The 72,089-nt window shown below is 32.9% G+C and overlaps 2 protein-coding genes across 8 annotated transcripts; one reads left to right on the top strand and one right to left on the bottom strand.

The window, feature by feature from the left end:
- Positions 1-26,193: 26,193 nt before the first annotated feature.
- Positions 26,194-27,102, bottom strand: LOC141905073 (uncharacterized). The gene has a single exon (XM_074793851.1). The coding sequence runs from the start codon at positions 27,100-27,102 to the stop codon at positions 26,194-26,196; it is 909 nt and encodes a 302-aa protein (XP_074649952.1).
- Positions 27,103-46,187: 19,085 nt separating this feature from the next.
- Positions 46,188-65,541, top strand: LOC141915120 (uncharacterized). Of its 7 annotated transcripts, XM_074806526.1 has the most exons (5): positions 46,232-46,384; positions 54,415-54,506; positions 58,681-58,764; positions 58,861-59,639; positions 64,941-65,541. In XM_074806526.1, exons 1-5 carry the CDS (start codon positions 46,365-46,367, stop codon positions 65,241-65,243), a joined length of 1,278 nt encoding a protein of 425 aa, XP_074662627.1. In that variant the 5' UTR covers positions 46,232-46,364; the 3' UTR covers positions 65,244-65,541. The 7 variants fall into 7 exon arrangements, with proteins under 7 accessions (XP_074662625.1, XP_074662627.1, XP_074662624.1 ...); XM_074806523.1 differs by having other exon boundaries at positions 58,681-59,639; XM_074806527.1 differs by having other exon boundaries at positions 46,244-46,384; positions 54,341-54,506; positions 58,681-59,639.
- The last annotated feature ends 6,548 nt before the right edge of the window (positions 65,542-72,089 follow it).

The raw sequence follows: 72,089 nt of genomic DNA, 5'->3' as shown, positions 1-72,089 counted from the left end.
ATGGTTATTAAAATCTAATATGAAGTATTGGCAGAACCAATTCAATTTTGCTGTTTATTGTGCAACAACAGGATGTGGAATTAGTTGGAATGATTATTTAAACAAACCAAGTTTACCATTGATGTTATCACTTTTTAGATTTCATACTTATTTTCAAATAAAATTAATATTAGATGAATTAGAAATTCCCTTACCAGGTTCAAAATATTTTAAAGAATTGAATAATAATATTAATTTTTCTAAGTTTTATAAAATATGTAATGAATTTAATATTAATTCAAATAAAGATGGGTGGATTAGGAATATTATATACTAAAGAATTTGGAAAAATAATGACAAATTCAGATATAAGAACACTAAATTGGAATGAATTACCAAAATATTATAATAATATACAACAACAAAACAATAATGGTTGGGTTAATTTCATTTTAGAAAATAGTGAAGGTTTTACTAAAGCTGGTATACAAAGAATAAATCAATCTATTAGAACTTATTTAATTTGTATTCTAGGTGCGCAAGTTGAAACAAGATCCCCAATAATTGGAAATGATAACACTTCATTCGATGCGCATAAACAATTCAAAGTATTATTTGAAGATTCTATTCATAATGATAAAAATAGATCGATTCCGGAAAACATTGTAAGATATCAAAATTATTTAGATAAATCACATATTAGATTAAATTATTGTATAGGCCCTAATCTGTTAATTATTTCTAATGATTTAGTATTAAAGATGGGAAACATAATTGGTTATAATAATCTAATTAAAACTGCAACAATAAATAATTCATTTGGATTGAATGATATAAATAAAAAGATTATTACTGCTCCAAAATTAATGGAAGGTGAAAAAAATAAAAAACATATTCAATCAACAGAAACTAAAACTAAGAATATTAGATTAAATAATGATTCTAAAATAAAAGATTACAATACATCAGAAAATATAAAAACTGATAATATTCAACATGAAATAATTAAACTAAATGATGATAATAAATCCCATGAAAATGCTAAATTAGCTTTAACTTGTATAGGAATTGTAATCGGAGGAATATTATATTTTAAATTTTAATTTTTTTATTATGTAAATGGCAGAAGGTGGAGAAGATATTCCAATGGATCCTTTAGATGAACCCGGTATAAGTGATGAACAACAACCTGATTTTGATGAAACAAGTTTCAGTAATGATAATAAAACGGCATATAATACTAATTAAGGTGAAGATGATGATTATGATGATGATTATGATGGAATTAATTCCGAATTACGTGAAAAATTAATTAAATATTTACAAGCTCCTGAAAGTGGTAGAATTGCAACTACAACAGAAAGAAAAGAATTTATGGAACTATTAGTAGAACAACAAGAAAAATATCCTGATAAACATATGGAATTATATAAAATGAAATCTAGAGTAACAGATACAATTGTTAACGAATTATTACCCAAAGTTGTAATAGATGAAATTGATACTGAAGATGTTGTAGAACAAATTTTTAAAGATGACCCATATTTCACGAATAATTTAGAATTTAAAAATGATTCATGGTATTATAATCTTGAATTAAATAGGAATACTGTATCAATTCAATTATCTAGAATGGGTCAAGAAAATATTTTTGAACCTGGAATGCGAGCATTATCTACAATTGAAGGTTCAAAAGGTGGTAGAGAATTTCTCAGAATTATATGGAATGCACTCGACAGAATAAATAAAGAAGAACCAATTCCTAATATTGATATAAACAAGGATTCACCATTTAAAAATCCAAATTTAAATCCTAATGATGTTGATCCAGAAACTGAAGATTTTGCAAATCGATTAGATAAATTAAGATCTTCAACACCCGAAACATCGAGAAGAGACAATTGATAATGATTCAAGTCAATTACAATTAACATTTGACAAATTGATAGATTAAGCGATTCAGAAGAAGAGATGAATAGTATTTTAGATACATCTGGTTCTGAAACTGGAATAAATCGAATACAATCTTTACTAGAAAAAGGATTACTTGATTTAACTGATGATGAATTAAAAGAATTTCCTGAAAAAGCACGTAGAGAAATTAAAGGTATGCAAGAATCAGCTGGTGAAATTGCTAATATTAAGATGAGATTTTCTAAACTAACCATGTTAGAAAAAGAATTAGCTAATGCAAATGAAAAATTAAAACAATTACAATTAGATAAAAATCTTCAATTAATCGAGGAAGCTGATTATGAAAGCAGAAAGTTAGCTTTAGAAAAAGAAATAGATGATTTAGAATATAATATAGAATTACAGAAAGAAGAAAGAGATACATTATTAAAATCATATGATCTTAATCATATTAAAAACTTTAAAGATTTGTTGATAAAACCAAATTCTGAAATATCATTAAAAGACAGAATAAGATTATTATTTAAGTTAGAAGGTATAACAATTCTTTCAATTCTAACAGCTGTAACTATGTTATTTACAACAATTGGTTTAGCAATATCAAATTCTTTGAAATCTACTCCTACTCCCAATAAACCAGATAAACCTCCAGATAATAATTCTATACAAGATAAAGTTAAAGATGGTTTAAAGAAATTAGCAAAATATTTATGGGAACTATCAAAGAAATCTGCTGCAGCATTGCCAGGAATTATTGCATCAATTGTTGGTTTTATATTGAAATCTGCTGGGAATATTATTAACTTTGCTGCTGAACATATTATTTTATTTTTAATTACAGTTGTAAGTGCTATTATTTTTGGGTTTGTAAATATGATATCAAAAAATAAATAATTAATTTTTTGTTAAATAAATGAGTGGAAGTTATATCAATCCTTCTAAGAATCATAGAATATCTAATGCTATTAAAGCAGAAAGATCACATCATATAATTACTCATAACCCTTCTAATATTAATCCTGATACTTAACTTTATATGTTAGAATTCCTCGATTAACACAAAATACTTTTTATGTTCCAAATAGTATTTATTTATCAGCCGATATAAAAGTAATCGGTAATAATAATAATTATGTTGTTGATAATGTTGGAAGATATTTGATTAAAAAATTAACTATAAAGATTGGTCCAGAAACAGTTTTCTCATTAGATGATTATAATTTATTTATGCATTATAAAGATTTATGGTTAACTAAAGAAAACAGAAATAATATGATATTTCAAGGAATCCAATCAGAAAACCAAAATAAATTAAGATCAGAAGCTAATAGCGCAATATTAACTAATGCTGTAGATAAATTGATAAAAAGTATCTATGGAAGCAAATATAAAATTCCATTAGACTTTGAATTGATAAATAACAATGCACCTTTATATAAATACGCAATTCAAGAAGACGTTATATTCGAAATAACATTTGCTCCTGTAAATGAAATCGTATTATCTAGCGTTAATAAAGATATGAGTTATAAATTATCGAATATATGTTTAGAATATGATACAGTTACTGATGAAAATATTTCAAGTATAATTCAAACTCAATACAATCAAGGATTTTCATTATTATATGATTATATTGATAAATTTAAAACTGTAACTATTAATGCAAATGATGAAATTATTAATGAGAATATTAACTTCCCAAGAAGATCTATTAAAGGTATATTAATATTTTTTACCATTGCAACATATACTAATGGCGCAATAAATGTTGATAATTATTATAATCCTGAAATAACAAAAGTAGAAATAACTATCGAAGGAATAGCAAATAAAATATTTTGTCAAGGAATGAGAATGATTGATCAATGGCCAGAAATTAGAAAACATTTTATGAATGAAAAAGTAAAATCATCTGAAAATTGTAACATTAATCAAATTGATTATTATACCGGTAATAAATATGCATTATGGTTAGATTTTAGAACAACAGAGGATAATTCATTACATGGTTCTGGAAAAAAATTACAGAACACTAAAGATGGAATACAATTATTCATGAAAAAGAAAAGAGGAGACAAAAATTTTAAAATGCACATTTATATTATATCTGACGCGCAATTAAATATTTAAATTCTCAATTAGATAGTGTTATGTATTAGAATTTTAACTTTAATAAATATCTATTATATAAATGGAAGGAGGTAAAGTATATAAACATATTCCATACATCGATACACATGAAAATAATGATGGTTTATATTATGTAATACCTTGTAATATAGCTTTGATATTTGATCCTATTTTCAAAATTTATAAAAATAAACTAATAGAAATCGATAATAATAAAAGTGGTGTTGTTGATAATTTAAGTAATGTAATTGATAATAATGTAATACCTTCTACATCTAATAATGTAATACCTTCTACTTCTAATAATGCAATACCTTCTACATCTAATAATGTAATACCTTCTATATCTAATAATTAAATAATATTAAATGTTAGTGAAAATAGAAATTATTGTGGATATTGTAAAAGTGAATTTTCAAACGCTCCATCAAATTGGAATAAACATATGAATACAAGGGTACATATAAATAATGTTATAGAACGTGTTGGTTTAAAAGAATTCATAGAACACCCATTTAGATATGTTACAAAGTTTGTTTCAAATCAAAAAGTAAATGGTGAAAAAATATATGAAGATTTATTATTAGCAACACCTAATAAAGATGAATTAGATCTAACCGATGCTAATGAAATATTAGGATCAAACACTGTATATGAAATATTAGGAGCAAACACTAATAAAGATAATAATGAAAATACAGGAAAGCGCATTGATAATAAAGATTCTATGAAACTTAAATCAGAAAATAAAGATATAGTTGAGATGACTAATAAGTATATCAATAAACCAATTATCTATGAAGATACGGTAGAGCATTTGAATAAATTGTTAGGGTCTGATAGTGAAAGTGATTCAGAAAGTGATTATCTAACACTCAAAAAGTAATAAAGGTTGAAAATTGTATAAAATAATAGTAAATAAAAAAGGGGGTTTTAAGTATTAAGGTATCTAATACGTATTTAATACATATCTAATACGTATCTAATACGTATCTAATACATATTATTTGAAAATACCTTAAATTATATTTCTTTTTTAAATTTATATTGAAACCTCAGTAATAATAAATAACCTTTATTATTTTCAAACTTATTCATATATTAGTTGAAAAAGATAAAAATAAATTGGTTGAAAATTATATGAATAATATTTATTTTAAAAATGGGGTTTAAAATATTAATGTATTTAATACGTATCTAATACGTATTTAATACGTATTAGATAGATAGATATATAAATAGTTATTTTATAAACTTATATTCATAGGGAAATTGTAATCTCAGTAATAATTTTGAACCTTTATTATTCTTTAATTTATTCATATATTCATCATGTAATTCAGTAGGTATAATTTGATTTTCTTCCAATGATTGTTGCATAGATTTTTAGGCCAGCCGTAGGCTGAGCCTATTACTATACAAATGGAGCGAATTTAAATGACATGGTTTCCACACAAAAGGCTCTTTTGCTTGCCAAGTGAGGGCATATCCGAACAAATCACGTATTTAAGCGTAATCCATTCTCGGAATCGTAGCGAGCAGAATTTTGAAATAGGGTCTCATAAAAATGTTTTCTGCATTTTTCACGAAAGTTAAATCGGGAAAATTTCAATTTTTATCAGCCAATCAGGAAGTTGTGTCTTCCCTGTGATTGGTTTATCTGAAAATATCAGCAGCTGTTCACGTGAATTATCGCGATTTCATTACTGGCGCTTTTGCGCATGACGTCATGTATCAACACGCGACAATACTTCCGCGTTCGCTACGTGTTCGCTGATTGGCCCATTTACTGGGAAATTCCACAGAAGCCTAATGTGGTTTGTTACAAGCGCTGTGATTGGCCCGACCAGATTCTGGCATTGCTTTAGCTTAGTGGGTTCGAATCCCTTGACGGGTGAAGATGATGGATCCTATCAATATCTATTGAAACAAATAAGTTTCCCGGTTGGGCAGCCGCGGATATCTACCGGAAGTGTTCCGGTTCGATATTTCGAGGTTTCTTTGAATTTTGGAGTGATATTGAAATCCGGTAAATACGGCAGCGGTAGATTGTGAAAACCCATTGCATGATATTTGTATTACTTAATCAACGAAAAGCGTCGGGGCCGCGCCAGGAGTTTTCGTGATTCAAGTAGCGCAATAGCCTACTTCTTCATGTTCGTCCACCTCAATTTTCACTCCGCCGATCTCTGACACGGCTCTGTCCCCGTCGGCGCTGTGATTGCACTTTCGTACCACCAAAATTTTTTATTTCTATATCAGGGAGGTCTGGAGAATAAAAAAGTCAAAATTTGGATATCACATAGGCCTGATTTCATCGGTTAAGTCGACCATGGTCGTTACGTTTCCGTACTTATTACCACCTAAAACCGTCTGAACAATTTTGTCACAACCAACATTTCGTTTACAGAAATCAGGTGTTCACGTGAATCCGCGGTATCGTCTACTGTACTGTTTTACTTCCGGGTTTTATTTTAAGATTTAAAATTGTATTTCAAGATCGATTTCTATGAAGTCTTTAGTTGATTTGGTGTTTGGGAGGAATTTTTATTTGCTCTACAGAAAATTCATCCTTGACAATTGCGCAAGGTTCGCGAAAAAAAGGTTTTACCAAATCGGGTGTATGACCTTGATATGCTAATTAGCCATGTGCCCGAATTGCAAATTCAATCAAATTTTATTCTGCCAAAAAATGTTAAATAAAATTCGCTTTCCGAGAGTTAATGGTATGCTGCATGGAACAAAGTTGTTTTGAGATGGGTCTTGAAGCTATTGAGGTCGAGAGATAACCATCTAGATAGTTCGTGAGAGTTCCAAAGTTTTGAAGACGCTTCAAGGTAATGTCTTGATATTTGTTTTATACGTGTATCTACCCTAGACACATCTTCAGGCCAAAAACTGGCCCTGTCAGATTCAAGATGGCCGACTGGCAGCCATTGTTGTTCGCCAAAATCAGCACTTTTTACACATTTTTGAAGTTTTCGAGTGAAAATTTTGAAGACACTTTTATCAATAACCTTGATCATTCGTATATATTTGTATCCCCCGAGGGCCCATCGGCATGAGAAAAATTGAGTCGATCGGACTCAAGATGGCCGTACTGTGACCTTTTTTGTTCCCAAAAATGTCAATTTTGGCCTGAATTCTGAGTACTGTAGCTTTCTAATGGTGCGCCATGTTTCATTGCAATTTGTAATGGGTATTCTTTGGAAAGTGATCTTTTATATCCGAGAGGGTATTTTTGACCAGGCAATTATGACGCACTTGGCAGCCATCTTGGGGTCATCAGTACTCATTCGTAGGTGGAAAAAAAGTTTTTCCACATCATAATTGATACTTAAGCATATTTTGCTACTATAATCAATTGGAAAGTTGTAGCTCATGACATGTTCTATGATCGAGGTGAGTTTCAAGCTCATTGGTTTTTTTTATGGCCACCAGGGGGCGTTGAACAATACAATAACTTAGTATTTCTATATTACATTCGTTCCTGCTGTCTGTGTTAACACACGATTTTACTATGTAAATGATATTGAGCAGGGAGTGTATATTGATAAATATAACCCACAGATTACATCATTTATAAAAAGCAAATCTGACAGGCTGGCCATTGTGCCCCTTGGGGCTCTTGTTTATCTTTGTTATAAAATAAAACTAGACATCTTATATTCTCCCTAAAGTCTTTAACAATTGAATTATATTTTTGATTTAAAACCCATGTTGTTATCCCAAAATGTCTCCCAGAGAAAGCTAAATAACATAACTCACTTTCTCTCACTTTTGAATCATGTAAATTTGCGCAATCATCTATAATGAATAATGTATTTGATCCTTTATAAGTATCAATTGCTATTTTAATACAATTATCTAAATTTTCTTTTACTGGTTTAGGATCTAATATAATAAACTTTTTCATCTTAACTATGTCTCTATTATATGTTTTATCCATTTCATAAGTAGGGCAGAATAATACTATATTATCAAAACGATTCTTATAAATAGTTTCTAACAAATCTAATATGAAATGTGTTTTACCACAATTGGTTACACCAGTAACTAACATATTATGCGGTTCAAATATAAATAAATCTTTATTCATTTATACTTTTAATTTTACTAGATAAAATCCATTCATTAAATTTATCATCATATCCTTTATATTTCACCAAAGAATACTTTTTTGCTTTAAGAGTTTTTGTTTTCAACACTTTTTCTATTTTGTATTCTATTTCATCTGGATTTGGTACAAGTGATAATTCTTGTTCATAGAAATAACCTAATATTTCTTCATCTTTTAGATCTTCTAATTTATAAACAAGAGGTTTAGTTAATATTATCTTTTTAATCTTGAATATTTCTTCAGTAAAATTAGGGGTATAACCTTTATAAAATGTTTTTCTATATTTAGATATTCTGACGTGTTGTCCTATTTTAAATTTAGGTTCTCCGAAATCGTGTGTAACAAATGCTCCATATAAATTATTCCAAACTATTTCTGAATTATCTTCTTTTCTAGCTTGTATAGGTTTCATATTTATAGAACTATGTTTAGAATTATTATAACCTTTCACTAAATCATCTAATACATCGATATATATATATATATGTTTCATTAGCAGTAAAATATTTCCACATTCTAGTTTTCAATGTTTTATTAAATCTTTCTATAATAGATGCTTTTTTATCTGAGTGTGTTGAAAAATAATCTACATCGTTATCAGATAATAGTTTTTAAAAATGTTTGTTATAGAATTCCTTACCTTCATCAAATTGTATCTTATCTGGAATAGCTTCTTTAAATATAGATTTAAAAGCATTTGTTACTTCTATTCCAGTTTTATTTTTGATTGGAATTGACCATGCGTATATACTGAATATGTCTATAACATTTAATATCCAGAAATATCCTTTGTTGTATTCCTCTAAGTTCTTCATGTCAATTAAATCTGCTTGCCATTGTTGATCGATATATGAAACCATAACTTTTCTTGTTAAATAAGTTTTATCCATTTTCTTGTGTATTTGATATGTTGGTTGATTTTGTAACCATGATTTTAATTCACTATATTTTTATATCACCGTGTGGGTGCCGTATGGCCCCATTTTCATTATCAGATTTAATTTTATTCCATAATTCTGAAACGTTAGAATATTCACTTTCTGGGTTATAATATAACTCTCTTAAATATTGTTCTTTTTTCATCTTATTTTAATCCATTAATAATAATCTTGGTTTATTTTCAATGACTTTATCATTTGATTTACTTTCTGGTATGATTAGGTTTATTATCATTGGAATCATCTTTATCATTAGATTTGAATTTTGATTTATATATTACACCGGATAATATGATAACTGTTACTAATCCAATTGTAATATATAAGTAATTATTTCTTCCACTATTAGAAGAATTAGATGGATTATTATTTGAATCAATATCAGATAATTTCTGTGATTCATTTATATCAGTTAATTTCGTTTTCTTAGCTTTTTTTAATTCTGAAGATCTTTTACCTAATACTCTTGCCCATTTAATTTGTTTCTCGGATCTAGGCTTTTTCTTAACGCCATCACTCATTTATTTTAGTTAATTTTTGTTCTGATTCATTTTCTGTTTCGACGTTTGGTTGTACAGCGTCATCTGTTTCATTCTTACCTGATTTATATTCCATAGGCTTGATGTTCGAAAATGTTATGACACCAGTAGAAATTAATGTCATAACCGATCCTAATTGAAATGAAGCATAACCGACCCATTTTTGTAATTCAGTCATAACTAAGTAGTCATTTTTCAAATCACTATATAATTTATTTTCATCATCAATTGGTATTAACTGGTTACATAACTTAGAATAACATTTGACAATACCATCTGAAATAGAATCATTTTTCGGGCTAATCTAGCTTCTTCATAAATCTTAAAATATTTTATTACTTTATCGGGTTTCATAGCATCTAATTCTTGAAAAGTAATAATTCTATTTAAAAACTCTTTAGTTTTTCCACCGGCAATCAATAGTTCTAGATGATGCTTACAATATAAATAGTATTCATAATCTATATTACAATTAACTTGAGCACAATTAGTTACAACTGTATCTTTATTATCACTTATACCCAAATCATCTAATGTCTTTTCAATATCAATACTATTCTTATTAGATTTCTTATTAGATTCATTTATATTAGAGAAATTTAATAAGAAAAATATTATAAGTATTATAAAATGATACCAGTATCTCTTTAGATTAATACTAGGTTTAGTTAAAGGTAAAGAATTTAAGTATTAGTTATTGTTTTTTTAGTATTTTTTATTTGTGATATAAAGTATTCTTTTTTGAAAAGAAAATATTAAAAATATAATAGAATTCACTAGCAGTTAAAGTTATTGTTTTTTTTATCATATTTTATTTAAATTCTATTATTCTTCAACCACTCATTAAAGACTCAACGTATTGTTCATTATTTTGATCATTATTCCATAATTCAATGAATTTCTTTGCTTTATCTAATTGATCCAAATATAACTGTAAATCTAGTTTATTGAATTTTATTTTATTTTCTTTCTTTTCAAGAGGTCTTAAATTCTTCCAATTCCAAATTAACTTTTTATCATATTCATCATTCATGTCAAATTTAGAAATAGGCAACACATGATCAATATGAAAATAATTACCATAATTATTTATATTCATTTTATCATCGAATTGAAATATTATCCATGATTTGAAGAATTCTTCCGAACAATCTAGTAAATTAGATAGTGTGTATGAGTGACTGTCTTTACTGAATAAATGTGTTAATCTATTTATCAAACATTTTTTCATTTTAAAATTTAGATCTGTTTGATATTTTTCATTTTGATAATTGTTAATATTCTCTCTATTATTTTCCCTCCATTCTCTCATATATTTTGGGTGATTTTCTCTCCATTCTCTCATATATTCTGGGTGATTTTCTCTCCATTGTTTATTATAAACTTTCCACTTTTCTCGATTATTTTCTCTCCATTGTTTATCTTTTTCTTTACATTTTTCTGGATTATTTGCTCGATATTGTTTATTATATAGTTTATTACAAGTTTTGCAATAACAACTTTTACCATCTTTAGTTTTTTTATGTTTATTAAATTCTGTTAATGATTTATTCAATTCACACTTATTACATTTCTTATGGTATATCTTTATGCCACCATTATTGTTTATATTTATAGCTTGTGATTATTCCGGCTCCATTTATAATACATATTTTTATTTAAAACTGATTAACATTTTAAAATCCTGTTCATTATTTCCTTTTCTTTCTCTTCTTCTCTTTTAGATTTTAAATGTTCTTTATAATATCTTTAATCACTGAATGATTGATTACATGTATCACATTTGTATGTTTCTTTTTCATTCTTTAATTCATTCATCTAATTTAGTTTCTAATATATCATCTTCATATTCTAATTTCAATTTATTCTCTAAATGTGTTTTAGTTTTATTGTGTCTTGCTTTTTGGGATTTATCTATATTGATATTACATGTTGGGCAGTAGTACTTATTATTTGCTTCCATTTTAATACTAAATGTTTTATTAAAATTGATTTTAGAAGTTCAATGATTTATATCATGTATTATTTCAATCACACTTTACTAACACTTTTAATGTTTAAAAATCTAACTCACACAAATATGAATGTTGAAATAATGTTGTAAATATATACTTTTATATTGAATAATCTGTCAATTTAAATGTTATTCATTTACATGAATATTTTAAAAGTAATAGGGGTAATGGGCTTTCAGGTTAAAGGTTGAATGGTCGAGTTCATTAAAAACAAATATTAAAAGTAATTTAAAGCTGTAATATATTTTCATAACCGTGTGTATTTCAGTTGAATAATAGAATAATTATTATTATTAAAATATATTTGATTATATGAATTTGTGTATTGTAAATAAATCAATTGGTCGCGGAGCGGAGCGGTAGCGAAGTGGAGCGACCAATTGATTTAATACAATATGCTTTTTAAATTATTGATATCTTAGAATAAATATTTAGTTATAATATAAAATACACACGGTTATGAAAATATATTATAGTTTTAAATTACTTTTAATGTTTTGTTTTTTAATGAGCTCGACCGTTCGACCTTTGATCTGAAAGCCCATTACCCCTATTACTGTCATCTTCAATTGAAATCACATTGTTTTTTTAAAGGGTGGGCGAGAATATATTCTTATGTTTTTGTTTCTCTGAATGTAGCTATTTAAGAGTTCAATAATTTCAGTCTACCAAACAAAGGATTTTCCGTATGTTTCGTGACATGTTTTTCCATAACCCTAGGAGAGCATTTTAGGTATTTTTTTGCGGATGACCGAAAGCTGCTGTCCCTTTCTAGTAATTTGATGATATCCGTCGAAATCTAAATTCTAAAAAGGAATCAGGCATATCTTCTTGTTTGACTTAATATGAACTCAACAATAAGTGACACTCCCTTCAAAGGCGCCGAAGTAAAATTATGTGTCGAGTGGAGATGATATTGTGTCAGAATTTCTTCAAAATCGGAGAAAATTGAATATTTTGAAAATAATCATTTTACATGTATGTTTAAATCCGTTATAACTGGAGCATTTTTCATGAAAAAATATCTATGGAATCAGCGAAATGTAATTAAGAAGAATACTATGTTTAAAAAGTTATCAAAGACATTTGAAAAAAGTTTTCAGAATTCGTCAACTGTTAAACTAGTAACAACCAGATGTGTTCCCATTAAACCACCGACCGCGAGCCGAGTCGATGTGAGATGTGCCCTACACTGAAAATCTCAAGTGATATACAACCGGTTTTTTAGGTGCCTCTGAATGTCGGCCGTTAAAAACTGAACAATTCCCATTTCGAAAGGGCCTACGTAGTTAGAGAAATGTGTATATCGTGTGATACAGGCTCCATATTTCATGTGCGTTTGGAATTTAACCTTGTTTATAACGAAACACGCATGTATTTATGCTATTTTAGATTTAAAAAGAGCGCACGAAAGTGTTCTATGAGACCCGCAAATAACGTCAAGTTATTCATGCATTTTTGATTTATATGAATAAATTTCGCTTCGAAATCTTTAAATTTCTCAGGTGGATTATTCAATAAATTCACAACAGTCCATTATGGATTAGTTTGACGCCAATCGTTCTTTTAAAGATCTTTCTTTCTCGAAGAAAGATTTTCTTAAAAACTTTGATTATGGCGAATCTTTTATGTGTCCGATAGTTAAACCTTCGGGTATTATACTAGAACACAAATTTTTAAAGATATTCATAACATACTGAAGGATATCACAGTTTATACCCGAAGATATGCAGTTGGATAGATCTTTTTGTTTCGACTCGCATGCGACAGTAAAAACGATACTCGATATAATAAGTGAACTTCATCATTGATATTTTCACTAATCTACTTGAATTCCAAAAAAGAACTGACAATGAAAAAGGGTTACAGCTGTGACTGATATCACTCCAAATTTCAATTCCTATGAACACTTTTCATATAAAGAAAACTATTAACGAAACAGTTTTTAGAGGCGAAGAATCCGCGTTACCATCGAATTTTCAAAACTTGAAGGAATGGTTAATGCATCAGTGACCACTGGTCTAGTACGCGGTTTTCTGAAATGAAAGTGGCCAAGTCTTAAGAACAACTATTGTATCACATGATTTCAAATATTAGGAACCCAATGCGTTTAATGATTTGATTAATTGGTATCGCGCAGATTGGTTGAAAGACGGGTGTTAGTCACCTTGTGATTTAATTGTTTTTCATGCATCGATTAATTAATCTTATTATAACTTATTCGTAGGCGCTTCCCGCAAACATTTTCTATTCGTTGAGTTTTCAAACGCAGTACTGTTCAGATGATTCGAGTCAAGTAGTAAAAAAGTTTATGTATCAGCATTACGATGCAGTGAAAATAACGCACTGTGGCAAGTGAGGTGCTGTGATCCAGATGTGTAACCCATTTATGGGTAATAAATTTCCATCATGTCAACGCCATTCAAAAACAGTAGCAAAACTTTCTGCTGGTTTCTAGAAATAGCAATACGACGACAAGCACTTTCGAATTCGACCACGATATTTGAGAAGTTTCACTTGGGCAGTGGTGGTCAGTGATGGTCAATTTATGAATTTTAATGGCGAATCCTTTCTAGTTTCACACCAAATGCGGTACCGGTATATCGTTCTTTCAAGAAGTTTCAATTGGTCAGTGGTGGTCAGTGATGGTCAATTTATGAATTTTCAATGGTGAATCCTTTCTAGTTTGACACCATAACGCGGTATATCGTTTTCATATTCGAGAAGTTTGAATTGGTCATTGGTGGTCAGTGATGGTCAGTGATGAATTTGCAATGATGTTTCCTTAGTAGTTTGAAAACAAACATTACATGATAAATTTCCGAAATTCGAAGTCAAGTGTTCAGACTCGGGGATATCTCAATTGGTCAGTTACTGACCATCATGGTGTCACCATTGTGGTCTATAGCTCAAATGAAACACGTGGAACCGACGAAGAGGCCCAAAAGCGTTAAGTCATTTCCTGGAGTGACGTGATCCAAAAATTCCCTAACTGGAAAAGGCAGTCTCTCAATTGGATGAAACCAAATCGGACAGGACAAGTAAAATTTGGGAAGGTCACAGGTAGTGGTCTTTCTACGTAGCCCACGCGGTGAGCGTGTTATTATGAAATCTTTTTTTAAACCACCATGTACCACGAAGTAATAAGCATCGTTGTAAGCACTTGAAACAGCCATTAACCACTTGAAACTGTCAGATCAAACATCATACCGCATCCCCGCAAAGAGGGGTGGTTCAGCAAACCGGAGTTTTCATTAGCCTCTCTAGACAACCCCGCCAGTACGGGTAGCCGAGCAAACCGCAAATAGATTGCATCCTCTATTATTACAGGAGTAAATGATACAGCTCTAGGACCCGTTTCTCAAAAGATAGTTTAAATTAACCATCATCCAATATGATACATGACTAAATACACTGAAAAAGATCAACTTTGTACACATTTCAAATTTCAAACCATGTTTTATCATTAGAAAATTACGACACAACGTTCGATCTCTCACTAGAGATAATCTTTTTGAATTTGTACACTGAGTTTTCGTATCGTATTATCGTATTTTTCAATTCTCTGCTTTTGAGTCAACAAGTACAAAGTTATTTTAGCAATGAAAATTTAATTGTCATTATAAATGTTAACTATCCACTGGTAAACTTACTTTAAACTTTTGGCAACTGACCTTAGATCGTGGAATGGTCTCAGGTGGCCTGCTGATCCACGCTTTATTTATACTACTAAAGAAATATACAGTATAAGACGTAAAAAGAATATGAACATATTATCTATCTTTATATCGCGATAATTCGTGTACGTATGATTGAAAAACGATATTCTATCGAATCTCATGGTACTTATGATTATTGTGTATAGAATCAATAATTAGCAACCCTCCACGGATACGAAGCAGCCTAAGTTTACATCCTACCAAAATTATCCTCGAAACTCTCAGCATTAGTTCAAGGGTCGGTCTTAGAAAATATATGAAGGACGTGCTCACAGGTTAACGAGGCCAAAAATCTTCCCCAAAATTTCAAATTTTTACAAGCAAAGATAATATACTTCATGCTTTTGGTGCAGAAAAAAATAGATGTCCACAAAATGCAAATTGTGTTTTCAAAGTAAACGATTGAGTGTGGAATTGTTTCGAATTCAAGGTTTTCCCATTAACACTCCGGTATTTTTCAATAAGATAAGTCAAACTATTGTTGTGATGGCCAGTTGAATACCTCATCATTATATTGAAAGGTATGTTATATTTAATGCATCTTTTCTTAGGCCTTAAAGCTTTCTCTATTGGTTAGCGTTGTGATCACTCAAAATTAACCATAAGTTTGAATTCTCACTGATCTACTACATCTCTATAACAAAAATATATTTCATATCAGGCAATTAGCTTTGATCTGTTGTCAGTGGACAGCAGCTACGAAACATTTCAAACTACTACATTATCATTCCATCTATTCATGTATATATAATATGATATGATATCTTCTTTGTTCAGTTTAAAAGTCTTGATCGTCAAAGTTTGACAAGTCTCGCATGTTGGTACCGATACGCACGTTCACGCGAGTGAAATGTGCACGTTACAGGCTCAAATGCGCACGTTACAATTACAAATGGAAACGTTGTTCGTTCAAAACCCTACGTAAAAATCTTATGCATTTTAGCGGAATTTCGAAGTTAGCTCGCTACCTACAACAAAAATCGGACAAGACTTTTTCAAGCGACAAATTTAAATGTAAGAGCTAGTAGTACTAACGAAGGATTCACTAAACATATAAATTACTCATGGGGGTTCTGGTTAGCACTGGTAACTGGTCTGTACTGGTCGAGCATTGGTCAGTTATACAATTTTTAGATTAATGCCCACATCATATCTAGTTATTTGACACCAAACAACTTAATTGTTTGCAAACAAATAATTTACTATATGGTCAGTACTGGTTATGCATTGGTCAGTTAAAAGACCATGGTCCACGCCACATTTGATACCAAACATGATTGGATTGTGTCGTTTCGAAAATTTATCTGTTGGGCAATTTGTGGCTAGCCCTGGTTCGTTAGGTTCTTATTTTGCGGGCATTTTATCTCGAACCACCGAAAGACCGAATCACTTATTAATTCACCAGATCGTTAATTGCTGAAAATGCGATATAAAGATAAATAATATGTTCATATACTTTTTATGTCTTATACTGTATATTTCTTTAGTAGTATAAATAAAATGTGAATCAGCAGGCAACCTGAGACCATTCCACGATCTTAGGTCAGTTGCCAAAAGTTAGTAAGTTTACCAGTGGATAGTTAATATCTTTAATGACAATTAAATTTTCATTGCTAAAATAACTTTGTACTTGTTGACTCAAAAGCAGAGAATTGAAAATACGATAATACGATACGAAAACTCAGTGTACAAATTCAAACAGATTATCTCTAGTGAGAGATCGAACGTTGTGTCGTAATTTTCTAATGATAAAACATGGTTTGAAATTTGAAATGTGTACATAGTTGATCTTTTTCAGTGTATTTAGTCATGTATCATATTGGATGATGGTTAATTCAAACTATCTTTTGAGAAACGGGTCCCAGAGCTGTATCCTTTACTCCTGTAATAGAGGATGCAATCTATTTGCGACAAACAGCTAGTGCAAATAGCTAGAAAAGGTAACAATAGTGCATTGGCAAACTTAGAGCAAGCGTACATTGGTTGTTTAGGTTTTTCGAAGGGGAGAATTTGTGGGAAAAATAATCATTACTGAGATATATCCGTGGCGAGCTAAAAGTTGAGCTGTACACAAGGAATTTTGTGTAGTCCAATATCCGTGATTACCTCTGGCGTGGAGAGATACAATCTAAAATCAACCCTAGAGTCAAATATTTTACCACAATTTTTTATGATCAATAAAAAGATTGAGTAATAGACATTTAAGCAGTATTATCTAAATTCCACTCCATTTTAAACTCATTCATCTCTACACAAACTCCAACTTGTTGAACAGTCCACATTAAAATTAGGGACCACTATTCTTGCTCATCTACACTGGCTACCAATCTAACAAAGGATTAAATTTGAGTGTTTGATGTTATAACAATACCAGACTGATATATGGATTCGGTTTCTACTTTTTAATTGAACATTTATATCACATATTGGGCATCATTTTTACCAGTGTATATGGAATAACCTATCCATATATCATGTTCAATTTTATATAATCTGACTTTTGAGATGTCATTCAATCAATGCATTCACATGCGGTCGTCGCTTTCAATAGCCACCACGGACTGGCTCCTTATTATTTCTTTGGCGATACCATTGGCGGACGATCCCACACGTTTCTTGCTCCAGCCCTAGAATGCTCAATATTCGTCATGAACCCCGATTTGAATTTAAATTCCAAAAAAACAAAGGATTTTCCGTATGTTTCGTGACATGTTTTTCCATAATCCTAGGAGAGCATTTTAGGTATTTTTTGCGGATGACCGAAAGCTGCTGTCCCTTTCTAGTAATTTGATGATATCCGTCGAAATCTAAATTCTAAAAAGGAATCAGGCATATCTTCTTGTTTGACTAAATATGAACTCAACAACAAGTGACACTCCCTTCAAAGGCGCCGAAGTAAAATCATGTGTCGAGTGGAGATGATATTGTGTCAGAATTTCTTCAAAATCGGAGAAAATTGAATATTTTGAAAATAATCATTTTACATGTATGTTTAAATCCGTTATAACTGGAGCAATTTTCATGAAAAAATATCTATGGATTCAGCGAAATGTAATTAAGAAGAATACTATGTTTAAAAAGTTATCAAAGACATTTGAAAAAAGTTTTCCGAATTCGTCAACTGTTAAACTAGTAACAACCAGATGTGTTCCCATTAAACCACCGACCGCGAGCCGAGTCGATGTGAGATGTGCCCTACACTGAAAATCTCAAGTGCTATACAACCGGTTTTTTAGGTGCCTCTGAATGTCGGCCGTTAAAAAACTGAACAATTCCCATTTGGAAAGGGCCTAGGTAGTTAGAGAAAATTCAAGATGTGTATATTTGATTTGATTTGAACACTTTATTTTTCAAATATAATTTACAGCATAGTGTACAAAGCATAATACAAAATACAGTAAATTAGACCTGGAGGGGCCTGTAGAAACTAAGGAATAGTTTGTATAAAACAGGTCCCTCAAAAAAGAAAAGAAAAAAAAGAGAAATGCAATAAGGAAAATAATATGCTCACAGTCAACCCTTAACACACAAAATGCAATCAAAGTAAACTATGATAACAGCTTGATTAAGATATAATCATTTAATAAGCCAGTTATTTTCTGAAATATTCCAAAAACAATAATTTTAGTTCGAATAACTGTATGATAAAATCAAGCACAAAGTTGCTTTCTATAATTTCTTAGGAACAGTTTAGAATTTTCCATGTTTTTTAGATTTTCACTGATGTTATTCCAAAGTAAAGGGCCGGATACTTTTACTGAAAATTTTCTTCTTAGACTATTGAAAGAAAGTGTTTGTAAATCTTGACGTCGCCGAGTATTGTGACTGTGGATTTGAAAATTTTGGTTCCAATAATTTTCGAATGATTTCGGTAATTCGGAGTGGACAGATCTGTAGATAAAAGTACCTAGCTGAAGTTTATTAATATCTTTGAGCTTGAGGATATTAAAAGCTTTGAATATAGGGTCAGTGTGCGCCAAATAATAGGAATTAGAAATTAGCCTGATAGCTCTTTTTTGCAATACAATTAATGGCTGAAGTTTATTTTCAAAATTTCGTCCCCAAACTAAGTTACAATACTGGAGGTAAGGATCAATAAGCGACAAATAAAGGGTACGAAGAGAACTCACTGGCAGCTTATGTCTTACTCTATCTATTATACCAATGCTTCGAGAAACTTTTTTTTCAACTGATTTTATTTGATCGTCCCAGGTTAAGTTTCTGTCAATAAAAACTCCAAGAAAATTTGTGACATTGACTTGTTTGATCTCTATATTGTTAATTGATATTCTCAAGTTATGTTTCAATAGTTTACCGAACACCATAAATGACGTCTTCTTTACATTTAATGACAGCTTGTTTGTTTGAAACCAGGTATACAATTTTGATAATTCAATGTTTACTGTACGTACTAATCTGTCTAAATTAATGTCACTATAAAAGGCATTTGTGTCATCGGCAAACAATATAAGTTTTAACACATTAGAAAATTTAATACAGTGGTTTACATATAATAAAAAAAGCAAGGAACCTAAAATTGAGCCTTGGGGTACTCCAGTTTTAACGGTACATAACGAGGATTTATAATTTTGAATTTGAACAAATTGTTTTCTATTCTTCAAATAGTTTTCAAACCAGTTGTTAGAGATGCCTCTTATTCCATAAAAACATAATTTTCTTAATAAGATTTCGTGATCAACGGTGTCAAAGGCTTTTGATAAATCTAAGAATACCCCAATAGTTGATTTGTTTTCTTCTAAATTTTGTGAAATTTCATCAGTTATCAATGTTAAGGCCATGGCAGTTGAATGGTTCTTTCGAAAGCCGAACTGGTTTGGTTGAATGATATGAAACTTGTTACAATATTCGCTTAATCGATTATACACTATCTTTTCGAGAATTTTAGAAAAGCAAGGCAGTACGGATATCGGTCTGTAATTATCAAAAGAGTCATTATTGCCAGCTTTATAGAGTGGACGTATTCGCGCTACCTTCAGTTCAGCCGGCACTATACCGGAATTTAAGCTAAGGTTAAATATATGAGTTAGCGGGTATTTTACAGAATCAATTATTTTCTTAACTACTTTTACAGAGAAACCATCAGCACCAGCGCCTTTGCTGGGTGAGAAATCATTTATAATCTGACTGATTTCATCAGGGTGGGTCGGGAAAAAGAAAAAGTTTTCATTTACTGGATCTGTCAGATATTCACTGAAGTGGACACCTGTATCTGGTATTTGATTGGCTAGGTTGCTACCAATATTTACAAAGAAAGAATTAAATTCATTAGCGATATTTTCATAGCCGTTTACAACGATACCGTTCCTTTTGAAAGAGCAAGGTAATCTACACCGATCATTGGAAGATTTTCCAATTAGACTGTTTAAGATATTCCATGATTTTTTCATGTCGGATTTGGCTGCAAGTAATTTTGTCTCATAATACTTTTTCTCGGCATATTTGAGTGTACGAGACAAGGTACGTTTGTAATTCAAATAATTTTTCAAATGTGATCTATTACGCAAAGATTTTCTGTACAAGCGAGTTTTGTGTTTAATACATTTCAATAATCCAGATGATAACCACGGTTTATGTAATTTATTTTCGTTTATTTTACGGGGAGTTGAAAAAGGAAAACATTCATTATATAATTCCATGAATTTAGTGTTAAATGCGCTGTATGAGAGTTGCGGGTCTGCATTACTATAGATATCCGACCAATCAGTGGCCAGAAGAGCTCTATTGAATTTTGAAATGTTACGTTCACAATAGTTTCTGTTCGAAGTCACCTCTTGGTCAATTTTGGGCTCAACGTGATTACAGACAGTAAAAATAGGAAAATGATCCGAAATATCGGTACAAATAATACCCGTACTAAACACATGGCGAATATCGTTACAAAAAATATTATCTATAAGCGTCGAGGATGTGGGAGTGATTCTTGTGGGTTTATCAACTAATGGAATGAACCCAAATGAAGTCATAGTTTCTAAATAGTTATCAGTTGGTCTGTGGGCGTTAACTTGTAGTAAATCGATATTGAAATCGCCCATAAGATAGCATACTTTGTCTTCTCTATTAAGTTTCACTAAAAGTGGAATTAATTCATTATTAAAGCCATTTATGCTTTGTCCGGGTATATCGTGTGATACAGGCTCCATATTTCATGTGCGTTTGGAATTTAACCTTCTTGATAACGAAACACGCATGTATTTATGCTATTTTAGATTTAAAAAGAGCGCACGAAAGTGTTTCATGAGACCCGCAAATAACATCAAGTTATTCATGCATTTTTTATTTATATGAATAAATTTCGTTTCGAAATCTTTACATTTCTCAGGTGGATTATTCAATGAATTCACAACAGTCCATTATGGATTAGTTTGACGCCAATCGTTCTTTTAAAGATCTTTCTTTCTCGAAGAAAGATTTTCTTAAAAACTTTGATTATGGCGAATCTTTTATGTGTCCGATAGTTAAACCTTCGGGTATTATACTAGAACACAAATTTTTAAAGATTCATAACATACAGTAGGATATCACAGTTTATACCCGAAGATATGCAGTTGGATAGATCTTTTTGTTTCGACTCGCATGCGACAGTAAAAACGGTACTTGATATAATATAAGTGAACTTCATCATTGGTAATTTCACTAATCTACTTGAATTCCAAAAAAGAAGTGACAATGAAAAAGGGTTACAGCTGTGACTGATATCACTCCAAATTTCAATTCCTATGAACACTTTTCATTTTAACTTTTTTAACGAATCAGTTTTTAGAGGCGAAGAATCCGCGTTACCATCGAATTTTCAAAACTTGAAGGAATGTTTAATGCCTCGGTGACCACTGGTCTAGTACGCGGTTTTCTGAAATGAAAGTGGCCAAGTCTAAAGAACAATTATTGTATCACATGATTTCAAATATTAGGAACCCAATGCGTTTAATGATTTAATTAATTGGTATCGCGCAGATTGGTTGAAAGACGGGTGTTAGTCACCTTGTGATTTAATTGTTTTTCATGCATCGATTAATTAATCTTATTATAACTTATTTGTAGGCGCTTCCCGCAAACATTTTCTATTCGTTGAGTTTTCAAACGCAGTACTGTTCAGATGATTCGAGTCAAGTAGTAAAAAAGTTTATGTATTAGCATTACTATGCAGTGAAAATAACTTACTGCGGTAAGTGAGGTGCAGTGATCCAGATGTGTAACCCATTTATGGGTAATAAATTTCCATCATGTCAAAGCCATTCAAAAACAGTAGCAAAACTTTCTGCTGGTTTCTAGAAATAACAATACGACGACAAGCACTTTCGAATTCGACCACGATATTTGAGAAGTTTCACTTGGGCAGTGGTGGTCAGTGATGGTCAATTTATGAATTTTAATGACGAATCCTTTCTAGTTTCACACCAAATGCGGTACCGGTATATCGTTCTTTCAAGAAGTTTCAATTGGTCAGTGGTGGTCAGTGATGGTCAATTTATGAATTTTCAATGGCGAATCCTTTCTAGTTTGACACCATAACGCGGTATATCGTTTTCATATTCGAGAAGTTTGAATTGGTCATTGGTGGTCAGTGATGGTCAGTGATGAATTTGCAATGATGATTCCTTAGTAGTTTGAAATCAAACATTACATGATAAATTTCCGAAATTCGAAGTCAAGTGTTCAGACTCGGGGATATCTCAATTGGTCAGTTACTGACCATCATGGTGTCACCATTGTGGTCTATAGCTCAAATGAAACATGTGGAACCGACGATGGGGCCCAAAAGCGTTAAGTCATTTCCTGGAGTGACGTGATCCAAAAATTCCCTAACTGGCAAAGGCATTCTCTCAATTGGATGAAACCAAATCGGACAGGACAATTAAAATTTGGGAAGGTCACAGGTAGTGGTCTTTCTACGAAGCCCACGCGGTGAGCGTATTATTATGAAATCTTTTTTTAAACCACCATGTACCACGAAGTAATAAGTATCGTTGTAAGCACTTGAAACAGCCATTAACCACTTGAAACTGTCAGATCAAACATCATACCGCATCCCCGCAAAGAGGGGTGGTTCAGCAAACCGGAGTTTTCATTGGCCTCTCTAGACTACCCCGCCAGTACGGGTAGCCGAGCAAACGGTCGACCCTAGTTCCAGGACGCGTTAACTACCTTTCAATTTTCGGTTACGGATACACTGCAGACTTAGAATTCATTGAACCAAGGTCGTTACCGCTACCTGGAAACGCAATGTAAACAAACAATCGTGTCCGTCCGTCCGTCCGTCCGTCTCATCTTTATCATAAAAATCTTTTACCCTCCTTTTAATGTAAAATCCTTTCTTCTTGAAATCCTTTTGCAAATCATTGATAAAATGATGACGAAAAGGCCGGAGCCCAGGTCCTAGGTCCTCATCTCTACAATCCACCAATGCAATGTCCAATAAAAAAATACAACAAGCAAGCGTGTAGGCTAATTTGTACTTTATGATTTATTTTCTCTATTTTACTGCAGTAACAGATGGAGTAAAAAGAATAACAATATATTGATAAAAGATTTCTTGAAAATGCATAGGCCTCCCAATAGTTTTGCGGTGTCGAACATCTTTCTTTAAGCCAGTGTTTCCAATCTGAAATTGATTCAAATATAATATCCTACCTATTATGTTTATGTAGTAGGCTAGGCCTAATTTAGCACACCCACACACATAATAGACATAGGGCCATGTTGTATGAGTCCAGGGTTCATAGTCTCCATGACCAGTCTCATTCCATGACTTTCAAGCACCTTTTCGAGTCCAATTCAATGACCCAATGTTACTAATACTGAAACTTCGATAGCATATTTTACACCTGGCTTCCCTTATCATTACATTTATCGATCCATTGGCTATAATCGTCATGCTTAAGCCAAGAATCCTGAAATCTACATTTTCCAGGCATTCTTACAATCAGTAGATTTTAAAGGCTCTAACAGTGAACTTGTAACTGTGACCTGCAGATGATAGGCCTAACTAATGACTGATCTAGTATTTGAAAACTTGTCTCAAATGTTTTAAAATGAAAAATCAATTGAAACATCAGAAGAGTCAAGAGAACAAAAGCAGGCCATGAACAGATCACACTTAACGTTTTGCCTATAGCAAATTACATTCAATTGGAATATAAATTAGACAGTGTGCTGCCATATATTTGCATTGACCAGACAGAATCATTGTTTTCATTGTAGCTGAGATAAATTAAGACTATTGGGAACTAGACCTAACAATACAATGATCAGATCTGATAATGTATAATGCCTAAGCTATAGATTATCTGTGACTGACCACTTCGAAATCTATGCGAGCAGTAAGGTGTGATGGAGTGACTATCACCACAGAGAGTTGACCAGATCCGAAGGAGTAAAGTCGAAGAGCGTGTTATATTTTGTGAATCTAAACAGCAACTAACTTTATTACTACAGTATAGGGTTACAGTATAGTACACATGGCGCGAAACAGCAACCAATCATATAAGAGAGACATCAACGAATCATATAAGAGAATCAACACATGTCGTTCTCGACACTCCGGGGGCGGCGGTAAGCGCCGAATTTGAAAGTTTACTCTAAGATAACATGTATCGCATTAAATTGAAAGATATTAATAATCACTATACTAAGTAATAGTTTCACGTATGAAATTGAATCGCCATAAGGGCTAGAAATAAAGACATTGCGTTGTGTTGAATAAATGAGTACATAAAGAATATTTCATAATAAATGACTATCTATAGAAAGCAAGTTAACATCGTATCGAATAACATTTAAATTCATTAATCCGCTTTATAGTAATAATAAGTAATTCCCAACACCAAGAGTGATTAAACGATATTTCAAGTCCTTTCCGGTAAAGAAAAGTTTCGAAGCGAACGCGTTATTTGTTTAAGATCGGAAACGATTAAAGTTCAGAAAACGCGTAAAAACGATAACGTGTTTGACCTCGCGGCCGACGAAGAATTTAACGTAAACACGCATGCAGAATCACGTGATGTAAACATAGTTGAGTAAAAAGGCAATAATAGCCTACGCATCGGTTTCATACATATAATCCAGACACAGTTCAGTCTTTTAATAATTTCGTCCAATTTCTAATCTTTCGCTGAGCGTTGGCTGCGGCCAGCCTGATCGCACGCGTTTTCGGTTGATTTGTATCGGTAATCGTACCGGTATCCGATGAATCATCGACAGATTTCGCGTTAATTTCCAGCGGATATAATTTCGATACGGGTCGGTTCGTACGGCCGGTACTTGTTCTAATATCCGCTGATCGCAGAAGTCATCGGCGCTAACGTTTAATTTCTCGACGAGTGCCATACGCCAGTGTATTCGCTTCTTGTTGTCCTCGTGCACTAAAACAATGTCGCCAGTTTTTATTTTGTTTTTCGAGTTTCCCGTTGAGTTTCGCACGTTCTCTGAGCGCTATCAAGTATTCACGGCTCCAACGTCGTTTGAATGAACTCAAAAGTTCTTGCAACGTTTGATTACGGCGTTGAATATCGGTATACGAAACGTTAAAGTCCTGATCATTTAGATTAATGTCCTCATACGGCAACAGAGTTAATTGGCGACCGCATAACAGTTGTGACGGAGATAACGGAAGAGGCTCGTCTTCCGTACTATACACATACGTGAGAGGTCGATCGTTGATCGTAGCCTCAATTTCACACAAGAGAGAGTTCGTAATTCATCGTCCGTGACGATGCTTCTACCGAGAATCTTTCTGAGGCATTCTTTCGTTACGCCTATCATCCTTTCCCAGAATCCCCCGAACCAAGGGGCTCGTTTGGGAATGAATGTCCCTCTGATTCAATTGTTCGCCATATATCTCGCGACGATCGGCGAATTGACGATTTCTTCTATCTCTACGCAAGATTTTAGAAAGTATGACCCGTTGTCACTGATCAGTTCATGCGGTAACGATCTACGCGAAACGAATCTCCGGAATGCTCGAATAAACGCGGCAGGTGTCATATTAATGACTGATTCGAGATGGACTGCTCGCGTGGTGGCGCATGTAAACAGACAAATGTAACGTTTATGGCGCTTGTCAGACGTGCCTCTGACCCAAATTTCGCCGGAATAATCTACTCCGGTAACAGTAAAGGGCGGAGCATCCGTAACGCGCGAAACTGGAAGTGGTGGTGGTATAGGTCTACAGTAGGCGGAGCCTCGTACTATAGCGCACGTAACACATTTCCTGAGAACTGATTTTACGACTTGTCTAATTTTCGGTATCCAGTACCTTTGCCTGATAGCAGTAACAGTCCCGCCGATTCTTAAATGTTTACACCTCCTGTGGTGAAACAACACGATCAAACGCGTAATATGGTGATCTGGTAAAAGAATGGGAAATTTGGCATCGTAGGGTAAAGACGAATTTTGCACACGACTGCCGCATCGAATAAGTCCCCTGTCATCGATAAAGATTTTCAGTTGTTTGACCAGGTTACCGCGTTTGAGTTTCTGGTCTGTCAATTGATTCAATTCAGATTTAAAGTATGTTTTCTGTAAGTCCATGACCCATTTGTTTTCTGCAGTTTTTATCTCATCGGCGGTGAGTTCCCCACTAACCCGATCGGCCGGATTCCTCAGATTATGTAAATATCTGAGGAGATAAGCGGTAACACGGACGAGTTCGGTCAACGATCCATATTTTTCCGGATCAATGATCTTTAAGATACCCGCTTTTTCTAACTGTTCGTGTTGTATCGACATGGTAGTCTCGTCGACAGATTCATCAGTTTTAATTTCGTTTTCGGCTTGAAATCGCGAGACTGGCCAATCGCCGACTTTCAACCAGTCGGGCCCGTGCCACCATAGTGTTGAGTTGGCCAGTTGGTGAGTGGTTATACCGCGTGTTAGTAGATCCGCTGGATTATCTTGAGTCGGTACGTAATTCAATTCCACATCGAGATTGTCTAGCTTCAAGGAGTTTATCTCGTGCACCCGATTTTGAACGAAACACGGAAGTCGATTTTCACTCCTAGTCCAACTTAGGACTATCTCGCTATCGGACCAGATAATCGCTTTGCTGAAATTGTAGCATGGATTGAGCGCATCGAATGAATATTTGATCAAACGGGCGCCGACGACGGCGGCAGTAATAGGGGTAATGGGCTTTCATACCAAAGGTCGAACGGTCGAGCTCATTAAAAAACAAAACATTAAAAGTAATTAAAAACTATAATATATTTTCATAACCGCGTGCATTTTATATTAAAACTAAATATTTATTCTAAGATATCAATAATTTAAAAAGCATATTGTATTAAATCAATTGGTCGCTCCACTTCGCTACCGCTCCGCTCCGCGACCAATTGATTTATTTACAATACACAAATTCATATAATCAAATATATTCAAATAATAATAATTATTCTATTATTCAACTGAAATGCACGCGGTTATGAAAATATATTATAGTTTTAAATTACTTTTGATATTTGTTTTTAATGAACTCGACCATTCAACCTTTGATATGAAAGCCCATTACCCCTATTACTCTTAAAATATTCATATAAATGAATAACATTTAAATCATTGAACTCCTAAAATCAATTTTAATAAAAAAATTTAGTATTAAATGGAAGCAAATAAGTACTACTGTCCAAGATGTAATATCAATATAGATAAATCCCAAAAAGCAAGACACAATAAAACTAAAACACATTTAGAGAATAAATTGAAACTAGAATATGAAGATGATATATTAGAAACTAAATTAGATGAATTAAAGAATGAAAAAGAAAAATATAAATGTGATACATGTAATCAATCATTCAGTGATAAAAGATATTATAAAGAACATTTAAAATCTAAAAGTCATATTAGAAATAAGAATAATGATATTTTAGGTGAAGATTATTTTGATAAAGATAATGATAAGAAACAGAAGACAATTAAAAGCATAAAAAATAAATTAAACAATAAAAGACCATACATGGAAGATGTAAGAAAATATATTAATTCATTAGATAATAAAAAAGATATAGAGATAACCGAAGCATTTAAAAGTGATATTGGCCCAGCAGCTATCGAGTTTAAATTTCATAAAGGAAAAACATTAGAAGAAAATAAAAAACATTTAGAAAATATGAAAGAAATAATAAAAATAATTACAGATGTTGAATATCCTAAAATAAGTATATCTTCTAAAGTAAAGTTTATAAAATCTGAAGATAAACCAATATACAATATAAATTCTCATTCACAACATAATTGTATATTCAATGAAGAAGTTAGAAAACATAAGATGAGATGTTTAAGATCTGAAGATCATGAAATGTTTATTGAAGAAATTGAAAAGATAAGTCTAAACCCATTTGATGATAAAGATATATTTTAGATGATGGAATTCATACAGTTGCTTATGGTTGTAATTTAGATGAATACTTAAAATTTAAAAGAGAAGAAACAAAAGAGAACGAGATAATGAAAAGAATTCTAACGTGTTAATCAAATTTTAATAAAAATATGTTATTAAAATGGAGAGTAAACAAGCACACAGTGAGAACAACAAATTATTTCTAGATAGAATTAAAGATATAACAAATCTTTTAATATGTAAAATCTGTAGATTATAAATTCAAAAAGTTAACAGAATTAACAATCCATAAGAAATATCTAATTACAAATATTGATACAGTTACTAATAACTATGGAGATAAATTAGTTATACACTTAGAATATGAAGGATTAAAAGGAAATACATATAAATTCAGAACATATTTACCGGATAGATTTCATAGATTATCAAGTGAAGATTTAGAAGAATTATGTTCTGGAGATTTCTATTTCGTATACAAAGGTAAGAATGAAAAAGGGCATCATGAAATAGATTTCGAATAAGAAAATATGTAAAATAAATGGCGGAATTAAAAGAATACAGAATATTTGTAGATTCTAGAAGACTTACAAATTATAAATCTCATAATTTACTAGTACAATTAGATAGAGAATATAAAAATTGCGTAGATTTAAAATTAGTTAATATAAGTTTATGTAATTCTTTTTACAATATATCGAATAAAACTATTGAACATAATACTTTTTTGAAATTTAACATTAATGATGTAATTACACATATCAAAAATATTGCATTTTCTAATGAAACAACATTTGAGTATGAAACAACAATAGATAAAGAAACTTTAAATGTAGAAAAGATTACTAATTTAATTAGAGAATCTTTAAGATTTTATGAATTAGATGAAGATTTTATCATCGATGATATTAAAAAAATAATAATTGAAATATATACAAATGAAACTAGTAATGAAATAAATGTTGAATTAATCATAAATAAGATAACTAAATATTTTGATGATAGTAATTTTTTTGATAAATAAATGAGTGATAATAAGTGGATAATAACTGGATTATATAATGGCGCCTTACTATCAGTTGGAACTGTTGGTTATTCAATGGTATTAAAAAAAGTATTTAAAATGGGAAGTGTTAATGTTGATAGATTTGATATAAATGATATTTTAAAATTAACATTAGCAGTTACTTTATCTAATTTAACAATTGATTATTTGGAAAAACAAAAATATATTCCTCCCATATAAATGCATAATTTTTTTTGCTAAATAAATGGCTTCTGCAATTATAATTATTATAGGATCGGCAATTGTTAACGCTTTTGCATTTACTGGTGGTGGATATTTATTTAAACATATTGATAAAAATAGTTCATTAGGAGAACAAAGAAGACATAACTTAGCGTTAGAGAAATATAATAAAGCTGCAGAAGAATATAGAGAAAAAAGACAAAACTATATGGATTACATCAATAAAGAATTATATGATCAGAAGATTTCACATAGAGATTTTCAATCAGTTCATGATGCAATGAGTTTATATAACGCGGTAACCAATAAAGAAAAATTACATCTATACAAACCTAAATTATCAGATTATTATACCCCAAGTAAAGAACAACAGAAATATGAAATAATATGGATTTTAGGTAGAACTGTTATTGTTATATTTGTAGCATATAAATTTACTAATTAGTAATTTTTTTCTAAATAAATGGAAGATAAAGTTGATAATATTGATATTATTCCTCATGATATAAATAAAACTAAATTAAAAACATATTTAGAAAAACAAATATTAGAATTTGAAAGTGACTTAAAAGTTAAAAAGAAAAAATATCTAAAAAGTAAAATTATATATTATTTGATTATAAGTGGTTCGGTTACAATTAGTTCTGTAATAACATTTCTAGCAATATTCAGTCCATTAACACCTTTAGCTATATAAATTGGTGTGTTAGGATTAAGTTCAAGTGTTTTAACCGGTATAAGTTCAAAATTAAATATAAAAGGTAATAAAGAAAAAATTAAAACTAATATAAAAGAAATTAATAAATTAAAAAATACACTAGATTATATAATAAGTTTAAATGGCCATATAACAGTTGAAGAACAAGATAAATTATTAAAAGAATTAATAAATTATTAATTTTTTAATTATATAAATGGTAGATAGTTTTCCAAAAGCTTTCCAATATAATAAATCAATTAAATATAATATTCCAGCAATAGATTTTAATAAAGATATTACATATAGAAATGAAGTTTTAGATTCATTAACTAATTTAGAAATTTATGTTACTGAAACTAATAATTTTAATGCAAAGATGGAAAATGTATTTCATGTAAATTTAATTAATTTTAAAAAATTGAAAGATGAAAAACAATGGTTATTAAAATCTAATATGAAGTATTGGCAGAACCAATTAAATTTTGCTGTTTATTGTGCAACAACAGGTTGTGGAATTAGTTGGAATGATCATTTGAATAATTCTAAATATAAATTAATTCAAAGTTTATTTAGATTTCATACATACTTTCAAATCAGAATAATATTAAATGAATTAGAGTGCGCTTTACCAGGATCTAGGTATTTTAAAGAATTAGATAATAATATTAATTTATCAAAGTTTTATAAAATTTGTAATGAATTTAATATAGATATAAATAATTCTGATTTTAGAACAAAAATTGGAACAATAAGATCACTTCCTTGCCCTAAAAAGATTGCAGAATATTGTGCACTTCCCATACCATCTAATAGTTTGTATAATATCTATAGTCATAAATTAAGTTATGGTAAAATAGAAACTAAGGATTTAGAAACATTAAATTTTAATAAATTACCGACATTTTATGATAATTTAAAACAAGAAAACAATAATGGTTGGGTTTATTTCATTTTAGAAAATAATGAAGGTTTTACTAAAGCCGGAATACAAAGAATAAATCAATCAATTAGAACTTATTTGATATGTATTTTAGGTGCGCAAGTTGAAACAAGATCCCCAATAATTGGAAATTTGAATACATCATTCGATACACAAAAACAATTTAAAGTATTATTTGATGATTCCATACATAATGATAAAAATAGATCGATTCCAGAAAACATTATAAGATATCAAAATTATTTAGATAAATCTCATGTAAGGCTTAATTATTGTATAGGCCCTAATCTATTAATTATTTCTAATGATTTAGTATTAAAGATGGGAAATATAATTGGTTATAATAATCTAATTAAAACTGCAACAATAAATAATTCATTTGGATTGAATGATATAAATAAAAAGATTATTACTGCTCCAAAATTAATGGAAGGTGTAAAAAATAAATAACAGATTCAATCAACAGAAACTAAAACTAAGAATATTAAATTAAATAATGATTCTAAAATAAAAGATTATAATACATCAGAAAATGGTGCCGTACGGCACCCACACGGTGATATAAAAACTGATATTATTCAACATGATATAATTAAAACTGATAATGATAATAAATCCCATGAAAATACTAAATTAGCTATAACTTGTATAGGAATTGTAATCGGAGGAATATTATATTTTAAATTTTAATTTTTTTATTATGTAAATGGATGTAGAAGGTGGAGAAGATTATGAAATGGGAGAAATGGGAAATAATAATGAAGGATATATTGATGATGATTATAATGATGCAGAAACTAATATTGATAATGATGATGAATCAGCATATAATTCTAATTTAGCAGATAGTGGTTCTAAAGGTCAATCAACAGATGAATTTGATAGAAGAACTAGATCGAGAATAAATCCTGAAAATGAAAATCCAGATTTAGTAAAACAAAATTTAGAATATAATGAATATATTTATAATTTCAAACCTATATTTGAAAAATCTGGATATAATATCAATGCCAGAGGCGCTAGACTTTTAGTACAAGAATTAAAGTTTTTAGATGGTGAATATTATTATCGTTTGAAAGATGATTATTATATTGATATCTCTTATAAAAAACAAGAAAAATTATTAGCAGAATCAACTTTGCTTAAGTTAGACCTATCTAGAATTAAAAGAATAAGAAATAGTAATGAACCAGAAGATGTAACACAAGAAGAAATTATTAAAAATGAAAGAGTATTTAAACAAAGAATCAATAAATTATTTGAAACAAGCGATAATAATTTAGAACCAGAAACAAGTTCTGAACAGAATAAAACTTCCAAAAATAGTAAACTTAAATCAAATAAAGTTCCAATTGAAAAACTTTTACCGAATGGATTACTTGATGCAACAGATCAAGAATTAGAAGATTTAGATATATTTTCTGATAAAGCAATTAGAGAAATTATTAGTATAAGACTTGCATCTGATAAAATTGCGCATGATAAAAGTATAAGAGATTTTAAAATTAGAACTTTAGAAAAAGAATTAACTGATAAAAATAAAGAAATAGAACAATTAAAGTCTGATTTAGATCATCAAGTAATTGATGAAATAGAATATAGGCAAAAAGAAGTACGTTTAGAAAAAGAAAAAGATGATTAAGAATATAACATAGAATTACAAAAAGAAGAAATTAAATTATTATTAAAATCATATGATTATAATATTAATAGATTAAAAGATGTTTTTAAAAGATATCTAATAAAACCAGATTCTAAAATATCATTGAAAGATAGAATAAAATTATTATTTAAGTTTGAAGGAATAACAATTCTTTCAATTCTAACAGCTGTAACTATGTTATTTACAACAATTGGTTTAGCAATATCAAATGCTTTAAAATCTACTCCTACTCCCAATAAACCGGATAAACCCCCAGATAATAATTCTATACAAGATAAAGTTAAAGATGGTTTAAAGAAATTAGCAAAATATTTATGGGAACTATCTAAAAGATCTGCTGCAGCATTGCCAGGAGTTATTGCATCAATTGTTGGTTTTATATTGAAATCTGCTGGGATTATTCTTAACTTTGCTGCTGAACATATTATTTTATTTTTAATTACAGTTGTAAGTGCTATTATTTTTGGGTTAGTAAATATGATATCAAAAAGATATCAAGAAAAAAATAATAAAAAATAAATAATTAATTTTTTTGATTAATAAATGAGTGGGAGTTATATAAGTCCTTCTAAGATTTCTAGAATATCTAATGCTATTAAAGCAGAAAGATCACATCATATAATTACTAATAACCCTTCAAATATTAATCCTGATGAAACTTTATATGTTAGAATCCGTCGATTAACACAAAATACTTTTTACGTTCCAAATAGTATTTATTTATCAGCCGATATAAAAGTAACTGGCCATGATAACAATTATGTTGTTGATAATGTTGGAAGATATTTGATTAAAAAATTAACTATAAAGATTGGTCCGGAAACAGTTTTCTCATTAGATGATTATAATTTATTCATGCATTATAAAGATTTATGGTTAACTAAAGAAAATAGAAATAATATGATATTTCAAGGAATCCAATCAGAAAACCAAAATAAATTAAGATCAGGAGCTAATGACGCAATAGTAACTCGTACCGCAGATAATTTGATAAAAAAGATTTATGGAAGCAAATATAAAATTCCATTAGACTTTGAATTGATAAATAATAATGCACCTTTATATAAATACGCAATTCAAGAAGATATTATATTCGAGATAACATTTGCTCCTGTAAATGAAATTGTATTATCTAGCGTTGTTAAAGATATGAGTTATAAATTATCGAATATATGTTTGGAATATGACACAGTAACTGATGAAAATATTTCAAGTATAATTCAAACTAAATACAATCAAGGATTTTCATTATTATATGATTATATTGATAAATTTAAAACTGTAACTATTAATGCAAATGATGAAATTATTAATGAGAATATTAACTTCCCAAGAAGATCTATTAAAGGTATATTAATATTTTTTACGATTGCAACATATTCTAATGGTGCAATAAATGTTGATAATTATTATAATCCTGAAATAACAAAAGTACAAATAACTATCGAAGGAATAGCAAATACAATATTTTGTCAAGGAATGAGAATGATTGATCGGTGGCCAGAAATTAGAAAACATTTTATGAATGAAAAAGTAAAATCATTTGAAAATTGTAATATTAATCAAATTGATTATTATACCGGCAATAAATATGCATTATGGTTAGATTTAAGAACAACAGAGGATAATTCATTACATGGTTCTGGAAAAAAACTACAAAACACTAAAGATGGAATACAATTATTCATGACAAAGAATAAAGGAATCAAAAATTTTAAAATGCACATTTATATTATATCTGACGCGCAATTAAATATTGTAAATTCACAATTAGATAGTGTTATGTATTAAAATTTTAACTTTAATAAAAATATATATAATAAATGGAAGGAGGTTAAGTATATAAACATATTCCATACATCGATACACATGAAAATAATGATGGTTTATATTATGTAATACCTTGTAACATAGCTTTGATATTTGATCCTATTTTCAAAATTTATAAAACTAAACTAATAGAAATCGATAATAATAAAAGTGGTGTTGTTGATAATTTAAGTAATGTAATTGATAATAATGTAATACCTACTACAGTAATACCTACTACATCTAATAATGTAATACCTACTACATCTAATAATGAAATAATATTAAATGTTAGTGAAAATAGAAATTATTGTGATTATTGTAAAGGTGAATTTTCAAACGCCCCATCAAATTGGAATAAACATATGAATACAAAGGTACATATTACTAATGTTATAGAACGTGTTGGTTTAAGAGAATTTATAGAACACCCATTTAGATATGTTACAAAGTTTGTTTCAAATAAAAAAGTAAATGGTAAAGAATTATATGAAGATTTTTTATTAGCAACACCTAATAAAGATGAATTAGATTTAACTGATGCTAATGAAATATTAGGATCAAACACTGTAAATGAAATATTAGGAGCAAACACTAATAAAGATTCTATGAAACATAAAGTAGAAAATAATGATAAATTTGATTGGATGAATAAGCATAACAATGAAACAACTATTGATGCTGCGGTAAAAAGGGCGAAGAATAAGTATAAAAATAAAACAACTATTGATGTAGATTCGGTAGAGCATTTGAATAAATTGTTAGGGCCTGATAGTGAATTGGAGAGTGATAGTGGAAGCGATTAAGATATTAATTATATTTAATTCAAATAATAATATTATTTGAAAATTGTATAAAATAATAGAAAATAAAAAGGGGGTTTTAAGTATTTAAGGTATTTAAGGTATCTAATACATATCTAATACATATCTAATACATATTATTTGTATTAGGGTATCTAATGGGGTATCAGGTATTAGGGTATCTAATACATAGTCATATAAATTTTATTTTATAAATTTATATTCATAGGGAAATTGTAGTCTCAGTAATAATTTTGAACCTTTATTATTCTTTAATTTATTCATATATTCATCGTATAATTCAGTAGGTATAATTTGATTTTCTTCCAATGATTGTTGCATAGATTTTTTATCTTTGTTATAAAATAAAACTAGAAATCTTATATTCTCCCTAAAGTCTTTAACAATTGAATTATATTTTTGATTTAAAACCCATGTTGTTATCCCAAAATGTCTTCCAGAGAAAGCTAGATAACATAACTCACTTTCTCTCACTTTTGAATCATGTGAATTAGCGCAATCATCTATAATGAATAATGTATTTGATCCTTTATAAGTATTAATTGCTATTTTTATACAATTATCTAAATTTCCTTTTACTGTTTTAGGATCTAATATAATAAACTTTTTCATCTTAACTATGTCTCTATTATATGTTTTATTCATTTCGTAAGTAGGACAGAATAATATTATATTATCAAAATGATTCTTATAAATAGTTTCTAACAAATCTAATATGAAATGTGTTTTACCACAATCGGTTACTCCAGTAACTAACATATTATGCGGTTCAAATATAAATAAATCTTTATTCATTTATTCTTTTAATTTTACTAGATAAAATCCATTCATTAAATTTATCATCATATCCTTTATATTTCACCAAAGAATACTTTTTTCCTTTAAGAGTTTTTGTTTTCAATACTTTTTCTATTTTGTATTCTATTTCATCTGGATTTGGTACAAGTGATAATTCTTGATCATAGAAATAACCTAATATTTCTTCATCTTTTAGATCTTCTAATTTATACACAAAAGGTTTAGTTAATATTATCTTTTTAATCTTAAATATTTCTTCTGTAAAATTAGGGGTATAACCTTTATAAAAGGTTTTTCTATATTTAGATATTCTTACGTGTTGTCTTATTTTAAATTTAGGTTCTCCGAAATCATGTGTAACAAACGCTCCATATAAATTATTCCAAACTATTTCTGAATTATCTTCTTTTCTAGCTTGTATAGGTTTCATATTTATAGAATTATGTTTAGAATTATTATAACCTTTCACTAAATCATCTAACACATCGATATATTTATATGTTTCATTAGCAGTAAAATATTTCCACATTCTAGTTTTCGATGTTTTATTAAATCTGTCTATAATAGATGCTTTTTTATCTGAGTGTGTTGAAAAATAGTCTACATCGTTATCAGATAATAGTTTTTTGAAATGTTTGTTATAGAATTCCTTACCTTCATCAAATTGTATCTTATCAGGAATAGCTTCTTTAAATATAGATTTAAAAGCATTTGTTACTTCTATACCAGTTTTATTTTTGATTGGAATTGACCATGCGTATCGACTGAATATGTCTATAACATTCAGTATCCAGAAATATCCTTTGTTGTGTTCTTCTAAGTTCTTCATGTCAATTAAATCTGCTTGCCATTGTTGATCGATATATGAAACCATAACTTTTCTTGTTAAATAAGTTTTATCCATTTTCTTGTGGATTTGATATGTTGGTTGATTTTGTAACCATGATTTTAATTCGCTATATTTTATATCACCATTATCAAATTTAATTTTATTCCATAATTCTGAAATACTAGAATATGATACTTCACTTTCTGGGTTATAATATAAATCTCTTAAATATTGTTCTTTTTTCATTCTATTTTAATCCATTAATAATAATTTAGATTTAGTTTCAATGACTTTATGATTTGACTTATTTTCTGGTATGATAGGTTTATTATCATTGGAATCATCTTTATCATCGGATTTGAATTTTGATTTATATATTACACCAGATAATATAATAACTGTTACTAATCCAATTGTAATATATAATTAATAATTACTTCCAGCATTAGACGAATCAGATGGATTATTATTTGAATCAATATCAGATAATTCATTTATATCAGTTAATTTCTTTTTCTTAGCTTTTTTTAATTCTGAAGATCTTTTACCTAATTCTCTTGCCCATATAATTTGTTTCTCGGATCTAGGCTTCTTCTTAACGCTATCACTCATTTATTTTAGTTAATTTTTGTTCTGATTCATTTTCTGTTTCGACGTTTGGTTGTAGTACATCTGTTTCGTTCTTACCTGATTTATATTCCATAGGCTTGATGTTCGAAAATGTAATGACACCAGTAGAAATTAATGTCATAACCGATCCTAATTGAAATGAAGCATAACCAACCCATTTTTGTAATTCAGTCATAACTAAATAGTCATTTTTCAAATCACTATATAATTCATTTTCATCATCAATTGGTATTAACTGGTTACATAACTTAGAGTAACATTTTATAATACCATCACTTATAGAGTCGTTTATTCTAGCTAATCTAGCTTCTTCATAAATCTTAAAATATTTTATTACTTTATCCGGTTTCATAGAGTCTAGTTCTTGAAAAGTAATGATTCTATTTAAAAACTCATTAGTTTTTCCACCGGCAATCAATAGTTCTAGATGATGCTTACAATATAAATAGTATTCATAATCAATATTACAATTAACTTGAGCACAATTAGTTACAACTGTATCTTTATTATCACTTATACCCAAATCATCATCATGTCTTTTCAATATCAATACTATTCTTACTCGATTTCTTTGACATTTATATTAGAGGAAAAAAGCAAAAAACATATTATAAGTATTCTACAAATGATACCAGTATCTCTTTAGATTAATACTAGCTTAGTTAAAGGTAAAGAATTTTAGTATTAGTTATTGTTTTTTTAGTATTTTTTATTTGTGATATAAAGTATTCTTTTTTGAAAAGAAAATATTAAAAATATAATAGAATTCACAAGCTGGTTGAAGTTATTGTTTTTTAAATACTTTTTATTTAAAATCTATTTGATATCTCACTACTTTTGTTTATCTATTAGGAGCAGTAGTTATAACTGTCCAGATAAGTCATTTCGGATCCTTGATATCAAATTCCTCAACGTATTGTTCATTATTTGGATTATTGTTCCATTGATCAATAAATTTCTTTGCCTTTGTTAACTGTTCTAAATGTAACTGTAAATCTAGTTTATTAGATTTAATTATGTTTTCCTTCTTTTCTAAAGGTCTTAAATTCTTCCAATTCCAAATAAGTTTTTTATTGTATTCATCATTCATGTTAAATTTAGATATTGGTAACACGTGATCAATATGGTAATAATCCCCATAATTATCTATATTCATTTTATCATCGAATTGAAATATAATCCATGATTTGAGAAATTCATCTGAACAACCCAATAAATTAGATAGTGTTTCTGAATGCGTTTCTTTGTTGAATAATTGTGTTAATCTAGATCTTAAACATTGTTTCAATCTAAAATTAAGATCTGTTTGATATCTTTCTCTCATATATTCTGCCATATAATAATTATAATGTTCTATATTATCTTCTCGATATTGTTTAGTATATAGTTTAGTGCAAGTTTTACAGCAATATTGAAAACCATCTTTGCTAATCTTACGCTTACTAAATTCTGTTAATGATTTATCTAATTCACACTTAGAACACTTCTTGTAATATATATTTATAACACCAGTGTTATTTGTAATATTGATAGTTTGTGGTTGTTCTGGTTCCATTTATTATACGTATTTTTTACTAAATTGGTTAATATTTTAGAATCCTCTTCCATTTCTTCGACCAACGTCATCCTTTTTCATTCCTCGCTGCTTTTTATAAATTGTTTCGATTCCTTGATATCTAAATAATACCACTAGGCAAAACCGCGCATTCATGCGCGCTTTTGCTTAATGCGCATGCGTTAATCATAATTATATTTACATAATGAATATATAATTATGTAAATAGAAACGACCGATATGAAATATCTAAACGTGTTCACATTAGGCAAACCGCGCATTCGTGCGCGGTTTTGCTTAATGCGCATGCGCTAATCATAATTGAAACGAATCATTATTGAAACGACTGAACATAAAAATTCACCAAACAGATTTACACAATACATTATACAAGTTGTTCAGTCATTTCTTTCAATACATCATTTGATTTCTATAAATACAATTTATAATTACAAGCATTTTTTCAATTGCTGGTAAATATTTAACTACATCAACAAATGTTAAACTTAATCATTGGAGTCTTAATGTTTTTGAAATTCTTATATTTCTTCTTCGATCTTTTGGCGATTCTATTGGTTTGATATCCATTGCTGTTGATTCCTCAGTCAGAAAGAGTATCTTGAGTTTCTCTATCACTTCTTGATGCGTATGGCGTTTTATTAATCTAAAAGATATTAGCGGCAACTCTAGCCATCTAAAAGATATACTAAATACACTTAAATATATCTAAAGGTTTCATATTTAATAGCCCTAATAACTACAACAAACAGTACTTACATTTAGATTTAGAATTGTAAACTATAAACTCCTAATTTCGTTTCGAGAGATAGAATATCCTGAGCACAATGTTACAGCGTATGTTCATTTCTTGCCACGTCATCTGGTTCCGGTTCTAGAGTGTTCTTTGCACGTTTGTAATTATGAGTCATAAGTCTCGGAGTCATAGTAACAGCTGTAACAGCTGTGAATTTATAGATTTATTACATAGCTCTGTACATTGAATGTATATAGGCTCAAATAGAATCATGTTCTAGTATAAACATCGGATCCTTGATATCAAATTCCTCAACGTATTGTTCATTATTTGGATCATTATTCCATAATTCAATAAATTTCTTTGCCTTTGTTAACTGTTCTAAATATAACTGTAAATATTCTAGTTTCAATTTATTCTCTAAATGTGTTTTAGTTTTATTGTGTCTTGCTTTTTGGGATTTATCTATATTGATATTACATGTTGGACAGTAGTACTTATTTGCTTCCATTTTAATACTAAATTTTTTATTAAAATTGATTTTAGAAGTTCAATGATTTAAATGTTATTCATTTATATGAATATTTTAAGAGTAATAGGGGTAATGGGCTTTCATATCAAAGGTTGAATGGTCGAGTTCATTAAAAACAAATGTTAAAAGTAATTTAAAACTATAATATATTTTCATAACCGCGTGCATTTCAGTTGAATAATAGAATAATTATTATTATTTGAATATATTTGATTATATGAATTTGTGTATTGTAAATAAATCAATTGGTCGCGGAGCGGAGCGGTAGCGAAGTGAGCATTAGTGAGTGTTGGTGAAATTCTCTAAGTCCAGAAATCGGTTGAGTGCGCAGGCGTCACTACATGTCAGAACTTCCAAAACTGGGTCATGTCAGGACGCATAATGAATGTGTGTTTTGATGACTCCAATGTTTCCGTTTCTATTAGATTCGGATCCCACAATAAATAATTATCTTATTTCAATTCGATTTGAACATTGATGACCCGAGTGTCACTCGTTTATTTTTGCGGCGCTACCAGATTCGAGCCCCGAAAAATACTGAACTTATTTCATTTCAATTTGAACTTTGATGACTCCAGTGTCGCTGATTTATTTTATACGACGCTATCACGATCGAATCCCGAAAATGCTGATCTCGAAATGGTAACCATTATGAACTTTGGTGCACTTTCTATGGTGATCCCAATGTCACTGTTTATTTATTTGGACAATTCTTTTAATTGTATTAACATATAATACGCAAGCATATGATACGAGATTATTTAGACATCACGATCCCGCTGCTAAGTTCGCGCTGGTTCATTTCAAGCGAATACCGTACTGTGACATGACCCAGTTTTGAAACATGTAAACACTGTCATGACGCCTGCGCACTGGCTGTTCGAATATCACGGATACCGGACACCGGACACCTAAATACCGGATACCGGATACTCGAGATTGCGGAGTATATAGCGCATCGGGTCTAATGATCAGCGGTAAACGGCAGTTCGTGTGAGATCTAGTAGAAGAATAAAAGGCCTATATTATTTTCATAATACATCGGTTTATGCTTTTCAAGTACAGTAGCATACAAATGTTACCGGTTTAGACAATTCAATACCGATTTATTGCTTCCGAGTAATAACACGATTACATACGACAGACACGGTAACACACAGTGGACAGAAAATATTTTTTATCATTCTGCCAATTTGAACGGATTACCGAATAGACCGTTACCGTTTTGGGCAGAGCTACTGTACAATACAAAATATCTTTATCATTCAGTTTCACGAAGAAGGCCATTTTAATCAAGTTAAGCGTTATTGACGATCTATATTTTCATGATCTTTAGAATCAAATTTAACATCAGGGTAAATAGTCACTTCGAACTATGGTAGGAACCGGTATTCGACGAACTGATTTTTGAAGGTTATACCAAAACAATTGGTGTCCAGTGGTGTTGATTTTCGACGACCGCCATGGACTCAATTTCATTTTTAGGGACATCGTGATTGAGAATGAAATGTAGACATATCGTCCAATAAATAGAATATACCGAATATTCTCCTCCATAAAATAAGAAAACGAATTTTTATTCTTTGTTTGTAAATACTTGTATTTCATTGGTGTTCAGCTCAACTATTCCATCGTAAATCAACAAAATGTACAGATCTTTAAAACAAACTTTATTAGAAGGAACTTTAGAACTGCCAGACTCGCTTATGGCCTTCCAACTTGAGATATAGGGCCTAGCAGCACTCAGTCCTATTAATGAAAGGATTTTACAGAAAAACCAAAAAGGGCCACCAATACATATCCATCACCGGTGAAGTAAGATAATAAAAAATGAATATAACGCGTTTAACTTCACCTAACCAAAGAAAAACAGTATTCAGAAAGAAATATGTATAATATTGAGATCGATGATGACACTAAAAACGTGAAAGCAGGCTGTATATTAAGACAAATAAGTTGGGTAGCCGCTGTAACAATTTGACATAAATGAATTGTGTGTCGCGGCAGTTCTACTTACAACAGCACGGAAACGAATCCTTAGACCCGACGCGCTATATACTCCGCAATCTCGAGTATCCGGTATCCGGTATTTAGGTGTCCGGTATCCGGTATCCGTGATATTCGAACAGCCCTGCGCACTGTACTGATTTCTCGACTTAGACTTTTTCAACACTTACTAAGCCTAATGCGCATGCGTTAAAAACGGAGACATTGGAAACATTACGGTTTTTGCATCAAAATGCCGGTCATATTAAATCGCGCTGAAGAAGTGTTCAGAAACATATCTGAATACGAAGCCGAAACTGGCACTGAATTTGTTTGTCAGCATAAAGACAAGAACTTTGAACATGAAGGTATGTTTTCAACTGATTGAGAGGTGTCATTTTTAATCACTAAAAAAGCCTCTCTTCTGGACTTGTCGAAGAATAACAGAAATACAATTTAATGCACCCAATTTAATGGATAAGTTTATCAGTTTACTGTGAGGGACCAGGGACCATCAATGTCAATGTTTCAACTGCCAACTTGGGCGGGGGCTGTGGGTCATACATGGTTCATAGCGGTCATTGAAAGTCATGGAAAGTCATGAAATGGGAATAGGTCAATTCAAGGCCTTGAAAGTCATGGAATTGCCTCTAAAGTCATTGATTCATGGTCATGGACATTGAGAGTGATCTACCTTATGTCGAGAACGACATGTGTTGATTCTCTTATATGATTCGTTGATGTCTCTCTTATATGATTGGTTGCTGTTTCGCGCCATGTGTACTATACTGTAACTCTATACTGTAGTAATAAAGTTAGTTGCTGTTTAGATTCACAAAATATAACACGCTCTTCGACTTTACTCCTTCGGATCTGGTCAACTCTCTGTGGTGATAGTCACTCCATCACACCTTACTGCTCGCATAGATTTCGAAGTGGTCAGTCACAGATAATTAGCTTAGGCATTAGCCTATACATTATCAGATCTGATCATTGTATTGTTAGGTCTAGTTCCCAATAGTCTTAATTTATCTCAGCTACAATGAAAACAATGATTCTGTCTGGTCAATGCAAATATGGCAGCACACTGTCTAATTTATATTTCAATTGAATGTAATTTGCTATAGGCAAAACGTTAAGTGTGATCTGTTCATGGCCTGCTTTTGTTCTCTTGACTCTTCTGATGTTTCAATTGATTTTTCATTTTAAAACATTTGAGACAAATTTTCAAATACTAGATCAGTCATTAGTTAGGCCTATCATCTGCAGGTCACAGTTACAAGTTCACTGTTAGAGCCTTTAAAATCTACTGATTGTAAGAATGCCTGGAAAATGTAGATTTCAGGATTCTTGGCTTAAGCATGACGATTATAGCCAATGGATCGATAAATGTAATGATAAGGGAAGCCAGGTGTAAAATATGCTATCGAAGTTTCAGTATTAGTAACATTGGGTCATTGAATTGGGCTCGAAAAGGTGCTTGAAAGTCATGGAATGAGATAGTTAGTTACCTAATCGTTGGTGGTAAGCTTTTTATAATCGGATGGGCTTATACCAACGTTAGGGATGACAAGGACCAAAACACGGTTGAAAAAAGTAACACTTCAAAAATATACTTTCTATTCACTTCAGTCCACAATTAATGGCTTAATTCACAAACTAACACAGGTACCTTTCGAAAAAATCCAATTTTATGTATGTTTCGAGTGATTAATCAACATTATTTTGAGAAATTGATTAATTTCTCCACAAATTTCGCCATTGGCCGCCATTTCTCTGTATTGCACATGTTGCATGATAAGACAAGGGGACCTACAAGGATTTATATAAAACTTTCAAGACGAAACGACAATTTTTATTTTTGATGGTTTTCCAACTTTTATTTCAAATCTTCGTGTTTTCCATAACAAATAATGAAATATTAAATTTATGGTAAAAGCAAAATGTAAATAAGTATTGATTTCTTAATTTTTTTTAATTTCGTCGTTTCGCTTCGTTAGTTTGTGCTGTTGTCCTGGCCTCAGTCCACAGGTGCCAGCACCTCCAGTAATTTTCAAAATGGCAGCTGTTGACTGGACGGAAATTTACTCTCACTTTACGGCCGATTTGCACATGGATTAAGATCGTCAGGTGAGGTGTTATAGGTATCAGACAAACTACGAATCTGTTGTGCGTCGATTACAACAAAAATTAGACAGATATCTTAAGAGACAATGAAATGCCAGGCAAATTACTCGTCAGTCAAATTGGCTGACGAAGATTTCATACAAAAATGACCTTCCCATTCCTGACTGTGGTTTGTGAAAATATCCGATCGTGAAACTAAACCACAGACAGGTTACTGACTAGGAATGAGACTGGTCATGGAGACTATATGAACCCTGGACTCATACAACATGGCCCTATGTCTATTATGTGTGTGGGTGTGCTAAATTAGGCCTAGCCTACTACATAAACATAATAGGTAGGATAATATATTTGAATCAATTTCAGATTGGAAACACTGGCTTAAAGAAAGATGTTCGACACCGCAAAACTATTGGGAGGCCTATGCATTTTCAAGAAATCTTTTATCAATATATTGTTATTCTTTTTACTCCATCTGTTACTGCAGTAAAATAGAGAAAATAAATCATGAAGTACAAATTAGCCTACACGCCTGCTTGTTGTATTTTTTTATTATTGGACATTGCATTGGTGGATTGTAGAGATGAGGACCTAGGACCTGGGCTCCGGCCTTTTCGTCATCATTTTATCAATGTTTTGCAAAAGGATTTCAAGAAGAAAGTATTTTACATTAAAAGGAGGGTAAAAGATTTTTATGATAAAGATGAGACGGACGGACGGACACGATTGTTTGTTTATATTGCGTTTCCAGGTAGCGGTAACGACCTTGGTTCAATGAATTCTAAGTCTGCAGTGTATCCGTAACCGAAAATTGAAAGATAGTTAACGCGTCCTGGAACTAGTAGATAGGGTCGACCCGAGCAAACCGGAAAACTCATAATGGTTTACCAAGGAAAACTCGTGCACAGTAGGGCTCATTTAGTGTTGATTTTAATATAAAATATTCAATTTTAGAATTCACAATCATTGTTTTTTATTTCCTGACGTTGTTTAGTATAACCCGTGAGTTCATGACGGTGTCTGACCGTCTTCCTGACGGTGTCTGACGGTGTTTAGTATGACCCGATGTCATCGCTCTAATGCAATATATCGTGAATATATGTCGCTAGTGTCGGTGTACGACTCGATTATATAGGATCTAACATCTACTACCTGGTTTGGTCGATTCCGTTTGGTGTTGTTTTCGTTACACCACTGCCCACAACTGACTACTGTAATGATGAGTAGTAACCAGCCGCACTCAAATGAAATAGTACCATGGGCTTGCATTTATTTAGGTTTGTTGTGCGCTCCATGAATTTTCGTGGCGCCATGCTACTAGTAGAGGCCTACCCCTTCTCAAAAATTTCTATTTCTGCATAAGGAAGGCCTACATTAACCAGCTGGGGAGGTCTAGGGATTCAATGTTCAGGGTGGTCTAGTCAGTAACCTGACTGTGGTTTAGTTTCACGATCGGATATTTTCACAAACCACAAGCCCATCCGATTATAAAAAGCTTACCACCAACGATTAGGTAACTAACTAACTAGGGTGGATCCAGCTTTTAAATTTCAGATGATATTTTGCCAATGCGACATTATTCCTGTAAACGCTTTTTTGCCAAAGGTGCGTTCTGATTACTGTCTGTCACACTAGGCCTAGTTAGTTTCCTGATCGTTGGTGGTAAGCTTTTTATAATCGGATGGGCTTATACCAACGTTAGGGATGACAAGGGCCAAAACATGGTTCAAAAAAGTAACACTTCAAAAATATACTTTCTATTCACTTCCCAGTCCACAATTAATGGCTTAATTCACACTAACACAGGTACCTTTCGAAATAATCCAATTTTATGTAGGCCTATGTTTCGAGCGATTAATCAACATCATTTTGAGAAATTAATTAATATCTCCACAAATTCGGCCATTGGCCGCCATTTCTATGTATTGCATACATTTGGCATGATAGACAAGGTGACCTGCAAGGATTTATATAAAACTTACAAAATGAAACGACAATTTTTATTTATGATGGATTTCCAACGTATTTTTCAAATGTGCGTGTTTGCTATAATAAATAATCCAATAGTAAATTCTAGTTAAAGAAAAATGTGAATTATCGTTGATTTCTAAATTTTTTTCAAATTGTTTTCGTTTCGTTAATTTGTGTTGTTGTCCTGGCCTCAGTCCACAGGTGCCAGCACCCTCCACAAGTTTTCAAAATGGTCGCCGTTGAATCGACAGAAATTTACTCTCACTTTACGGCTGATTTGCACATGGATTAAGATCGTCGGGTGAGGTTATAGCCTATAGGTATCAAACAAACTAGGAATCTCTTGTGCATCGATTACAACAAAAATTAGACGGATATCTCTAAAGACTGGAAAATGCCAGGCAAATTACTCGTGAGTCAAATTGACGAAGATTGTATACAAAATTGACCTTCTCATTCCTGACTGTGGTTTGTGAAAATATCCGATCGTGAAACTAAACCACAGACAGGTAACTGACTATCTGTCACACATGCTCTCCGTGCGACGTTTTGGTTTGTAATTTCGTTAATAATCGGTTTATCTGTAAATATTATGCATCAATTTGTTCAGTAAGGAATTTGCAGTCAGAAGTTAATCATGAACTGGCATAGATTTGTTTGTGTTTTCATCTATCAGCAATAGTTTACCTAGCATATGCTCGCATAATGCTGAAAAACGGCTTTTATGGCCCGTCACCTGGCGCCACCACCAACTGTATTTTAATATGCTAATGAGCTGGTGATGACGTCACTGTAATGTTTCGAGCGTCCGCGGAGTGGATTTTTAAGCATTACGCGAGCGTATGCTGAGTAAACTATCGCTCATAGGCCTAAATGAAAACAAAAACAACTTTAGTAAAAATTGTTGTTTATTTCTGAATGCAAATTCTTCACAGAACAAATAGATGCATAATAAAGGTAGATCAACCGATCATTAACGAAATTAGGGACTCAAACGTTGCACGGAGAGCAGATGTGAAAGACAGTAGTCAGTCTAGTACCTAGCCGTTGTTCCTAAACAACATCTAGGGCCAAAGCACACATAAAAGTAGGGTTTTCAGATCATGTGATCAAAACTGGCCATAGTGCCGTGTTTTCCCACTTCCAAAATTATGAATTTGATTAATCTAATAATTGTCATCAGATTTACTTGAACTAAATTTTCGAGCAAAGATAATAAGCAAAGTACTGTGTTGAAAATTCCATGTTGATGCGCGGCGTAGTTTGTGAGTTACAAGCTGTTGGACTCCAGCCAACTTTAGATTGTTGATTGACAGGTGTGCGTGTACTCTTCACTGCGTATTTCGAAAAATGCAATTTTGTTTTGAGATGCCTATCTTCTATGCGATCTCATAGAAAAGGGGCGGGACTGGGGATCACGAAACCTTCACAAGTGTTTTCAAAAGTTCTGGTGTACCGGCAATTTGACGGATTTTGCGACACTTAAAAGATTTTAACGCAATATATTTCATCAAATTATGAAATTTAGAAATAAGTTCTCCCCCAGGTGGAAAAATATAGTAGTTTTAAGGCCCATCTACACTACAGACTAATGCCGTATTATCCGTCTACACTATTGACAAAATACCGCATTAACGATACCGTCGTTAGATAAGCCGGCTTATCTAACGACGGTATCGCCACCCATGTTACGATAAACCGCCTTACAATAATGCGGCATTAAGCGTAGTGTAGACACAATGCCACATAAGAATAAGCCCCGGTGTTTTACTAAATAAAATAAATTTTGATTTGAATTTACCAACATCCGGTTGGCCGTCTGTCCGTAGACGGAATCCAGTTATTTTGGGAAGTTTTGAAGACACTTCAAGGTAATGTCTTGATATTTGGTTTGTACATGTATTTACCCTAGACACATCTTCAGCCCAAAAACTGTCCCTGTCAGATTCAAGATGGCCGACTGGCAGCCATTTTTGTTCGCAAAAATCAGCACTTTTTACATATTTTCGAAGTTTTCGAGGGAAATTTTGATGACGCTTCGATCAATAACCTTGATCTTTCGTTTATATTTGTATCTACCAAGGGCCCATCAGCATTATAAAAATTGGGTTGATCTGACTCAAGATGGCCGTCCTATGACCTTTTTAGTGCCCAAAATGTCAATTTTGGCCAGAATTCTAGGTCCTGTAGCTTCCTACTGGTTTGCCATTTCTCATTGCAATTTGTGATGGGTATTCTTTGGGAAGGGATGTTTTATACCTGAGACAGGTATTTTTGATCAGCAAATTATGATGCAATTGGCGGCCATCTTGGTGTCTTCAGTACTCATTGGTAGGTGGGGAAAAGTTTTTCCACATTTAATCGATACCTAAGCATATTGTGTTACTATATTCAATTGGAAAGTTGTAGCCCATAACGTGTTCTATGATTGTGGTGAGTTTCAAGGTCATTGGGTTTTTATATATGGCTACCAGGGGGCGTTGAATAATACAATATCTTAGTATTTCTATATTATATTCGTATCAATGCATATCTTGTAACCACAATCAATTGCAAAGTTGTAGCTCATGACATCATCTATGATTGTGGCAAGTTTTAAGGCCATCAGTTATTCTATATGGTCCCCAGGGGGCGTTGAATAGTAGAATAACTTAGTATTTCCTTATTATATTGGTACCTAGGCATATTTTGTTACCATGATCAATTACTAAGTTTTAGTTCGTGACATGTTCTATGATTGTGGTGAGTTTCAAGGTCATTGGGTTTTGAATATGGTCACCAGGGGGCGTTGAATAGTAGAATAACTTAGTATTTCCATACTAAATTCGTAACGAGGCACATTTTGCTATCACAATCAGTTACAAAATCGTAGCTGCTGACATGTTCTATGATTGTGGTGAGTTTCAAGGTTATTGGTTTTTGTATTTGGTCACCAGGGGGCGTTGAATATTGAAATTGTTAGATTGTTGAGCATCTGGATCCACTTCCCCAAGTGGGCATGGTGTCCCTGGACCCTTAGTTGTATATGGCCACTAGGGGGCGTTATGTATTGAAATTGTTAGATTGTTGAGCATTTGAAACCACTTCCCAAGTGGGCATGGTGTCCCTGTCCCCCTAGTTTACCATCAATTATAACCTATTTATTGATTTAGTGGTCGAGAAATTAATTTTCCATTCTTCAATTACTGTCAAAAAGAGACTTTTGATAGGTGGTGCTGATTTATTCGTAACCCGGAAGTGTGACATCATTCTGAGACCCCAGACCAAACCAACATGGTGTAGTGTATAGAAACGGGTGATACTAACAGCGATTAAAGTGCAAAATAGTGACACAAATACATCAGATTCCAATCAAACGTGCGATGTTTAGGAAGCCAACAGTTGTTATTAATGAACAGTCGAAATTATTCCATCAAATTTGGACCAGACGCCTCAGGAAGAATAAATTTGTGACTATACAGTACAGCATATTTCCACGTCGTGGAGCGAGCATTCATCCTCATTTAAAAGTCATTCCCTCTATTGTTAAAACCACGAGGAGGGGATGACTGATATTGACATCGTGGATATTTCTGTGGGCAGAGATAGTTTTATCCAGTACTGGACCACAAAATCATCCTGACAATGTAAACTTGATCGTGTAGTATCCCATCCCAGCCTGCGCCATCCTTTAGTAACGTGTGCTGCATAGGCCTATACGTAGCCAGCCAGTACTCTGCGCATTGGAAAGCGCGTATCTCTTACTAGGTATTGAATTCGCGGAAAAAGCCTAACTTGGCAGAATAATTAAAAGGCTCTCAGAAAGTAAAAACATAAGTTTTGTGTCTCGAAGTTTATATATGCTGTCATATTTGCGAGAATCCTTCTCTAAAATGCGAAGCTAGTTTACACTAAGCTGGATGTTCCTCTTCCTTTCTTATGGTCCATCGAGGACATCTTAGAGGGCCTAATTTGTGGTTTGGCCACTAAGGTTTGTCGCTGCCTTTATGTGGGAACAGTTCGTAGCTACACACAGCCAAGGTATTCAAAAGACGGTAAAATTAGCACGATATTCGACGAAAATGAGTGTGCTGCAGGCGACGTGTTCTCAGAATGACGTCATCAACATCACCGCGCAAACGCGAGCGTCCCGTTGCCAGGGCCTTGCTACGGGCTTTTCTCAAGTTTGGATAGCCTAATGATATTTAAAAAAGTTTTTGTGAGGCTACTATAGATGCATACGGTCAGTGTTTTATACAAAAAAAATTTAATTTCTAAATTTTTTCAAAACCTCTTCATGACCCCTTTAGATAACTCAATTTCAGTTAGACAGGGATGAAAATCTTCCGACCATAGACGCATTTCCGACCTTTTCTAACATTTTCTTTGTTCCTGAGAACAGTGTAAATCACCTCAATCACTTTAATCACCTCAATCGCAGGCGTCACATAGGAGGGCTTCGTAGTTAGGAGTGCTCCTTAAGTGCTTCAGCAGTTGTTAGCACAACTGTGGAGTCGGAGAAACCGATATGGCGTCTCATTCAAAAAGCGGCTCTAATTCAGGCCCAAACTATTAACATTTTGACCAAAAAGAAGTAAGTTTTTTGGCTAAAAGTTACTGATTTTCGTTCCCCAAAAAAATTCTTTTTTTTGAAAATATTTTCCGACTTTTTCAATATGGGCCGTTTTCATCCCTGGTTAGAGTTACGTTAGTTTCAGTTAGAGGACTTGGCCTACATTTTGCTTAATGATTCTTTTAAGAAGGGTTGGCTTATTAACTTCATCATAGTTCTTAAAGTCACCTGCAAAAGATATAAGTTTCAATTAATAGATCCTTCTTCAAGTACTTTATATACCATGAAAGGTTCTTTCTGGATCTTCTTTAGCTATGAGGATCCAATAGACCTAATGCGACTTGGCCTTAATTTGAAATTCAAGAATTCTTACTGGATCACTAATATTTTCTTACCAATCAATTGAATGCATGAATTACGATTCAATAGAGGAATACGGTCAGTTTGATACCAATCATGACGCATTTTTAGCCCACTTGGGACTTAAGTCTCAGCGGGCTATTGCGTTCACTTTTCGTCTGTCCGTAGACGGAATCCAGTTATTTAGGAAGTTTTGAAGACGCTTCAATGTAATGTCTTGATAGAGAGTCTAGATAATTAAAGATCCATAGCAGCAAAAACAGTACAAATCTCATTTCTAATGAGTAACATATATTTATTATAGCGAACGTTTTCGGGAGTTACATTATCCCCTCTTCAGGCATAGCGCAAGTGATTGAATTTACATATCATACTGGTATTTATATAGAATAAGATGAAGCTAATTACAAACAATTTCAAATTACTGAGTGACAAGATAATCATAATATAAAGATAACTAATTACACACAATCTAAATTACTGAGTGAAGATATTTGACTAGTGGTTAATTATCTAAAAACATTGAGAATGAATCCTGAACCGTGTTCGAATAGTTGTTGATTAAGGGAGGGCTGTTGAGTTTTGATAAAAAGTGCTTCTCTCATTTTACAATCTAAATCGGAGGAACCTTTATCTAAAATTTTGAAATTCTTTTCGCTAAACGAGACCTGACAGTCACGGCATTTTGATAGATGTTGGCCAATTGCTGAAGTCTTAAGTTTGTGCTCCTTAACTCTTGTTACTAGGTGTCTTTTTGTTTTACCTATATAGGCAGTGTTTATATCACATAAACAAGTGTATTTGTAGACAACCATAGCTTTCAAGGATTTAGGAGTCGGACACTTAAGTGAAAAGAAATTCTTAATCTTAGTGGTTTCGAATGAGCATTGAAGGTCTATTTCGAAATTCGATTTAAACAGTTTCTTTAATTTTTGAGCATATAGAATAGACGGGAAACCCACAAACGGTATGGAAATGAAAAGAGAAACTTTACTCTCATCAACGGTTTTAGGCTGGGTAACCAATTTAGCGTTGAGAAATTTTTTAACACAGTGATCAAAAACATGGTTACCAAGCCTAAAACCGTTGATGAGAGTAAAGTTTCTCTTTTCATTTCCATACCGTTTGTGGGTTTCCCGTCTATTCTATATGCTCAAAAATTAAAGAAACTGTTTAAATCGAATTTCGAAATAGACATTCAATGCTCATTCGTAACCACTAAGATTAAAAATTTCTGTGTCCGACCCCTAAATCCTTGAAAGCTATGGTTGTCTACAAATACACTTGTTTATGTGATATAAACACTGCCTATATAGGTAAAACAAAAAGACACCTAGTAACAAGAGTTAAGGAGCACAAACTTAAGACTTCAGCAATTGGCCAACATCTATCAAACTGCCGTGACTGTCATCTCTCGTTTAGCGAAAAGAATTTCAAAATTTTAGATAAAGGTTCCTCCGATTTAGATTGTAAAATTAGAGAAACACTTTTTATCAAAACTCAACAGCCCTCCCTTAATCAACAACTATTCGAACACGGTTCAGGATTCATTCACAATGTTTTTAGATAATTAACCACTAGTCAAATATCCACAAATAGTCCATTTGTTAACAAATTTGCGCATGTCTAGCTTTGCTAAGTGCACATAATAAGAAATTAATCCACGAAAACTTGAATTCCATACTTAAATACAATTTAATCGGTGTTCTTTGAGGATATACTAGAAAAAACCAAATCTAGAGGAATAAAGAGAAGTGAATGACTAGGATGGGAAAACTTAAGTATTATTCACTCTTGAAAGAAGTAGTTGCCTGACCTCAGTAACTTGCAGGGTTGAGCACATAGAGACCACAGGGTTCCAGATCTGCGATGATATGAACTGTTTGATGCACCGCGATCATAACTACTGGGATAGACTTTAGTACAGCACATCACACGTAGAACTACTACATGGTTCATAGATATTTATTGATGAGCAGAAGACTCTCTGCTAACATTATAGTTCCTATCCAGTTTTATAGGCGTCGCCGCATAGGCCTACTTATCATCATCCCCTAGCTTCCAACTGCTGTGAGGGCAGTAGAAACATATTTCACCATCAGCCTCTACTGTAGTCGGTTTTCTGCCAAGTGTGTTAGTGTGCCAGCTCAGGCCTGTCCAGGAGCAGATGTCGTCCAGCTTCTGCCGTGAATGGTGCCCTTTCTTGTGGTTTCCTTTGGCCATTGCTTGTAGGATGGTGTTTGCCAGTGTTCCTTTAGAGCGCATGCCTGAACCAGTTCATTTTATTTCACAAGGCTGAGGAAATTTTTATGTAGTCCTATGTAATCCTTTTCTCTGCACCTTATCACAGCACCCGTGGACATGGAACAGATGCCTGTAGCAGTTCATCTTGAAGGCAAGAATCCATTTTTCTATCTCATTCAGTGTCCGGATCTCCCCTGCATACAGAGATAGACAGCACCATACAGCGAAGGAGACTGACTTCGGTGGTCATGTACATGCATCATCCAAAAAAAGTTAATTCCATCTGGTATAGTGCATGCATGCTTAGGAAGGAGTGAAAGGGTTTAAGAAAACTCTGGCATTCCTTCTTATTGGTACAGAACTTGAATAATATTGGATACTCAGTTGTTGTCTGCAATTTTTGTGGTCATTTAAAATGAGGTATGTACCCCAACAATGCCCGAATAATGCCTGGGCTCAATGCAAATATAATCATGCACATTCAATGCAAATATAATCATGTAATTGTCTGATTACTTTCCAATTGAATTAATTAGCTATAGTCAAAGCGTTAAGCACAATTCATGAGCGGCCTGATTTATCCGCTTGACTTCTATTTATTACTTATTAGCAGTGGTAACAAACTACTGCATGCTTGCATGGCAGGTTTTGATTGTGGCCCGCTAAACGGCCATTGGTCTATGTATCTCGCCAATCAGATGCGTTGAGCATCTGCCGGTGAAAAAAAAATGCATCTGATCATGGCTGAATACATAAACTGGTGGCCGCATGGCGGCAACCTGTCTACCCAAGAGATTTTGATCAATGTAAATGATGAATGAAAGGTTTGCTGCCAGGGTTTATGATGGCGGGCGCTTCTGCAGGCTGAAAGCAAACCTGTACAAGTGAGGATGGGCCTATTGTATCCAGTATTAATCAATTTCCAGTTAATTTCCATTATACTACTATTACCTGCTTATTTGTTTACAACTTATCAATGCTCCTATCGCAATATATTTTCCTATGCCGTTTTGAAAATACAACAGCAATATTTTTAGGGCACTTTTTCGACCAACAACCAGTAAGACCGGTAATGTCTCAGTGCCTAGAATGTATACAATTGCACTGAAATTTCTAGATTTTTTGACCCTTTGTAGTCCCAGCAGGCTATTGCGTTCACTTTTTGTCCGTCGTTTGTCCGTCTGTCCGTAGGCGGAATACAGTTATTTTGGGAAGTTTTCGAGACGCTTCAAGGTAATGTCTTGATATTTGGTTTATACATGTATCTACCCTAGACACATCTTCAGCCCAAAAACTGGCCCTCTCAGATTCAAGATGACCGACCAGCAGCCATTGTTGTTGGCCAAAATCAGCACTTTTTACACATTTTTGGTTTACCTTTATCAGCGATATGATGTTGGCATTCAGCCAATTCATGTAAAATCACGGTACGTTTTTTTATGTGAGCATTTTTTTCATTAGTTCTCGGGTTAAACGGCGTAAAATCAATGCGATTGAAGACATGACGAACCTCCATCAATGACATGGTCAACTTTGTTTAAATTCGACGAAAAAAAATGTTTTTGGCGGGAGAATTCTTAGCTCTTGCGTTTAAAATTGCAATGACCTCGATTGGGGGCGTCCTCTCTACGAGCGAATGTGATCGGCTGTTTATGGGATATACGGGGAATTCCAGCGCTACTAAAAAAATTATGGGAAAGCCATTAATGGCGAACGTTTCATTGGACTAGGTGCCGTATATGTGCAAATTTTAAATGCTCATTGCTGGTGAGAATATAATTATTTCACATATCGCCATAGGTATTGTTTCATTTTAATACCGGGTGATTGTGTGGATTGAGATTGAAGTGAACGTTCACTACACAAGGCCTCCACGTGGGAGTGGCAGTTGGACACAGAACACATGCTCACGGACTACTATATGGTGATGCTGTAACGCTGCTTGGCGCGTGTACGTTTGGTATGATAACAGGCTGAATAATCGTCGTAGCAGAAGATGAGCGCTGTGTTTTTTGTTTGATAGAATTTATAATAATTTGTAATTTCTTGTGACCTGAAAATACTAAGCACCAAACTATAGGCATAGGTCGAGGTCTGAATATTGTGTAGTGGTAAATTGCAGGATTTAAAACGATCTAATGCTACGCCCCGGTGTATTAGCTACCGCAGCCATACGTTGGAAGAGGTTTCGTTTCCAAGACTCAATATTCAGCCACCCTCTGATATGTGACATCATGTGAGTTTTATTTGAATATTTTTTCATATTGTGAAAAATATTTTTTTGAAAATATAAAATAGTTTCCCTGCCGCGCCTACCTGTACCCTACGAAAGTTTTGAACGTAGACCATAAACAAATGTTTATCTTTGGTCATATTTGACTAAGATAAAATACAATATAAACTTCTAGAACTTTGAAGTCATGAATTAAAAAGATTTTTCAAGCAATGCCTTTACTCCAAACAACCTCTAGCTTTCATGGTAAACCACACTTTGCCCATGGGCAATTTATTGAAGTTTTCGAGGGAAATTTTGAAGACGCTTTTATCAATTACCTTGATCGTTCGATGTATTTGTATCCCCCAGGGGCCCATCAGCACGAGAAAATTGGGTGGATCAGACTCGTCTGTCCTGTGACCTGTTTTGTGCCCAAAAATGTCAATGTTGGCCTGAATTCTGAGTCCTGTAGCTTCCTAATGGTTTGCCAATTTTCATTGCAATCTGTGATGGGTATTCTTATACACGAGACAGGTATATTTGATCAGGCAATTATGACACAATTGGCGGCCATCTTGGTGTCATCAGAACTCATTCGTAGGTGGAAGAAAGTTTTTCCACATTATATTGATACTTAAGTATATTTTGTTACCACAATCAATTGGAAAGTTGTAGCTCATGACATGGTCTATCATCGTGGTCAGTTTCAAGGTCATTGGCAACAAGGGGGCGTTGAACAATGCAATAACTTGGTATTTCTATATTATTATTCGTACCTATGCATATTTTGTTACCACAAGCGAATGGAAAGTTGTAGCTCATGACATCATCTATGATTGTGGTGAGTTTCAAGGACATTTGTTATTCTATATGGTCACTAGGGGGCGTTGAATATTGGAACAACTTAGTATTCCCTTATTATATTGGTACCTAGGCATATTTTGTTACCATGATCAAATGCAAAGTTGTAGCTTATGACATGTTCTATAATAATGGTGAGTTTTAAGGACATTGTGCTTCGCACATGGTCACCAGGGGGCGTTGAATAGTAGAATAACTTAGTAATTCCATATCAAATATTTTTTACCACAATCAATTACAAAATTGTAACTGCTGGCATGTTATATGATTGTGTTGAGTTTCAAGGTCATCGGATGGGGTGTTGAATATTGAGTATTGAGTATTTTGTTGAATATTGAATATTCTCCCACCTACTGATTCGTAGGTGGGAGAAAGTTTTTCCACATCATATTGATACCTAAGCATATTGTGTTACCACAATCGATTGGAAAGTTGTAGCTCATAACGTTTTCTATGATTTTGGTGAGTTTTAAGGACATAAGTTATTCTATATGGTCACCAGGGGATGTTGAATAGTAGAATAACTCAGTATTTCCTTATTAGATTGGTACCAAGGCATATTTTGTTACCATGATCAATTGCAAAGTTATAGTTCATGACATGTTCTATGATTGTGGTGAATTTCAAGGTCATTGGGTTTTGCATATGGTCACCAGGGGGCGTTGAATAGTAGAATAACTTAGCATTTCCTTATTAAATTAGTAAGTAGGCATATCTTGTTATCACAATCAATTACAAAATCGTAGCTGCTGACATGTTCTATGATTTTGGTGAGTTTCAATGTCATTGGTTTTTGTATTTGGTCACCAGGGGGCGTTGAATATTGAAATTGTTAGATTGTTGAGCATTTGAAACCACTTCCCAAGTGGGCATGGTGTCCTGGGACCCCTAGTATTTTGTTTTTGTCACCAGGGAGGGGAGTTGAACATTGAATTGTATACGATTTCTCTGTATTGGTACCTAGAGTCCATTTATCATTGCATGAGACCTGTTTTTCTGGGATATTTTGCTTACTTTTTGAGGTACATACCTAGTTTTGCTTTAATATTACTACAAAAATTCCAGACAGCAACTGGTGCACTTTGGTGCCAGCTGTTTTGATTCGAAAATGCCACTGTTGGCTGCCTGAGGGAAGCAGTTAACTTTTCAAAATGGCCAGTGAAAGCGCCTCCAATAATTGCATAATGATACACAATATGAGACAAATTGTGATGAATCATTTAGCCTATACTCAGCCATCAATATTCCCTCTTAATTTCAGCGAAGAAAACAAATTTATAGTTTGCCACTGGAAATCCGATATTTTTCAGCTAATCCTTATTTCAACCCACCAATGTCACAGTTATTGGATGTTAATTTCAATTTTACAGATACAACATGGGAAAACATACTACGGTCAATGAATGAAGCTTTTCTTTGTCTGGGAAACAGGATCAAAATGGTAGAAAACTTAAGTAAGCTTTGGAGAAGTCCGTTGAGAAATCATGCTTTGCCCTGTCTTTCCGTAAGATCAGGTTTGGACCTTTTTCTTCGTGTGAAACATTTTCCAGAAGGATCTCAGATTATCATGACAGCATTAAATATTCCTGATATGGTTCGTGTGGTGAAACATCATGGAATGATTGTAATACCTCTGGATATTAAGATCGATGATATGGCACCTAAGATCGATCATCTGGAGCTATTGATTACGGACAAAACAGTAGCCATCATTGTTGCTCACATTTATGGAAAATGGATAGATATGAATCCAATTATAGAAGTTGCTCAGCGATATAACCTGTCTGTTCTGGAGGATTGTGCAGAAAGTTTTTGTGGCCTGGAAAAACTAGGGGATCCTAGGTCAGACTTAGTTATGTTCAGTTTTGGAACCATTAAATTCTGTACTGCTTTTGGAGGTGCCGTTTTGAATATACGGGATATTGACTTGTACAGAAAGATGAATAAACTGCATGAAACATACCCCTGTCAAAAACAAACAGATTATTTCACAAAAATCCTGAAGATGATGATGGTGCTTTTGCTTCTGAACAGTCCAAAAATTGTTAAACCAGCAATGTTTTTTACAAGAACCTTCAACATTGACCACAAAAAGAGGGTAATTGAACTGATCCGTGGTTTCCCAGATAATCTCATTCATCGATTGCGTCAGAAACCTTCCACTGCTTTATTAGCGGTTATGTGGAACCATTTAAGGAAATTTAATGCAGTTGAGTTTGGTCTTATGAAAAGTAAATGTGATTATGTTGCTGCCCGTCTACCAGATACTATCACATTAGTTGGTTCAGAAGCTGTTTTAAAGAATTACTGGCTCTTTCCTATTTTAGTGGTAAGTTTTTAGTCCACTTGGGACTATAAGTCCGAGCGGGCTATTGCTTTCACTTTTCACCTGTACATTCGTTCATCCATCAATTTGTACTTCTGTCCGTAGACAGAATCCAGTTATTGTGAGATGTTTTGAAGACGTTTCTATGGATTGTCTTCTGCCCAAAAACTGGCCCCAAAAGAATCAAGATGGTCGACTGGCAACCGTTGTTTTTCGCCGAAATTAGAGCCTTTTACACATTTTTGAAGTTTTCAAGCGAGATCTTGAAGGCAATTCCATCAATTATCTTGAAGATAAATTAGATCGGTAAGACACAAGATGTCCTTCCTGTGACCTTTTTTTGTGCCCAAAAGGGCAATTTTGGAATTTTGGCCTAGATTTCGAGGCCTGTAGCATGCTAGTGGTTTTCCATTTTTCATTAAAATTTGTGATGGTTATTCTATCCGGAATCTATAGCATATCAGATGGGATCAGTCAAATATCACACAATTTGTGGCCATCTTGTGTGATCAGTCCTCATTTTTAAGTTGGAGGAAGGTTTTTAGGCTCGCAAAGAGCCTTAACAGATCATAAGTGCCGTAGAGTTGGGAGCGACTAGTATTATTTGCAACACCCACCGTTCGACAAGTTGAGTCGCTTTATAGCTTTTCAAGCAATCAAGAAATGCACTCTATTGTGCGTACTGCTTAAAACCCTCTATTGACCCACGTAGCAAATTAGCTACACCAGTTTTAGGGCCTCCAAAAATGAAGAAAAAGGTGATTACATACTCTATTAACCATTGTAGCAAATATAGTACATTATACTTTGTTCATTCATATGACAACAGATGGCAGCACTTCCCAGTGATTATTTCTGACAATGAGTGAAGTTTGCTCAATTCACATGGACAGCAATACCATTTTAGCAGCAAATTCAAAATAAAAAAATTAGAAGTCCCTTCATGCATTATACAGACCTATGTAATGTCTAATACTTGTACAACAACGAGGAATCTCAAATAAATGCCTAAGTCAAGCATTTGGTGTGTAAAGGGGAGTCGAAGTTTCTTGTAGCAAATTTATTACATTGGTAAAAAGCCGCACCCATATGTCTAGAAAATATTTTTACAGCTGTGAATTTTATCGGCATTCTTACTTAGATATATTCCTATTAGTTCCAAATAACATTCTAGTTTGTAAATAGTTATCGAATTTAGGTTGAATTGAAAATGTTATAGTGCATTTTCAGACACTGGTAGGTGAGGTTCTCTTCTGAGCTTATGCTCCCCAGTGGGTAAGAGCCTCAATGAATTGAACGCCACCTCTTAAAAAGCACTATGCTTGACAGCATAGTGCGATTGTCAACATCCAATATGATAGTGTAGCTATTTCTAGCCTCGGTGAAACAAAGTTACATTGCAATAAGTCGACCAAATTGATTCAGTCACATCAGATGTCCAAATTTTTTTATAAATCTATGCTTGAGCAACTTTTTGATATTCCATGTTAAGAAGTAAATGGTACTATTGCACTTGTGCATCTGAAAATGAAGTTGAATTTGAAAGATATTTTCTCAAATTTTTCCTTTATTGACCGATGTAGCTAATTCGCAAAATTTCAGAAAACTAGGTCAAATGAGTCAAAACTGATTTTTAGGCCAGCCATAGGCTGAGCCTATTAAGGCTGGCTCATGTCGACAAGCAACGCGACACCTACCGACGCAACTGAGAGCAACCGCGATCGCAGCCCAGCTTATGTCGACTGCGCTCCGATTGGCAGCAACTGAGGCCGACTATCGGGATACGAGATCCTCCCAGTTGCTTCCCTGCTAATGTCGGTTACGATTACTGGCAACTGCAACCGTTCAGATGGTCACGTGATAAGCATTTTGAGAATAAATTTGATGTATTTTGAATTATTGGGAAATATATTTCTATTAGAAAAGCTATTTCTTTAAGATCTTTATCTTTCTGATTCTGTTTTTGAATACAATGTGCTAGCGACATTATATAAAGATGGCCGCTCACACCATGATTCTACCCATTTCGCTTCTAGATCTTCGGTCCAGTCATCTGCCGTGCTGAAAGTTTGGTTAACGTTTCGAAATACTTGAATTTGAAATTTTATGACCAATTACGAATGATGCTAACAAGCGGTCGTAATTTGCACTATATATATGCGGTCTCTTATTGGCTGGAACCCTTGCGCTCAGTTCAGTCGCGTCGCAGATGAGCTTATGTCGGTTGCGATCGAAAGCAACTGTCCGCCTACCGTAGGCCGGAGTAGAACAGGGGCAACACGGGATACGGCTTGTGACAAGTCGGTAGGCGTCGGGTTGCCGTCGCAAGCCGGCTTATGTCGAACCGATAGAGCAGCAACTGGCAGCCTCTCGTAGGCCGCTAGTTGCGTCGGTAGGCGTCGCGTTGCTTGTCGACATAAGCCAGCCTTTACTATACAAATGGAGCGAATTTACATGACATGGTTTCCAGAGCAAAGGCTCTTTGTCTGTGTAACTGAGCATATATTCATACAAATCATTCATTATAGCATTATCCATTCTCCAAACTCTACGTAGCTGAATTTTGAAAGAGGGCCTCGTTAAAATTTATATGAGCTTTTCGCAAATATCTGATCCCAAAAATATCGGTTTTGAAAAGCCAATCATAAAGCAAAGACTCCTCTATGATTGGCTTAGCGGCAGAAATCAGCAGGTGTTCACGTGAACCCGCGGTATACCGTCACCCGTTTTACTTCCTGTTTTATTTTTAGATCTAAAATTCGTAGAGTAGCTGTGTTAACCAGGTTTAAAAAAAGTAACGAGACGAGTAGTACTGTATAGGTTAACTATATTTGACGCACAAGCTTTCGCTTCTAATGAATAGAAGCTTCATCAGGTGAATGAGTGTAGTCAATGGAAAAACAACAGTATTTATAGGTACACTGACACTAATTACAGAGAACTGAGTGAGAAATCATAAATAGAAATTCTAAGAATTTATTTCAAAGAATAATAAATTACGTCTAAATATTGGGATTCGAACTCGTAGCATCGATTCAGGTGCCTTTCCCAAAGCGGGTATCCCGCGGGGAAAAACCCATTACTATTTACATCGAGAATCGCCTTTTTGACAGCGAGTTCGGTGAATGAAACAGAAACAATTACACAGAAACCCATCATGGAAAGTTTCTTTCTGGTTTGCGTTTGTTCATCCCTTCGTTCAAACAAATGTTTTTGTCAGTTCAAAAAGTTTTTCGTTCGAACCATCAGAATTTTTGTTGTTGAAACAAAACATCAAAAAGAAATTTTTCTTGATCAGAATTGTTTTGGCGCGACAAATTTTTTGTCAGAACAAAAATTTTTTCATTCAAACAAAAAAGTATATTGCTCGATCGAACTGAATTGTTATCATTAGAACAAAATTTTCAGAACATAGAGGTTTTCCTATTTCATTCCAAAGAAAACATCTTTTCATGTGACTAAATAGTCTTTTCATAATAAGGAGTAATCTTCATTCGAACAAAATTATCTTTTTAGCCCACTTAGGACTTTAGTCCCAGCAGGCTATTGCGCTCATTTTTTGTCCATCCTCCGTCCATGCGCTCATTTTTTGTCTGTCCTCCGTCCATGCCTCCGTCCGTAGACGGAATCCAGTTATTTTGGAAATTTTGAAGACGCTTTAATGTAATGACTTGATATTTGGGTTACACATGTATCTACCCTAGCCACATCTTCAGCCTAAAAACTGGCCCTGTCAGAATCAAGATGACCGACTGGCAGCCATTGCTGTTCGCCAAAATCAGCACTTTTTACACATTTTTTAACTTTTTGAGGGAAATTTTGAAGACACTTTGATCAATTTGAGCACATTTGATCATGAGCACATGAAAAATTGAGTCCATCAGACTCAAGATGGCCGTCCGATTACCTATTTAGTGCTCAAAAATGGATGATGTGAAAGTACTTCTAATTGATGCCATGTCTCGTGTCAACCATGTCATAAAAGTGGAAGACAAAATGATCGAGATAGGGGGCATAATTGAATACTTCATTGACCGAATTGTCATTAACCTTGGAGACGATAGTGATTCCTCAGATCAATTTTAATCAGATTTGAATCCTGGGAGGTGGGCTATAATTATGACATACATGCCTTAGAAGTGGATACCTTGTGGATTAATTTAAGTGTATTAAATAACAAAAACTGTGTATTCCCTCAAGTGATATTTTTACATTTTACTTATTTGTTTGCCTCTCCAGCTGGGATGTATGTTCTAAATCTCAAAGGTTCCAGGAAATTGCTCCATCAAAACACCCCCTGACAACCTCAAAACAAACCTATGAAACCTATGAAATGTATTTCTAAAAGTTTTGTCCTGTTGGATATTCATTGAGTTAGAATTCATGAAATTATTCTAAGATATATCTGAAATGCAACCAGGTTACAAATCAATTCTGTCGGAGCGCGGAATAGCGTGTCTCGAGTATTTGCGGATCAGCGCGTTAGGCCTCAGTACGCCGTACAGACATCACGTCCCGGAGTTAAATTGTTATCGATTCACTGTTTAAACATCATTTCATTGTAAGTATATAAAATCTAAGACGGTATTTATGACGGAATCCTCCGAATACGCCGTATGGCATAAGATTAAGGCAATAATTGTAATCCTAACGTTAACGCGATGGACTTGTTCGTTCATTCCGCAAATACTCGAGACACGCTATTCCGTGTTCCGCCCCCTTATTCCGCTCTGCACTCCGCCCCGCTTTTAGAAAGTAACCCTCTTTGCCGTGACTATAGCAACAGCCAGCTGATTTCGCTGACTTACTGATTATTTGCGCGAGGTCCAGCCGCTACAGCTGTCAGTACCAGAGAAATGTGTGGATTTCATATCCTTTGCCTAACAAATGCCGCGGCATACTGGGCTGAGACAAACTTTAGGATCAAGGACATTTTACCTTTGGCTGGATTTATCGTGGGATTTGTCTCATACAACCTATAATTCTTGATGGATTTACATGAAACTTGAGGTAGGTTTGATGTCCACCACTATTGAAAATGGAGGTTATGAGTCATCAAATATGGCTGACTGGGGCAGCCATCTTGAATTTCTTGTAAGCACCATACAGCTTACAATTCTCAGCGAATTTTCATGAAACTCAGTTTGGCAGGTAAGCTGTCCACCTCTATCGAAAAGACCATAAAATATGGCCATATGAAACTTTATCATTTGTAACCAAACATTTTTAGTTTATCTCGCAGTTAGAATTGTTGGATCCCTACTTTTGCACTAGACCACATGGCCTCTTCTCTTATTATTTCAGGAATCGCCGAATGAATTTTTAGAAAATTTATTTGCAATGGGCATTGACGCATACCGAGGAGCCACACAGCTCAATGTGGTTGAACCAAATATCGAAAAGTCTGGTGCTGAAGTAAATTACTTGAAGTTGCATTATCCTTATGAAGCAAAATATCTGATTGATCACGTTATCTATCTTCCAGTTAATAAGTTTGTTCCATTTTACTACTTGGATCAGATTTGTAAATGTGTTGCTCTTGCATGCTACAAAAATGTACATTCTCGGAGGACCGTTTTAACGATTAAGCCTAAATCCAAACTTTAGATATTGGTTTGGTAATTATGCCTCATTCCTGTTAGTAAAGTAAGTTTGATACTTTATTATTCATCCTCAAGATATCAATTACCCGTATTGAAAAACATTCATGTTGATACATTGTGTAAAAAAACAGATTATTTACATCATTTCAACATACATGTATCTAAAATACTCATGAATAATTTCATGTCCTTTGTATAAGATAGCTCGTAATAATTTAGCTTGGTTGGCTTTTTGTAATCATCACTAGTAAGGTATCTTCTCTGGTTGGTGTGATAATAAAAGATCATTAAATGATCGTACTCATCACCTATGTTGCCTAAATTACATTTTTACATTTTTTCTTTCTACCTCCTTTTCTTATATCTATCATTCTCAATTAAACAATGATTATTGGCACTGCATCGAAGCATGTAGTAGTAATTGGGTGGTAGCTGAAGGTATTTTCAAACTCTCAATTCTTTTTAATCAGTATCTTTACAATGGTTGGTTATCCTAAGTAGGCATCCTGCCACTGTTGATTAAATTGAATTAAATGATATCATAATAGAAGCTGACGACTACATTACAGATAATACAGTTGCCACGCACAAATACAAATTTATTTGGACACATTCAGTATTGTTAGATAAGCCTCTAACAAATATACATACTGTGTAGCAGGCACGCACCAACGAATAAAATGGAATGTATCCTTGAGATGTTCTTTTTTTCGGTTTTGAAAAACCGTGTGCTCTAAAGGCTGGCTTATGTTGACAAGCAAATCGACGCCTACCGACGCAACTGGGTTTATCGCCGATAAGCGGCAACTAGCGGCCTACGAGAAACCGCCAGTTGCTGCTCTATCGGTTCGACATAAGCCGGCTTGCGACAGCAACCCGACCCCTACCGACTCGTCGCAAGCCGTATCCGGCTAGCCCATGTTCTACTCCGGCTTACGGTAGGCGGACAGTTGCTTTCGATCGCACCGACATAAAAGTTACTACAAGTGTCAAATCTGTAGATTATAAATTTAAGAAGTTAAGAGAATTAACAATTCATAAGAAATATTCAATTACTTATATTGATACAGTTACTAACAAATATGGAGATAAATAAGTTATCCACTTAGAATACGAAGGATTAAAAGGAAATAGATATAAATTCAGAACATATTTACCAGATCGATTTCATAGATTATCTAGTGAAGATTTAGAAGAATTATGTTCAGGTGATTTCTATTTCATATACAAAGGTAAGAATGAAATAGGGCACCATGAAATAGATTTCGAATAAGATAAAATCAATTTTAATAAAAAATTTGATATTAGAATGGAAGCAAATAAGTACTACTGCCCGACATGTAAAATCAATATAGATAAATCTCAAAAAGCAAGACACAATAAAACTAAATCACACTTAGAGAATAAATTGAAATTAGAATATAAAGATGATATATTAGAAACTAAATTAGAAGAATGAAGAAGAAATATGAAGAAGAATTACATAAATGTTATACATGTAATCAATCATTCAGTAACAAAAGATATTATGAACAACATTTAAAATCTAAAAGTCATATTAGAAATATGAATAATGATATTTTAGGTGAAGATTATTTTGATAAAGATAATGATAAGAAACAGAAAACAATTAAAAGAATAAAAAATAAATTGAACAATAAAAGACCATACATGGAAAATGTTAGAAATTATATTAATTCATTAGATAATAAAAAAGAAATAGAAATAACTGAAGCATTTAAAAGTGATATTGGTCCAGCAGCTATCGAGTTTAAATTTCATAAAGGTAAAACATTTGAAGAAAATAAAAAAAATTTAGATCATATGAAAAATATTATAAGAGTAATTACCGATGTTGAATACCCTTAAAATTAGTATATCTTCTAAAGTTAAATTTTAAAAATCACAACATATTCACAACATATCATATCTAAACAACGTATAGATGATACATTAAATAAATGTTATAATGAAATAAAAAGTTAAATAGAAGAGAAATATTTTGAAGGATCAGGTTAAATATTCGATGAAATAATATTTATGACTTTACATGTGTACAATACAAAATATAATAAGTTATAAATCAAAACCAATTGACGAAAATAATTTATCATATTATAAAGATGATAATATTGATGGATCAAGTTATATTAAACTACCATTTAAAACTTATGCCGTTATAAATGTACATAATTTTGATGATAAATGTTTTCTATGGGCAATTATAAGTTGTTTACACCCAACAGAAGATATTACACATAGTTTTAGATTAACACATTATAAACTATTTGAAAATAATTATAAGATAGATAATTATCCCGTTAGAATTAAAAATATCCCAAAAATAGAAAGAGATAATAATTTTAAAATAAATGTATTTGATTTAATCAAATTAACAAAAACAAAATGTAATAATATTAAACATTATACATTAGAACCTCTATACCTATCAAAAGATTATGATTCAAATGGTGTTATAGATATATTATATTATGAAAATCATTATATGTGGATTAAACAAATCGATTTATTTTTTAAATAAGAAAATGATCACCATAAAATATATCTATGTAGAAAATGTATAACTAAATTCAGTAATGAAAGTGCATTTCTGCATAAAGGATAAAGTATTAGAATTCAAAAAATATGATTACAAGAATAAAGTACCATTCGTAATATATGGAGATTTTGAATCACTAAATAAGGAATTAACTGATCAAGATAGAAAAGAAATATATTAGAAAGGAAAGAAATTAAATTCTGAAAATGATGTAATTGATTATTCAGATCCTCTAATAAAAAATACTATTAAAATGATTCATCAAAGTGCTGCAGCTTTTGGATTATATATAAAATCTGATTATCCAGAACTTATTAAAAGTGAATATTATAATTACAGAAATGAAAATGTTATTAATCGTTTTTGTGACTTATTAAATGAATATGAAATAAATTTTAATGAAATGTTAAATGAAAAATATAGCTGCTAAGCAGCGATAACGGGTTTTCTGCACGGTCTTAGAATGCTGTTCAACGATGGATTTTGACAGAGCATTTGATAAGGCACAACATCAGCCAATACTAAATAGGCTATTAGGAAACATTATCAATGATAGGTCGCCCAAATGGCTCAGAAGTTATCTCTGAACGAAAGCTTGTAGCCGAAATCAACGGAACGCCTCATCTTGGAATAAGTCGGTCTAACTAGTGGAGTCGCAAGGTACTATCCTAAGTCGTCTTCTGTTTAATGTCCTGACAAATGACATCCACAGTAATTCAAAACATACCAGACCGAGTAAATTTCTAAAACGACCTTAACACACCGTTCGACCAAAAAACTTCTGACAAGAAAATAAAAATAAATTCGAGCGTACGAGAATTTATTTTTATTGCGAGAATTTATTTATTTAAAATCTTGTTCGAATGAAAACAATTCTGTTTGATCAAACAATACGCCTTTTGTTTGAACCAAAACTTTTCTTCATTCTGAAAAAAAATGTGTTCGAATAAAAAGCTATGTTATTGTTGAAATGAAAAACTTTTTGTCCCGGCAAAAAAATTGGTTGATCGAAAACAATTTTTTTCGAACAAATGTTTGAATGAAAACAATTCTGTTCGATTGAACAAAATACTTAATACTTTTGGTTCGTAGAAAAAACTTTTTACAATATACTTGTTCAAACGAAAAACTTAATGTAGTGACAAGAAAATTCTGTTCAAATTAAAACGATTCTGTTCGTGCGATCGAATGAAAAACCTTTTGTTTGGACAAAAAAAAGTTTGTTCACCTTTGTTCTAACGATTTTTTCAAATTGGTTCAATCGAACAGAATATTATTGGTTCGAACGAAATAAATTTTGTTTCGACGAAAGAATTTTCAGAAAGGTCTTTTGAACAAAAAAAAAGATATTTCTGGAGCTCCGCAGTAACTTAAAGCCGGATGTAGGTCGGCCTTGCAATGCGATGCGATCCTCGCGTTGCATCGCAAGTTTCGGTGCAAGTCGGTTGCGATACGATTGTCAGCGACTGTGTGCGACTAGTTTCTGCCAGTCGCAAGAGCGCATAGGTCGGTTGTGACAGTCGTGTCGCGTCGCAGAAAGTAGAACACGTGCGACTCCTTGTGACTGGCGTTGTTGACAGTCGCAACCCGTCGCAAGGGAGCGTAGGTCGATGAGTCGTTGCGACTCAATCGTCGCTGGCGGTCGCAGTGAATGGCGTCGCTGTGAGTCACAGGCCGTCGCAAAGCCAACCTACGCCTGCCTTAACTCATTAGGAATTAACGAAATACCAGTTTCATTTATGATGAAAAAACTCAAATGAAAAAACTGGCTTATAAAGCTGTCTGCTCAGACGAAATTTTCAAAAAAAAAATTCATTTTTGCCAATAAAATTGATAATTGTGATTGATCGTTGCAAGTCAGAACCAGTTAATCACTAATTAACTTGCATTTTTATAAATCTGATTCCTCCTTTACAGTGAATTTAGCTTTAACCTAGTAGAGGCTACTAGCCTATGTAGGCCTATGTATATGCGTAGGCCTAACATCCGGACAGATTTGTCGTAGGCCTATTGAATAACAACCCTCCTAAATAACGTAAATTTTGTTTTGAAGTTCAATCCAATGAGTCCGTTAATAACCGCAACATTTATACTGAGTTTGTTTGAGACAGTAAAGGTCAGTACCGGTAGGCCTAAAGCCTTAAGGTCGCGTAAAACTCGATAAACACTTCAAGCGACACAGCGATCGATCTCCTTTCCTCCCACAGCCAACGCTTACTCCGAATGTCAAGTGTGAGTCCAGCCATTATGAGTTTTCCGGTTTGCTCGGCTACCCGTACTGGCGGGGTAGTCTAGATAGGCAAATGAAAGCTCCGGTTTGCTGAACTACCCCTCTTTGCGGGGATGCGGTATGATGTTTGATCTGACAGTTTCAAGTGGTTAATTGGTGTTTCAAGTGCTTACAACGATGCTTATTACTTAATCAGGTACATGGTGGTTTAAAAAAAGATTTCATAATGATACGCTCAAAGTATAGGCCTACCGCGTGGGCTTCGTAGAAAGACCACTGCCTTTGGCCTTCCCAAATTTTAATTGTTCTGTCCGATTTGGTTTCGTCCAATTGAAAGACTGCCTTTTCCAGTTAGGGCATTTTTGGATCACATCACTCAGGAAATGACTTACGCTTTTGGGCCCTTTCGTCGGTCCCACGTGTTTCATTTGAGCTATAGACCACATGGTGACACCATGATGGTCAGCAACTGACCAATTGAGATATTCCCGAGTCTGAACACCTGACTGCGAATTTCGGAAATTTATCAAGTCATGTTTGTTTTCAAACTACCGAGGTATCATCATTGCAAATTCATAAATTGACCATCACTGACCACCACTGACCAATTCAAACTTCTCGAATATGAGTTCGATATACCGCGTTATGGTGTCAAACTAGAAAGGATTCGCCATAGATATTGAGAATTCATAAATTGACCATCACTGACCACCACTGACCAATTCAAACTTCTCGAATATGAGAACGATATACCGCGTTATGGTGTCAAACTAGAAAGGATTCGCCATAAATATTGAGAATTCATAAATTGACCATCACTGACCACCACTGACCAATTCAAACTTCTCGAATATGAGAACGATATACCGCGTTATGGTGTCAAACTAGAAAGGATTCGCCATTGAAAATTCATAAATTGACCATCACTGACCACCACTGCCCAAGTGAAACTTCTCGAATATCGTCGAATTCGAAAGTGGTTGTCGTCGTATTGTTATTTCTAGAGACCAGCAGTATGTTTTGCTACTGTTTCTGAATGGCGTTGACATGATGGAAATATATTACTCCTAAATAGGTTACACATCTGGATCACAGCACCTCACTTGCCGCAGTGCGTAACTTTGACTGCATAGTAATGCTAATACATAAACTTTTTTACTAATTGACTCAAAGCTTGACGCGAATCATCTGAACTGTACTGCGTTTGAAAACGAATAGAAAATGTTTGCGAGAAGCACCTGCAAATAAGTTATGATAAGATTAAATCTATGGTTAATCGATGCTTAAAAAAACAATTAAATTACAGGCAAGATGACTAACAACCGTCTTTCAACCAATCAGCGCGATGCCAATTAATTAAATCATTAAACGCATTAGGCCCCTAATATTTGTAATCATTTGTCGTTCTTTAAACTTGGCCATTTTTGTTTCAGAAAACCGCGTACTAGACCAGTGGTCACCAAGGCATTAAAAAAGTTTTGAAAATTTGATGGTAACGATTTGTCCGTCAAAAAACTGTTTCGTTAATATTTCAAGTTTTTTTTAACTCTTGTACAGAATTCACTATATGAAAAGTGTTCATAGGAATTGAAATTCGGTGTGATATCAGTCACCCTTTTTCATTGTCAGTTCTTTATTGCACTATCATGCGCTCTTCTAAAATAGAAAAGAACATGTGTGTTTCGTTATAAACAAGGTTAAATTCCAAACGCACATGAAATATCACACAATATACACATCTAGCATTTTCTCTAACTAGGCCCTTTCCAAATGGCAATTGTTTAGTTTTTTAACGGCCGACATTCAGAAGCACCTAAAAACCAGTGGTAGCGCTTGAGATTTTCAGTGTAGGTCACATCTCACATCGACTCGGCTCGCAGTCGGTTCGTTTAATGGGAACACATCTGGTTGACACTAGTTTCACAGTTGACGAAATCAGAAAACTTTTTTCAAATGCCTTTGATAACATCTTAAACATAGTATTCTTCTTAATTACATTTCGTTGATTCCATAGATATGTTTTTATGAAAATTGCTCCAGTTATAACGGATTCAAACATA

This window comes from Tubulanus polymorphus, chromosome 1 (genome assembly GCF_964204645.1).
Source record: "Tubulanus polymorphus chromosome 1, tnTubPoly1.2, whole genome shotgun sequence".
Classification (NCBI taxonomy): domain Eukaryota; kingdom Metazoa; phylum Nemertea; class Palaeonemertea; order Tubulaniformes; family Tubulanidae; genus Tubulanus; species Tubulanus polymorphus.
Note: the sequence above shows the minus strand (reverse complement) of the source record. Positions and strands in the feature narration are given on the sequence as shown.

Excerpts from the sequence above, each read along its gene's own strand:
- LOC141905073 (XM_074793851.1), bottom strand. The coding sequence starts at position 27,102 with ATGTCGATACAACACGAACAGTTAGAAAAAGCGGGTATCTTAAAGATC.
- LOC141915120 (XM_074806523.1), top strand. The coding sequence starts at position 46,365 with ATGGGCTTGCATTTATTTAG. Across the intron at positions 46,385-54,414 it reads ATGGGCTTGCATTTATTTAG|TGTCCGGATCTCCCCTGCAT; the intron begins GTTTGTTGTGCG and ends TATCTCATTCAG. Across the intron at positions 59,640-64,940 it reads GGCTCTTTCCTATTTTAGTG|GAATCGCCGAATGAATTTTT; the intron begins GTAAGTTTTTAG and ends TTATTATTTCAG.